At 32.7% G+C, this 72,089-nt stretch overlaps 1 protein-coding gene, 1 long non-coding RNA gene and 1 pseudogene across 4 annotated transcripts; 2 read left to right on the forward strand and 1 right to left on the reverse strand.

Moving 5' to 3' along the window:
* Nucleotides 1-14,144: 14,144 nt before the first annotated feature.
* Nucleotides 14,145-20,146, reverse strand: LOC108487746 (ubiquitin carboxyl-terminal hydrolase 6-like; annotated as a pseudogene).
* Nucleotides 20,147-23,698: 3,552 nt separating this feature from the next.
* On the forward strand, nucleotides 23,699-31,929 carry LOC108489658 (uncharacterized). 3 transcript variants are annotated; one of them, XM_053020180.1, is made up of 16 exons: nucleotides 23,699-24,079; nucleotides 25,156-25,749; nucleotides 26,589-26,718; nucleotides 26,827-27,028; nucleotides 27,329-27,415; nucleotides 27,516-27,575; nucleotides 27,648-27,761; nucleotides 28,050-28,121; nucleotides 28,341-28,396; nucleotides 28,669-28,754; nucleotides 29,340-29,430; nucleotides 29,526-29,683; nucleotides 29,793-29,884; nucleotides 30,566-30,646; nucleotides 31,000-31,073; nucleotides 31,456-31,929. In XM_053020180.1, exons 2-16 carry the CDS (start codon nucleotides 25,191-25,193, stop codon nucleotides 31,529-31,531), a joined length of 1,938 nt encoding a protein of 645 aa, XP_052876140.1. In that variant the 5' UTR covers nucleotides 23,699-24,079; nucleotides 25,156-25,190; the 3' UTR covers nucleotides 31,532-31,929. The 3 variants fall into 3 exon arrangements, with proteins under 3 accessions (XP_052876140.1, XP_017649829.1, XP_052876141.1); XM_017794340.2 differs by having other exon boundaries at nucleotides 27,675-27,761; XM_053020181.1 differs by lacking the exon at nucleotides 23,699-24,079 and adding an exon at nucleotides 24,154-24,342.
* Nucleotides 31,930-35,006: 3,077 nt separating this feature from the next.
* LOC108489019 (uncharacterized) lies at nucleotides 35,007-38,290 on the forward strand. The gene is made up of 4 exons (XR_008271586.1): nucleotides 35,007-35,205; nucleotides 36,153-36,224; nucleotides 37,333-37,389; nucleotides 38,129-38,290. It is a non-coding gene; the product is annotated as an uncharacterized LOC108489019 (long non-coding RNA).
* Nucleotides 38,291-72,089: the final 33,799 nt, after the last annotated feature.

Below are 72,089 nucleotides of genomic sequence, written 5' to 3' on the forward strand. Positions count from 1 at the left end.
CATGAAAATTTTGGTGAGATAATTTTAGCGATTTTATGCTTAATTGCAAAAAATGACTAAATTGCATAAAGGGAAAAGGTTTTGTTTACCACCCAAATCTGTTAAATAGCTAGAGAACCAAAATTTAAAGCCTTTAAAGGGCAATTAGACTCTTTTAAATAGAGGTGGCCGGCCATAGGGGACAAGATTGGTCAAAATGTCAAAGTTAGGTGACATTTGGTGACTTAATTGATTAAAATAAAACAAAAGAAAAAGGGCTATCATCTTCCTCACCTCTCTACCGAAATTTTCAGCCATTCTAGGGGTTTTAGAAGCTCAAAATTTCAGAAACTTCTCATCCTTGCAAGTAAGTGATTTAGATGGTTTTTGTTGATGATTTTTGCATTTTTAGGACTCTTGTAGCATGAGCTAGCTAATGAGAGGACTATATTGCAAGATGGTTAAAAGTCTAGGGTTTTGCCATGAGAGTATTCATGTTGTTTCCTAAAATTTTATGGAAGAGAATGAATCATGGTTGTGAAATAAACAACTTTTGTGAAGTAGTTTTCATGGAAACCCTAACTAAGGACCATTTTGCATAAGCTATGAAATAGGTGATAAATGTGTGAAATAATGAGAATTTTGAGATGCTATAGTTATAAAATGAATTCGGTTAGGCTTGGATAATAAGGAAATTCAATAAAAATCGACTTTCGGGCTTAAGAGTAAAATCGTAATTTTTGCGAAGTTTAAGGGTAAAACAGTCATTTTACGAAAGTATGAGTTGCAAGTTGAATTGAATGATTTGTGTATTAAATAAGCTAAATTTCGATGTTTTAGATCAAGAGAAACGTGATTCGGGTCTTGATCGAGGGAAGAACAAAGTTTACGAGGATTAGGCTCATTCACATCATTTTTTGTGCCGAGTAAGTACATGTGTAAATAATGTGTCATGATAGATTATTTTCAAATGTTTTATCGTCATCATGTATTATAATCTTACTTGTTACCATAGAAGCATAAACATTGTGATATAAGAGTAATCTTCATGATAAATAAGTACGACGATATCAGGTTAAATATGAAATCCCGTTGAACCTCAGAAATAGTATAGGATACAAAAGGTATGTCATGAGGAACTATATGGTCTGAACTCATGAGTTATGTCTGAGTTCATAAGATAAATGTTATATGCAATATTGGTCCGGGTACTGACCTTGAGTGCAGACCCTTGAATATCTCAATGAGCAGGCATTACATGATAGAGTTATGGGGTCTGGGTACTGACATGGCAAAAAAGCCCGTGAGTAACTCAAAATGCGAGCATTACAAAGTACGAGGTAGCTCTGACTACTCATATGGCACTTAAGTGTAAACTTTCCGTGTATCCATTAGTATTTCGAGTGTTAACGGGTAGTTTGAAGAACGAGTTAGGGAAAATTTCAATCAGGTATGTTATTAGAGAGAATGAAATTGAGATATTTTACGGATGATTACAGGTATGTATACTAAACCCATGAACAAGACCTTAGTGTGTGATGAGATGTTTTAAGTATGCATAAAGGAAGTGAAGAGTAAGATAGTGAGCTTAAAATGATAAATCATTTAAGTATGACAAGCCACTGTTTGATGAATGTGTTTTTTTTTATAGTGCTGCCAAAGTAGCTTGTAGATCATCGTCTACATCGGGGAAGCCAGCCACACTATCCTTGAAGCACTTGGTATAGCTAGTTTTATCATTTTGATTATGACATGTATAGGAATTTTTTATTTTATTTTGGTGTCACATTGTTTTGGGGACAAATGTGTTGGCTTGTGTTAGTATTTGACTCATTTTGTATAAGGCCATGAAAATGGCTAATTTTGAAAGTCATTATATGAATGCAAGATAGTCTTTCATGAATGTGAAATTGTTGGCATGGTTGAATATATGAAATGTATATCGACCTTAGCTATGGTTGTTGGTTGAGAAATCATATTAAATTAGACTTTGATATGTTAGTTGGTATAAAATTTTGTTTTAGGGTGGCATAGGGCTTGGTAAATAATATCGTCTATACGGGTAGACACACGGGCGTGTGTCTAAGTTGTGTGTGACACACGGTCAGCCCCATGGGCGTGTTACACTGTCGTGTGTCCTCTGCACGTAAATTTTACAAGTCAATATGCATGGTAGTAAACACACGGGCAGAGACACGGTCGTGTGTCTTAGCCGTGTAAAGGGCACGGCCTACCACACGGGCGTGTGCCTTGGCCGTATGACCTTTAAGGGTTGCTGACATCAGAAACAGAATGTCAAGGTTTTTAGATAGGGGCTAGGACACGGGCGTGTCATGGCTGTGTGAGGGACACAGACAATAGACACGGGCGTGTGCCAGACCTTGTGAAAACCCCTGTAGGTTCGAATTTATAACTTAATTCACACGGGTATGGGACACGGGCGTGTCCCTAGATGCTTAGGCCGTGTGTGTCACACGGACCATCAGCACGGCCATGTTATAATGACCACACGGGCCTGTTGCCCTTCCATATGGGCGTATGCCCTGTTTCATGAGTTATTTTTCTAAAGTTAGTTAAAGGACCCAGGTTGGTCCCGAATGGTTTCCAATGGATGTTTGAGGCCTCGTAGGCCATATTAAAGAGTTTAGACAAAGTTCAAAAAAGTTTTAAATTTGATCAAGTCTTGATGATTTGAAAACGTTGGAAATGTTTGTGTTTAAGTTTAGTAATACCTCGTATTCCGTCCCGGCGTAGGGCACGGGTGTGGGGTGTTACACCACATGTCATTTTTGTATATGTTTTTTAATTTCTATAAAAACACATGCTAACATCCTAAACTTACTTTCAAAATTCTTTTATTTTAGTGTATAAAATAATTGCACAAATATTTATGCATTAAATGTGAAGAGAATATTCATTTACGACACGTTTAGTTTGTTGAAATGGAATAAGAGTTGTAATAAAATGATCATTCTATGATAATGGAATAGAACGTAATGGAATTAAATAGGTATAATAATGGTTTGTTGTTTGGTTGAATGGAATGAAATACGTATTGTAATAGTATTCATCTAATTGGTTTAAAAGAATAGGTCATGTAATAGCATAAGAAAAAAATATTCAAATGACAAATATACCCTTTAATAGATTTTTGTGAAAGTATAAAAAATACTCAAATGACCACTATACTCTTTAATAATTTTTTGTAAAAATATAAAAAACTAGAAAAGTATTGAAGTGTTTAAATGATTAATATATCTTTTACATTATGTTTGATTGGATAGAACTAGTTATACATTTAAGTCTGATTCAATGGGCTCACAAAAAACATTTATTTGGTTCATTGTAATTGAATATTATGGGCACTATCGCTTAAGGCTCTATTTTGTGCGAAGGCTTGAATAGCATTCAGGGTGACCCATTTGAATCCTCAATTCAAATTTCGAAGGAATAGAGAATAAAATTAGATTTTACATTGTTGCCCACTTTAAATCTCAATGTCGTATTTGCTTCTTCAATTTCTTGTAACACTCCCTAATCCTTATCGGTCGCTGGAACATGATTACGGAGCATTATCGGACTTTTCATATCAAATACTAACAATTACATAATCATTTAACATACACATCAAATTTAATCATATTGTCCCTCTATTAAGCCTTGGAGGCCTAAAATATATGATAGAAATAAATCGGGACTAAATCGGTTACTTCAGAAATTTTTTGTGAAATTTCAAAATTTTTCCTAGGTGTAGGGCACACAAGCCCGTGTGGTCAAGGGTGTAGTACCCCAAACCGGGCCCAGAAGTTATGGCCGGATCCGGCATGCCACATCAAAAACGTAAAAAAAAAAATTCCATTCTAAGTCCAGAAAATCGTACTTGATGTTCAAAAGATTAATTCATTAAAGGTTAAAGTGAATGGAAGTCATGCACCGGTAGGAAACCGAAAAGAGGTGGTGAGTCCATCGGATCGCTAAGTACCAAGCCCCTTCGGATCCAATCCTAGACATGCATACCGCCATTGCCACACTTTAACGTCATGGATATTTCTAGGAAACCGATTTGATTTAGTCATTTTAGGAAAAGTGATTAATTTTGGAAAATACTTTCATTGCGGAAGCTTTGCTTGTTGTCGTGTTATTTTGAAATCAACTTTGTTTTTTTGAAAACGCATACTAAAGCTATCCAATTTTAACAGTTAAAATAAGTATTACCTATCTTAGTAATACATATAAAAGAAAAACATCAAAAATAAATAAGCGGTCTTATTACATTTAAAACCCAAAACTTCAAACGTAAATAAAAGGATGTCCAGTTCACGGAAGAAAATCAAACTTTCGAGCAATGGCCACTCAAATTCCCTCACGACTCCAAGCCCACTATGGTTGGGGATTACTGCGTGGATGAAAATAAAAGGGTGAGTTTGGGGAAACTCGGTGTGTAAATTAACCCAACCATAGCCTATATCAGCTTAAACCACGAAAATAGAATAAGTTGGCCTTAGCCGAACAAATCAAAATAAAGCCCATAGGCCCATAATGAGCGAGCAGATATTACATGTTTATGCGAAACTCAACCATATCCAACCGTATACACCCGTACCAACCTTACACCGTGTGGGAGACAACTCGACCCACCCAACCACTACACACCACAGAATTTGCAGCATGGCTGCGAACAAATAATGTGACAGAGTCACCGATCTGAATAATCGTGGCGAGCCACCGAATCAGATATATGTGGCGAGCCACCGGATCGATATTTGTGGCATAGCCACCGAACGCTTCCTCCATAATATAACCCATGTCCCCATGCAACAAATATATATAATCATGGCATCCATCATACGAAATCGATCGCTATGCTTTTCAATCAAAATTAACCCTACGGGTATAACGGTAATTTTGCACCTAGGGGTATAACATAATTTTCCATACATAGGGTATTATAGTAATTTAGCTACTTTCAGGGTTTTCATGCATATCCTAACTATTTACGTACTATCGAACACTTACCAAGATACTTATCAATTGGGCCCGTTGGCCCATGAACCCGATCTTTGGCCCATTAAGCCCAAATTATCAAAATGTACGAAATCGCGCATCTGCAGCTTTTATTACTTTAGATTACCAAATATACAAACCCAACTATTTTACTGAGCATTCAGACACTCTCAAATTCCCAAAATACCGACTTTTCGGCATTTCGCTTTTCGCTTTTGCCAATCTAGTCTATGAGAGGTGTCGATTACACACTGTTTGCGACAATATCTTGTGAGATCCACACACGACCCGCCTACAATTGGATTACTAACACGTTAATCTAACTATTCAAATACAAACTACGTATTAACCCCTTACAATATTCGGCCAACCACACCTACAGATCATAGTAAGCTTATAAGAAATCAATAAGCAACTCATTAACAATTTTTTGTCAATGTTTACCACATAATCATAATTTCACTACAAGCTGTCTTCCTAAGCAACAGTCACTAAATCATTTATAACTGGAGCTACGAAACTCCAAATCAAGTTCTGTTAATTTTCCCTGAAAATAGACTCATATATCTTCTATCCATAAAATTTTCAGAATTTTTGGTTTATCCAATCAATACCAGAATTTTCTCAAAGTTTCCCATATTTCTCTGTTTGACTAATCTGACCACCCTTTATTACGAATCAAATTTCTCATTGTACAGAATTCAAAATATGTTCTTGTTTATTTCATTAGAAACTAGACTCAATAAGCTTTAATTACATAATTTATTCAGCTTCTAATTCTTCTCCCACAATTTATGGTGATTTTCCAAAGTCACGTTACTGCTGCTGTCCCAAGCAGATTTATTACCAAATCACTCTTTCATACATACCTTGCATGCATGTTATTTAAACATGTATATCACCAATCAATCATCACATATCTATGATTTTACTTAAGTATAATCTCCATTTCATCATTTTAAAGCACAACATGTTAGCTGATTTTTCCCTTTAACATCTAAGGCACATGCATGCTCATTTGTTTGGCTCAACTTCACCTATCTTCCATTTTTCATCAAAAGAACATGAAACAACAGCCATTTCCTTCATTTTAATTCATGACTAAATGCTCACAACACAACTAAAAATCAAAATATACTTCAAGAGTTAAGGTAGAATCAAGAAGAACTCATGAACCTCAAAATAGAAGCAAGGTACCAAGAACTTACCTTCAATTTTCCTCCTCCTAATGACCAAATACTCAAGAGCTTTCTCCTCTCCTTTCTCTTCTCTAACTTTCAGCTATGATGAGCAAAGATGGACAAAACTTTGTTCTTTTCACCCCTTTTTCTTTTAATAAAACTTCATATTTCATCCATTTAATTCTTTAATACAAAAGACATGAAATTCTTATCATGAAACATTTACCTAACCCATTATCATGAAACATTTACCTAACCCATTATCATGAAACATTTACCTAACCCATTATCATGGAACATTTACCTAACCTATTATCATTGAACATTTACCTAACCTATTATCAATTTGTACCATAAATTATGGATATCAAGTGTACATTTTGTCTACAACAACATGATGGCTGGCCACTTCATGTAAAATGGGAGGTTTGTCATGCAAATCCTCCTATTTTGCACTCCTATTTATTTGGTCACTTCAATTTAGCCTATAGCATTTTCAAACATTTTCACATAGGTCCTATTTCATAATTTCACCCCCTTTTTCTTATGGAACAAAAATTAACTAAAATTGTCGGGTTCTATCTTAAGTTTGGGCTTTCTAGAGGCCCACTAACATAATTAAACCTATGCCAACATTCACAGGATTCCCGAAAATTGGGGCGTTACAAAGGGACACGCCCGTGTGACCATAGGACACACCTGTGCAGCAGGCCGTGTCTGACCCCGTGTAACTCTCTGACTTAGGCCACACAGCCAGCCACACGCCAATGTGCAAGGCTCTGTGCCTCACACGGCTGAGACACACGCCCGTGTCTCTGCCAGTGTGAAAATACTTGAGCATTCTGTTTTAAAAATTTTAAAGTTGTAGGGGACACACGGCCAAACCACACACCCATGTGTTAGCCCGTGTGCCTAGCCATTTGGACTCAAAATGAACCTTAAGCATCAAGTATACCATACCCTGCAATCTTTAACAACAAGCAACTCAAAAACCAATCGTTCAATTAATCCAAACCACATTCAAATACATCTAAAACATGTCAAAACAATCAATTTAATGATCTAATCAATGTTCCCTCATAGATACTTCATATCTATTATCAAATCCATTTAAACTTCATTCAAGCTAATTCTATATCATGCTCACTTATGCATTTACTCATACATCCCATATTAAACCTCAATATAACACATATATATGTAAGGAACCAATATCATCCTATAACATCATTTACATTCATTTCTCAAAATGACAAACATAAGACATCTTAGATACATGCCATTGCCAAAAACAAGTATACATCACCACATTTTGAGATCAGGATTTGTTGTGGATGCCGAGTCGACGATCAAATTTAACACCTAGCCTCGCACGGAAAGCAAACCGTACGCTGAGTATAAACTTAGTGGTATTTCTATAATCCGAATGTTTAAAGGTAAATTAATATAACCTATACATTAAATCATACAATAACCATAGTTATACAATTACACAATTCATAGAGATGCATTTATAACTCATTCAATTCTTATCATTTGCTATCCTAAATAGCTTTACATAATAAGGTCCTCTAATCCATGTATCTCATTTGCACTTAACTTTCATTCCTTTTCATTTCCAATCTTGATATCATTTCATTCAATTATCCTTATTAACACGACTCGGACTCAGACGGATACACGGATCCAACCAAAACACACCATTTTGACACCCAATGCCTTATCGGATAATTCGAAGTAACAAGTTGACACCTAGTGTCTCATTGGCCTTGCCGAAGTAAATTGGTATCTAGTACCTCATCGAATTTATCCAAAGAATAATGTGACACCCAGTGTCTCATCGACTTGAAGTCGGAGTAATCCCTAAACTCTTCTAATCCTATGGCATGTCATCTATATCCAACTCAGCCCGATACAATTAATAGGGTTTCAAATCACTTTTCAATTTCAATCAATATTCACATCAATACAAATAATCACATATACTCATGAGATCAATTCAATTCAAATCATTATCAAAATATAATATACTCACCTCAACTACTTACCATGAACATTAAATCAAAATATAACAATTTAATAATTAGATTCGGATTATAGAAATACAAATTAGAATTTTTCGACTACTCCTCGTCGACTTTTTCCTTTCCCTTCTTAGCCGAGGTTTCTGGCACAACGTTAGCTACGGAAATTAAACAATTAAAAATCATCAATATAACACAATTTCACGTTGAATATTTCAATTTATATTCAACTTTTGCCTAAATTCCAATTTAGCCCTTAAATCGATACTAACTTTATTTCTTCAAAATTAGTTCCATATTTTCATTCAATTTTCACTTTAGACTAAATTCAACTCTCTAATTTCGCTTAAATCCTAAATTTTAAATTTTCTCAATTTAATCCCTATTACTTAAAACTTATAATTTATTTTACAATTCAATCACTTTTCATTTCTAACTTAAAATTCTATCAATTTAACCCCAATTACTTAAATTATCCAACATGAACATCATCTAAAAATTCAATATTTTCTAAAATTTCAACATAAATTAAGTAGTATTTAACTCTAGGATTTTAAAACATAAAATTACAAAAAAAAAACTAAATTGACTTACCAATTAAACTTTAAACTTGAAACCCTAATTTTTCTTTTTTCTTCTGCTTTTCTCCTTTCCCTTCTCTTTTCATTTTAATTTGGCCTTCTTTTTCTTTTTTGTTTTTTTTATTTAGTTTATTTTAATTATAATAATAGTATAATATAATAATATAATAATATTTACTTAAATAATAAGTTAATATAATTTAATTTATGAATTTTATTTTGACACATGTTTTCAACTACACCACCCACTTGTCAATTAAGGTTTAATTGCTTAATTAGTCCTTTTATTTTTCTTTAATCTATAATTAAACTTTAATCCTTTATTCAATGTAATCCTTATACCTAATTACCCTTAATTTAAGCTAGTTCACCTAACCAAAACCTAATTAACCACACAACTAATTTTGTAAATATTTTTAATAAGTATTTACGAATCCGTTTTACGAAAACGGAGACCCAAAAACACACTTTTCAATATCTGTGATTATCGGGTCATTACATTTCTGGTTTTTCGTTCCTCTCTTAACCCTCAAAATTCCCTCTATTCCCTTATTTGGTATTTCCCTTTTGGAGTTCAGAAAGCATGTAAGTTCCCTTTGTTGGTTTCTACTCTACTTCTTCCCTTTATTGATATTTCAATTTTAGTTGTTTTTTTTAAAGGAAATTAACTTAATCCAAATAGGAATATTCTAGATTTTGCTTCTCTTTTTTTTTAAAAAGAAGTCATTATATATATTTCATTTTATTTACTAATAGGACTTATGGAATTGGTTTGTTTTTGTTTAACATTTTTATTATTATTTAATATGAATTTTATATATTCAATTATTTTTAGTTGTTTTGCATATTTAAATTTTTTTATTAGGGTTTTGGCTCTTAGGTTTTGAGGATTTTTTTTATTTTTTTCTTGAAAAGGAATGTACGCAAATGTGTTAGTGGTGATGAGCTCTTTTCAACATCTCGAGCAACAGAAAGACCTAAAGTAATCAATGGTTTGGAGTGCAAGATTGCTTGCAATTCTTCCAACGTGTCTTATGTTTTGGACACGAAAGATTTTTCGTTTCAAGTGAAACAGAAATCAATCTCAGATCAAAATAACCAATGTCATAATTAGGCAACAATTTCAAATGGTAATTCAATTCTACTACGAAGGTAACAACGATATTAGAGATTGCTTCTGGTATATGAAATTGAATTTAACTCACAGGAGAAATTGCTATTTATGCTTCATTATTGTCCTTTAATTCAGAGCAAATTGAACATAATGTTAAATGGGTACAAACCTATCATATCTACTTATGCCATTTAAATATATGTCAGAAGCAATATCTAATATTGATGTTGCCTTTGTAGTATGATTAAATTGCCATTTGAAACCGTTGCCTAGTTATGGCATTGGTTATTATGATTCGAGGCTGATTTTTGTTTCACTTGAAACAAAAATTGTTTCATGTCCATAAGACACTTTGGAAGAATTGCAAGTAATCTTGCACTCCAAATTGTTGGGGTTTTTGGCTTACTCATTCCATGTTCTGTTTGAACACAAAATAAATTCTATTTGGGTCGTGGGTTATCTCAACCTCATGGATGTTTGCCATTTTGGCCTACGAAGGAATGACATATTTAACAAAACAACAGTTGGTTTTTGACTAGGACTCTTCAGTTAATCATATTGATAAGTTTAAAGTGTTGAAAATGTTTATCCTTAGAAAGAAAACTAATTTTATTAAAATTTAAGACAAAAGTTTGTTATAAAAACTCACATAGTAAATAATGTAATTAGTACTTTATGATTGTTACTATTATAGATGAAAAGTTGTTATAGGGTTAAAAAAATATTAGTTCTATAATAAATTTGACTATTATAATGAAATGTTGTTATAGAGAAAGTTAAATAAATATATATATATATATATATATATATATATATATATAACTTGTTTCTCTTATCTCAAATGGAAATTTTACTCACACATATATAATAGATTTAATTCTAGGATAAGTAGTTGTTACCTTTGTTCAATCTTTTTTATACATTTTATTTTAATTTTTACTTAAGTATCTTAGTTAAGAAAAATACAGTCACAAGTAGGTTTTGGATTATGTCATATGTCAGTTTTGTATATAGTTTTATTTTTATAAAAGCACATGCATGAAATGTAAAAGAATATTCACTTCCAACACCTTGGGTTCATTAGAATAGAATAGTGTTGTAATGGAATTGTCATTTGTGATAACTATATAGAGCTGTAATGGAATTGAATAAGTATAACCATGGTTTAGTTGGATGGAATGGAATAAGTGTTATAATAGTAATCATGTGATTGATTTAGAGGAATGGTCATATAATAGCATAAAAATAGATGTTGGAATGACAAATATACCATTAATAGATTTTTTTGAAAGTTAAAAAAAAAGTACTCAAATGGCCATTATACCCTTTAATAATTTTTTTTGTAAAAATCTAAAAAAATGAAAAATATTAAAGTGTTTAAATCATTAGTATATCTTTTACATTATGTTTGATGGGATGGAATCAGTTACACATTTAGGTCAGATTCAATGGGCTCACACAAAACATTTGTTTAGTTCATTGTAATTAAATATTATGGGCGCCGCTGTTTAAGGCTCTATTTAGTGTGAAGGCCTGAATAACATTCAAGGTAACCCTCTCTGAATCCTCAATTCAGACTTGGAGATAATAGAGAATAAAATTAGATTTTACATTGTTGCCTCTTTAAATCTCAATGACATATTTGCTTCTTCAATTCTTGGGTTTTCTCCCAAAATTTTCTTTTTTCCCTTCTTTCGCATTTCCCTTTTGGATTTCAAAGAATAGGCAAGTTCTCTTTGCTGCTTTCTTCTTTGCTTCTTCTCTTTATTGATATTTTCATTGTAGTTTTTCGAAAAATGAAATTGACTTAATCCAAATAGGAATATTTTGGATTTTGCTTTTTTCTAAAAAAAATCATTTTTATGGTTTTTTTTTCATTTTTGTTTCCTATTGTGTATTATGGAATTGATTTATTTTTGTTTAACATTTTTATTTAATATGGATATTATATATTCAATTATGTTTAGTTGTTTTGCAGATTTGAGATTTTTACTAAGGTTTTGACTCTTATATTTTGAGGATTATTTTTGTTTTTTTTTCTTGAAAAGGAATGTACGCAAAATGTGGTAGTGGTGATGAGCTCTCTTCAACATGTCGAGCAACAAAAGGACCTAAAGTGGTTACTGGTTTGGGTGCAAGACTGCTTGCAATTTTTCTAAGGTGCCTAATGTTTTGGACACAAAAGAATTTTTTTGTTTTAGGTGAAACAAAAATTAATCTCTGATTAGAACAAAGAATGACATAATTGGGCAACAATTTCAAAAGGTAATTCAATTATACTACAAAAGGCAACAACGATATTGAATATTACTTTTGGCACAAACTTCGATGACATAAGTAAATATGGTATGTCTATATCCATTTGTCGTTATGGTAGGTTTGTATCTATATCTACTTATGTCATCGAAGTATATGCCAAAAGCAATCTCAGATATCGCTATTGCCTTCGTAGTATAATTAAATTATCATTTGAAATTGTTGTCCGGTTATGACATTGGTTGTTCTGATTCGAGGCTAATTTTCGTTTCACTCAAAACAAAAAAATCTTCCGTTTCCAAAACATTGACACCTAGGAAGAATTGCAAGCAGTCTTGCACTCCAAACTGTTGAAGTTTTTGGCTTACTTGTTCCATGTTCTATTAGAATAAAGAACAAATTCTGCATAGGTCCTAGGCTATTTCGGCCTCATATGTTTGATAAAATAACAGTTGGTTTTTATCTAAGACTCTTCATATGATCATATTAAGAAGTTTTAAAGTGTTGAAAATGTTTATCCTTATCATTATCCTTACCTCTTAAGAGAGTTTAGGAGTTATTGAATAAATACTCCAGGATAATCAATTGGACAATTTCAAGTTTTAAATAGGAATTTAAAGCTTCTCAAAACTTTACTGGATGGACTCTTGCCCCAACCTATAAATAGGTTGCTTGTGACGTCGCTTGGGGAGTAATTTTTGAGTATCTTTGTCGATAGCAAAGAAGATGCAACAAAGGGAACTTTCATACTTTTTGAACTCTGAAAGGAAAATACCAAAAAAAGAAAAAAGAGAGGGGATTTTGAAAGTTAAGAAAGGAGATTGCTCTAAATACTATTCAAACATTCACACAAAATAGAGCATTAAACAACAGCACCATAGTATTTAGTTACAATGGACCAAACAAATGTTATAAGTAGACCTACTGAATCAGACCTGAATGTGTAGCTGATTTCATTCAACCAAACATAATGTTAATGATTTGCTAAATTTAATTATATATATATTTTTTAAAAAATTAAAAAACAAATTGTTAGATATGCAAATGGAACCATTCAAATGTTAACAATTAAAATGAAAAGTTGGAGATTGTATTTTTCCAATTTGCCGAAACGGCACAAAATGGCTAATGGAATGGGAGGGCTTTTTCAGCATCCAGTTATGTCCCAAAATTATAAATGACCCATGAACTTTATCAAATTTATTGATATGGTCTGTTCATTTTAAAATTATATTTTAATAGGTTGTTTTCTTGAAATATTAAGTTACATTATTTTATTATTTAAGTTATTAAAATTTAAAAAAAGTAATCATAAAAAATTAAAAAGTGAATAGTGTATTATCTTAAAATTTTTGGGGATGCACTAGTTTTGTATTATCTAATGAATTAGATCAAATCAAATGCAACATTATTTAGCAAAATAAGTCAAATCCACATGGCATTTTGTTATAAAAATAAAATAATTTTAAGATAATTGCAGTTATAAAAATAAAATAATTTTTTATTTAAAAATATCGTTATTTTTAACTATAATTTCAAAATGGCATTCAAGTCATTTCTTACTCTCAACTTCCATATACATGCTCAAATTTATGAAATGAAATATTCTCATAATAGTCCCTCAAGTTTATCATACTTCTATACTAATCCTGGACTCGATAATTTCCCCATCTTCTTCCCACCAGCTCGAAAATTGTTTGTTAGCCCAGAAAGGAGGGTGAATTTTGTTACTAGTTATACTTATACTGTTTTAACTTTGTATTTATAATCATTTAAATCTGAGTCAAGTCAATTGAATTATTCAAAGAGTTGAAACATTATAACAATTTCTCACAAAAATCAGAGGCCCCGCACCAATCGTCACCGTACGTTATATTTCAGCCTACAACTTTGAAAACAAGTGGTGAAGATGATGATGATGATGTATAAAAGGTACATCATATCATTCTGTAAAAACTATTTTGGTCACTTCAGAACTCTGAGATATATAAAACAAGGTTACCTGTTTAATTTAATGTAAAAAACGAGATTAGAAATAAACCACGTTACTGGAACAAGTTTATATTGAAACAGTACAAGCCTTATACACCTAAAACCGAAAACAGAAGGAAAAAAGATCCCAGTTAAAAGAACAACACGAGTGAGTCGATGAAATGAATTGTCAATTCAAAATAAAAGAACAGCAGTACTTGTTGGCTAATAAGCACGGCAGGTTAGGATTTTATTAAAGTCAGGTCGAGATTACCTCCTCCAGACAGTTTAACGATGTCTTCCTCCTGCTGTGGAATATGGTTATCGTCATCAAATTCAATCCACTTCCCTGTGATTAGGGACAATTATTACATATAGTACAACCATAAATACATAAACCAAATGGCATAGAAATAAAGTCCCAATAAAACTATTTCCAGAAAACTGACCATTTTCTTGCTTGACCCAAGCGACATAATGCCCAAAATCGGCACTTCGGCCTTTGTGGGTCAGCACAGCAGCCAAATCATAAATCCCAGTTAAACTTGTTTCCTTGTCAGAGGGAACCGCTAAAAAAACAAAGTGAGAAGTCAATCTGTCAACTATTTTCTAAAGTATCTCATTTATTATTGGAGGAATATAATTGTATCTTTACAGAGAATAGCTATGGTGTACAATTTCAAAGTAGTTATTCAAGAGCTTCCCTATTAAGGAAATTGCCCTGTAAAATGGGCTTTAGAAACTCAAATAATCTCAAATTTAATCATCAGATACCAAGTAAAAGAGGAAATCTATTTTCATCGCAACCATTTCGTAGTATATCTATATATAGCATATATAAGCATCTGGACCGGGGAGTAAACTGCAAACACAAACAGGTCAGGCAGACAAAAGATCAGGTCATAAAGAGTCTTTTACCTTCCTGAGATGTAGTAGCAGATGATTCTCCACCTGCATTTGATGACCCCTGCATGCATAAGATAAAAAGAACCATTCAAGCACAACTATGCAGGATTGACATTTGTGTTTGCGCTTATAGCTAAATCATGTGATCTCACACCTCTGCATCAGTCATCTTGACATCACCATCTTTTGAGCCAGAGCTCTTCTCATTAGCTTTCGAACCAAGCTTTTTACCTTCATCATCCCTCAGAAGCTAAAAGTTGCATACCAAGTGAAAGTTGGTCAATGATTGCAAAATTGAAATTCAGTATTTCATCCAGACAAGGCAAAAATGACTACCTGGCGAGGACCTTCCAATCATTAGCGAAGTTCATCTGAACACAAATCATAAACATCCAACTCCAGTGGATAATCCACTTTCTGAAAAAGGGAAAGAATTCATGTAATATATAGTCCATAAATATCTTGATTCCTAGGTACATACATAAGGAATCTAATAAGTGTCCGATGATAAGATTAAAGGTGTGAGGTGTCTAAAGGTATTTTCATCTATTTCAAAGTTATTAAAAGAACATATTATAAGCATCACAAAACTACCAATAATTGCATATAACATATAATAAGAGATTAAAACTTAGTAACACTAAGAAATTTATTTATACTCTCTGAGTTAAATTGAGGTGTTTAATAATTTTCTATTAACTGCTTGAATTTTTGAAGATACACATTTGTAAACACTTAACAGAAAAGAAACGATATCATAACAGCATGAAGAGTACTTTCTAATATTAAATCAAAAATAATTTTTATATATATTTTATAATAGTAGACCTGCCATGTAGTGCAGGTGCTTTTTCTAGAACAAAGCTATAATAAGGGTCTCAATTTTTTTAGCCTTTACTAAGTCATCCCCAGCTGGTTAAACAACAATAATTAATTATTTGTGAAAACATGCATGCCAAGTTGGAGAATAAGATTTGCATACCCGCAATATCTTATCCTTTTGACTCGACTCCCTCTTCCAGAAAAACGCACAAACTGAATAGTCAAGTACCTTCAGAATTCATACAAAAACAAAGGAGTTATCAAACAATTTTCTCTTCAAAAAGATGGATGGAAACATGGAAGTTATGAAATATCAAAACATAAAATGGCATCCACATCAGTGAAAGAAATGCCACATGATATTTTAGCAGACTATGGTACAAAAGTACAAAATATGAATATGTGTGTATATTTATATATAGAGAGAGAGAGAGGACAATAAAGAATCCATTACCTTGGCAAATCATTAATCTGGGACTCTTTGAAGTAAATTGCACTGTGCCCCAGGGCAGGAGAAGCTTTTTCCAATTCTGATTTCAAACCCTAATTATAAAGGCCTTATTAATCCTGTCCACTATCAATGGATTAAGAACAATATTCTTCATCTCATTAATGATGAAGCTATTAAACGGTGAACAATAAAAGAAGCTAAAATTGATTTGTAGTTTGACATGCATGGCAAAGCGGCCAGGATAAACCCCTCACTGGAGAATGGTTAAATAATTCCAATATTGTAAATTTGTTATTTGTTTTCTTTATTATTATTATTTTTAAAAAGCTAAACCAGTGCAGATTAGAAATCCAATCAGCAGCAAGAGCATTGAACATAATATCCGTCCCAAACTTGATTCCTTTTTCCCATTTGGGCACAAAGTTGACAAGTGAGACTATCGAAAAAAAACATTGCTTGCAGGAATCAATATACTTAATCATAATAGAATAGGGAAGAAGATAGTTGAGATAACTTACATGTTTTAGACCTTCGTGCAAATGGTTCACTTCCTGTGAAATATGGCATTTTAGAGAATAAATTGATTCTGTCTCAAAACTTTCTTCACCGCTCTCTTGGCAATGAATCCTAGTGGTTGCACACAGGTTCATAATACAAAAGGGTAAATTGTCAAGTACAAATAAGATAGAAATGTGCAGAAGAAAATTTGTGAATTGTACAATGCATTGCTAGGTTATACAAAAACTAGGGACATATAGACAAACTGGCCAAATATTAGGTAGATAATTGTCCCAAGAGTAACATAAACAAAATAAAGAACAGAACAATCCTAAAGTTAACAGGACTTAGAAACTGCATAAACTATTTTGATGTAGGCATGAAAAAGACGAGGAATATTCAGGTTATACTAGTGTAGTCTAGGTTGAAATTTGATCGACTTTATATTTTCTCCTCTTAGCGTACAGGTGGTTTCTTTTTATCTGTATTTCTTGAATGACTGGCACCAACAATCATTCAACAGTTGCAGAACATGACGCTGGCTTATATAAACCATGTTACTTGATACTGTCATCATTAAACAAAAATAAAGACAAAATAATCAAATCTGTAGATATCTACCTGCTTGCAATTTTGGTACCAAAAAGGTCCTTTACAGTATCAACATTTGCACTGTAAAACATTTCCTTTACAGTATCATCATTTGCACTGTAAAACATTTGCACTGTAAAGAGAAAAAAAGATATTAGTAATATTTTTCTACATTGATGTTGGTTAATAAAATAAGAAGATACATGCCAGTAAAGTGTTGTAGTACCAAAAGAACTATGCAAGATAACACTGTCATTATAATAATAATAGTGATGTAAGCAACAAAGAAGAAAACTACCTGGAACCAGGTGATCGAAGAGACTGAGAAAGGGTGTATAAAAGTTGTATCCAACATTCTTCAGTGTCCTGTAGAATATTCCAAAAGATACATTGGCATATAAACAAATGCAAAACCAGAAGAGTATTAGGTAATGTATATAATTTTTTTTTTTAAAAAAAAAAAATCTGCTGCATGAAGACACCATTATGTGACCGGCTGAATCGAGGGTGCTTTATAAGCAATACCTGCAGCCAAGATACATAAAAGTAAGAAGTTCTCCAACTAAGTTCCATATAGCAACAAAATAGAGAAATAAGAGAAGCTATTAACGAATTTTGAAGAACAGAGAAACAACTCTGTTCACAATAGAACAGAAAATATTTCCATAAAGCTCCAGGACTAGTTGACAAGGCACTAGTTAAAAGAAGACAAGGCACAGTATTATACTACTTCCATGAACTTCACCTTATGTAAATATCAAAATGCAGCAGATTCATCTACCCACAAAATTTGCACACTGTATTCTAGAATTTTACCTAAACTCTTGCAGATATGTTTCTTCCCTATAGAGAAATCCTGTTAGCTTCACAAATCAGAGAGAACATAAAGTTTCAAATTATGTGTGACAGGGAAAAAGGGAACAAACCATCCAAAATTGCATTGGCGCAACTGGCTTGACACTTTTATCAAGCTCATTAAATAAGTCACGAGTTGCAACTGTCAACATATGAGAAGTCTGATCCAAATCATTGCTTCTTCCAGAATGTGAATGCCTGATCACAACTAAAACAAAGTATATTCGATCTGCATCATACAGAAATCATAGAAATATATTTCCAGCTTATCATATAATGTGTTGTCAGGTACAGACAAAAAACTTACTTAAACAAAGCAGACTTCAACTCAGGAACAGAGTGCAGACATTGTACAGTGGAATTCATGTAGCAAGTATTTCCTAGATTAAATAGCCCAGCACTGTGACCCTGAAAGAACAGAAATTAACTAGGTAAGAGTCCTACGTTGCAAGGCTAATGAAGAGGGAACAAATTACAAAGATTACGAGTGAACCCACTAAGTAGATTAGGACTTCAGTTAATTAAAATTGTACAAACAAAAGATAATGAAAAACATATCCCTTCCCCCTGATCCCTAACACAACAAAAAGGAATGACAAATACTTCCAATATACTTCAGGACTCAGGTCAAACAACGGACACTTGGGCCCGCATAATTTGAGAATAAGAATAGTTACCAAATGTGCAACCATATGTTAATACAAGTATAGTCAAATCCACTAATATTTGTTTATTATGAAGAAAGAGTTCCTTTGTTGCAGTGTTTTGAGGGAAAGCAAGGAAAAGCTATAAACAACTTAGAGAATGATTTCATCCAAATCTCTTGGTACATCTTAAATAGGCCCCATAATAAACTTTACATCTTTAAAAGGATACATGTCGACTAACAATCTCAATGATTTTTATATATTCCTCATGTTCTCTGAGATCGATGGAAATACATCAAACACTAGACTCAATGATTTTTATATATTCCTCATGTTCTCTGAGATCGATGGAAATACATCAAACACTAGACTAGTGCATATTTCACATGTAAGCCAACTACTTGATACAAGGTGGACATGCAATGAAATCAAATTGCACCCATAAAACTAAGGCATACTAGAGTAATACCCTTTCTTTTTGTTTATTAGTCACGGTGCAAGAACATATTTTTCAGTTAAAAAGAAAAAGAGCACGAAAAGTGGTAGTAAAAGCAGGGAATGAAATAGGCACTAACCAAAGATATCACTTGTTCTTCTTCTTCAAGATCTTCCGTGAAAACAGGGCCCTTTTCTGGGGCCTTAACAATCTCATCAGCTGTGCCTATCATCATCAATTTTTGACCCTGCAAAAACATTTTGGATCAAGGCACCACATGTTCATTAGGCAACTGTGCACGGCAAGAGAAGAAGGCAGATACTAGTAAATGCTATCAAGAGTCTTCACCTGTTTTACTCCAACTGTTGACCAATCTGCATCACCTACATTGCCATAGAACAAGTTAAATTTGTCAATCCTACTCAAAATAGGTTAGTAGAAAACCATGTGCTGACAAATGAAGGAAAATATTGGTAGTCTTTGCACATAAGAGTTAAAGCACCTAATCAAGCAATTTTTCTAGCTATTTTAGATAAACCCTTCTACTACCTTCAATAAGCCACCTTTAACCATAATCTTCTGCCTTTCAGGAGGTACTCCAGTGAGATCATATAACTGGCACTTGAAAACATATGGAGGCTGCCTGGTGTCAATTTCCACAGACTTGAAGATCTGCTTTTGCCGTTTCACACTAACTACAACATTCAAACAATATTCTTAAGAGTCCAAAATCATTACAATATCAAATAAAAAAAAAGGGCATCATGGAACAGACAAATTGTCATGGTGACAACTTATTCCTTCTCTAACTAACCACCGCTCAAAACCATTGCTACATTTTACAACATAAAGCTTTGAATTTGAATTTAGTTCAAAGTTTCACCTTTAGTCAATATTAGTACATAAATTTCCCATAAATTTGATAATTCTTAGCTACTTTTACGATTTGAAACTCAGTCTGAGTAAAACCTGGTCCATAGAGTTAAAAAATCGAATCTTCTTAAATGTTAAATGGCTACCTAAAGTTTAAAAAAAAAAAATTATTGCAATATAGGCACCAAAATCAATTGCTTTTAATGTCACATCTCAATATTTTACTTCCACTATGTACACAACTGTAAAAAGACAAATGAATATAAAACCCCTCAAATCTAAATGCTGAGACAAGGGAACCCGGAACCCACATTGGTTTCGTTCTTTGGTATAACCCCAAACATGGAACAACAGAATCGGATGCAGGAGCAAACAGGGACCAACAAAATCGAATCACCCAAAAAAGGAAAGCAGAAAAAAAATGGGAAGACCAAGAACACCCGTATTACAAAATCCAAAATGGAATCCAACAAAAGACTCTAACATTTCAATTAATCAACAAAAATAATATTAGACCAGAAATGAAAACCCCTTCTAAGTAACATTTAAATGAAACGTTAACTATGAACGGAAGTGGAAAAAATCAGCAAAGAAATTTATTAGACTGGAGAATCTGTTAACATGATTGGAATACAGTGGGGGATCAACCGAAAAAGTATTTTAGTTATTCGGTAATCGATATTTTGTTTTCTTTTCCTACAGAGAAAACGTCTCCGGAGCCGGTTCTTCTCGGTTCGGGTTATTATCCGGTAGCGATGGATGGATACGAGTACGAGGATGACCTTACCGTTAAATGTTAAGGATAAACTTCATTTAGAGTTACTAAATTTGGTAATGTAACTTTAAAAAATTATAAAATGATCACTGAATTTTTTAAAATTTTTGATTTAAGTTACTAATTATTTGAAATTTTTTATTTAAGTCACTGAACTATAAATTTTTTTTTTTAAAGTTTGACTAGCTAACTCTAGACAACAATTTAACAATTGGTATGATAGATCAATACCAATCAACAAGTAGAAAAATATACCTTTGTTCCAAGTAAATCTAATAATCAGTGTCAAAGACTAGAGAAGAAAATTATTTAAATTTTAGTTCGTAGATTCGTGACTTAATTGAAAAAAAAATTGAACTATCGAAAAGGAGAAGTGATTTTGATCGGTACAGGTGATATAAAAAAAGAACAGTGGAATATTTAGGGGACTAGCAGGGCTCTGGTCTCCCTTCAAAATGAAAAATTATCCATTTAGGCCTTTTAAAATTTTTAAAATTTTAAATTAGTAAAAATAAAATTACACTTTGGCCCCCTAAAATGATAAAAATTTAATTTAATCCTTTAAAATTTATAAAGATATAGGCTATTAAAAATTAAAATTTAATTTCGGTCATCTAAAAAAATTTACGGCTTTGCCTCTAACAAAGAAGGTCATATAACAATAATTTCAAAAACCTAGTGACTTGAATGAAGATTTTAAATAACTTAATAATTATTTTGTAACTTTTTGAAAATGAGCAACCAAAATCAACTTAAGTATAATTTAGCCAAATATTTACTAATAAAACCTAAATTACTTTTAAAAAATCTAAACCATTTCATTTTTTAAACAAAAGTTGTTAATTCTACGCTATAAAAAGTAGGGGGCAATAAAAATTAAATAGCGTGAATTTAAATATTTATAATATTTGATTTTCTTATTTCAAATATTATAAATTTAGATAATATTTTAATTATTATACACCACATATTTAAAGTAAATGCAAATGTTAAGTCTCAAATATTTATTATTAAAATTAATTGTAGTTTTGAATATGAATTCGATATCTATATCTATTATTCACTTTACATTTTAATTTTTAATTTATAAAATATTTTTATAGTTGCTAAATACCATTATTTAAGGGATTCAGATATTTATCTTATGTTTTAATTAAATTGGATTTGAATAGTTTTACTCAATTTTAAAACGAATAAAAATTAATTCTAATTTTGCAAAAATTGTAAATATCCACTATTATTCTTACCCAATTATGCTATTAATTATTATTTTAAATGAGAAATTTAAATTATAGAATTATATATCAAATAATAAAATCAATGTATCAAAAATATATATTAAATAATAAAATTATTTTATTTATAAACTAATATTTAATAATTTATTTGAATAAATACAATCATTATGACATAGTTTGTAAGTAATAATAGTTAAGTAAAAGTTGTAGATAAAAAAATCACAATGAAAATGATATCCAAATATATGTAGTTATCATTTTAGTGTCATGCCTAGCGGATCAAAGTTTGTGACCATTGCATACATAATATCTATAGACGTCAACTGATTAAATGTGACTCATTTGAATCTCTCAAATTGGACCAATTTGTGAGACACATGAAGAAATTTATTTACTTGAAGTATTAGTCACCCAAACACTCTAGTAAAATTAGAATTATCAAGGTAATTATTATAGACCATAAGAGATAAAAGATGTATAGAGTTTAAATTCTTAAGACTCTCGCCTTATAGATAGACGTTAATATGTACCGTTGAATTAGGGGAGTTTAACTATAAATATAAACATTTCCCCTTATTTGCAATAATCTCATTTATTCGATTCTTAATTTAAAAAATAGATTTGAGAGCATTTACTTAATTCTTTTGTTGCTCTTTCGTTATTCTTCCGTTGTTCAATTTGTTTTTACTTTATTTTCAATGACTTTGCAATAATTAAGTTAACTAGAATTCTAAACCTATAAGACTAGTGGTTGTTATGTTGAGGATTCATGAAAAACCCAGTGGAGGAGATCTCAAAACACCATTCAACATTGGTGGTGAATAAAATCAGTCCCTAAATGACACAATCTCCTCAGTAAATTTCTGAAAATGAAACTAAAAAAGAAGAAGGAAACACTAGAACTAAAATTACTAAAACTGCAACCAATAAAACATCCACACTTGAAAACAAACTGAACCATTATTAGTGCCACTGCTATCAAAGAAAGTAGAACAAATTTTATTTATAAACATGGTTTCGTACGTAACGAAATTCGTTGATTGTATCAATCATACATATTTATTTATATTTTATATTTTTATTTAAAATAATTTATACTTTTCTAAGAGGAAAAATATAAAAATTTGTATTTTCGATAAAAAAGTTAATAATATATTTATTTATAATTTATATTACTATTTAGAATGTGTTGATTATTAAATGAATCTCAATTCAATTAAAAATATAAATTGTAATAATATTTTTATAAATCAACAATTATAAATTTAAAAAATACATTTTTCGTAAAATTATAATCAATAATCACTATAGACAACAATGACTAATTGATTGAGTAATTTATCATCAACAGCAACAATTAAAGCACGTTAAGCAACACTTTATAGGATATAAAAGACACATAATTTTCAACATATTAGTATTAAAATTTCAATAAAAATTCATTTATTTTCTCATAAATTTTATATAAATGTATTGATTTATATAAAAATTATATTTATTTACATTTTCTTTGAATTTTTAATTGAGTTAGGTAGACAGTAACAAAACAAAGTAAAAAAAAAAAAAGTAGGAAAATTGTTCTCTCATCCTCTTTGTCTGCGTAGGTTATTTTTATTTTTAATTTTTCTCCCATCGTCTGCTTTTACAAGGAATCAATCATCAATAAGAGCACGATCTCACTTTCAGTTAGCCGGATTGTTAGAGAATACAGCAAAGAGGGCTCAGGGCACAAGAAAAGTGCCCACTTTTTGAAGGACTGCAGGATTTGTCTAATTTTTCAAACTTGTTACCTTTATCCCAAATTTTAAAGTTAATTCCTTCTTTCCCCCCTGATTTTAGCTGCTGGGTGTTTGTTGAACTTCCAAATTAAGTTCTGGGTATGTTGAAAATTTTGACTTTATCACTCCTTTAGTTCTGGGGTTCTTGATTTTTATTTTTGTATGTGAACTCGTGGACTTTTAATTATATAGTAATTACTGACTTTTTGCTTTGAGATTGATTTAAATCTTCAAATTTCAATTTTGAAGTGTTTATAATTGAACCAACTGCAAGACTTGCTTAGCCTTTTATGGGAAACCAGGAGGGTTATGTACTGGTTAGGTTCTGAAACATGTTGGAAAATAAGTATAGATAGAAGAAGGTAGGGTTTTTATGTGCAATAGTGCGTTCACTGAATTGATTTTATTTGTGTCAAGTTGACAATGTTTTTCTACCCTGAACTGTTGTAAGGTTGAAGAGTAATGCTGTTTTGAGTTCATGATAGCTTCACTATGCTTATGCTCTTATTTTTGTTATTTAAATTTATCCTAATTTACACTATATGAATTTTTGTTGCAGTCATCTCTTATGCAACCATCCTAATAAAAATGCAGGCAATAGAAAAGGTTTAATTTTTTATTTTGTGTACTATGGTGTCTGGAATTCAATGAATTATAAGACTTTGAAGCAATCGGTGCAGTTACATTGTGTATATGGAAGGAGGGTGAGTAGTAAAGAGTAGAGTGGAAAAGAGTGAAAGGACCGCTCTATCATGTTTTGGAGTTTTTTTTCTCTTTAAATGGAGAGAAATCCCCTCAAAACCTCACATTTTTATATTTCCTGAAATCAGGATGATTTGTATCTAGAGTATCCCACTTTATTTTTCAACTTGAGAATCCAATTTAATGCCTTCATTTTATTTTAATAATTATCTTAACTCTTAAAGCAGAGTACATTGGTACGTAAACTTAGTACTTTGCTGTTCTCAATTCTGTGCACAAGAGTAGCTTCCTCTACTCTGTCCTCTTTTTTTCCTCCAGTTTACTTTTTTCTATTTCAAATGTCTAGATTCACTGTAAGCTTTCTTTTGCTGAGTGATGACTGTAATCCTAATTTTTGTTTATTTATAATCAGTTTGATGCTGATCAATATGTGTAACACTTTTTCTCAAATATGCGGTATCTTATGTTGACAGGAAATCTAGTTCCTTAAGATGCGGGTGAGATTGTCATGCTAATGCTGTTACCAGGTGGTGGGTTAGGGATGAATCCTACTATGGATGATATGAACTTGATTCAAGCACAAAGGCATCTGGTCAGGGATATTGGTGAGGAGATTGATTTGGAGATTGGACCTGGAGATGATGACCCTTCATTTGCCAACACTCCTCTCCTTGGTGGCCCATCACAAGAACCTTCTGCAGAAGAGCAGGGTGAAAGTAAGCAGATGTCAATGGTCTCTGAAATCCCAAATGCTGATCAAGATATTTTGAAGGCACAACCCGCAAAAAGGAAGAAGAAGGTTGTGAAAAGATGGAGAGAGGAATGGGCTGATACATACAAGTGGGCATATGTTGATGTGAAGGAAGGAACAGCAAGGATATTCTGCTCTGTTTGTAAAGAATATGGTAGAAAGCATAGAAGGAACCCTTACGGCAATGAAGGAAGTAGAAACATGCAAATGAGTGCATTGGAAGAGCATAATAACAGTTTGCTTCACAAGGAAGCTTTGCGTCTCCAAATGGCGTCGAAAGATAAGATTGTTGTTGATAAACCTATTTATGTAAAAGGTTAGTCACCTCAATCTGTCATACTTAAGTCTTTGGATTAGTTTGATGTGAATAATGCTCACTGTAAGCTATTAGTTTTTGCTTTTTTTACCTTCCACTTATGTTTTAATATTGTGGTACCTAAGCATTAACTTTTATTATTATTTTAATTGCAGGGTGGTATTACTATATCTAGTATAGGGAACTTGAATCATTCATTTAACTAAGATTAATGCAATACACCATTGAATGAGCCTGCTGTAGTATGTAATCTGGAAGACAGCTTTCAAAATACAAATGCTAGAGGTGTTTTAATCTTTAAAAATAAGAATTATTAATGGGAGTCCAATCATAAATCTGAATTTTCTCTCAATCTTTAAAAATTAGAATTCAAATACTAGTAAAACTCTTAATGAGTTACAGAAGAATTCCTGTCATTACAGATTTAACACTTTGTTCTGACACTGAACAAAGTTCTTGTTAGCATTACAATACATTATATCTTTTGGCTGTTAAAGGACTGCACAATTCTTTTTTCTCTACTCCTTCTGAATGTTTAATTAAAATAGTAACTGCAGCATGAAGCATAATAAAAATAATGCATCTGTAACAGTGGAATTTGTCAGAATGAACCTTGGAGGTTTGAACTCATCCTCCTGGTTTCCTGAACTAAATACCTCTGGTATAAAATTTTGTTTTGAATGATTGTTTTAATCATGTAATGCTGGCACACAAATGTTTTAACACATTGATCACTGCTAATGATGGTTTAGTTTCTTTTTCCCTCTTAGAGAAGGATTAATTGTCTGACCTTTAAATTCATTTTGTCTATTCCTTGGAAAAAATTTCCTCAATTGAAGCCCTTATGTCCAAAACGGCTGGATCAATTATTGAAGCTGCACTGAAAAGGGACCCCCATGAGGCTGAGTTCATACAATCTGTCCAAGAAGCTGTTCATGCTTTAGAGAGAGTGATTGCGAAAAATCCCCAGTGAGTTTGCCAAAAGAGTTTAAATTATATATGATTTACCCTTCATTATATGAACTGAAGAATCAGTCAAATGTGCTATGGGTCTCATCGTGCTCCATTTTTCTTCAGTTATGTCAACATCATGGAGCGCTTGTTAGAACCAGAACGTATGATTATTTTTCGAGTTCCATGGGTGGATGATAGAGGTGAAACACATGTCAATCGAGGCTTCAGGGTGCACTTTAACCAGGCATTGGGTCCATGTAGGGGTGGTATTCGGTTTCATCCAAAAATGAACTTAAGTGTTGCCAAATTTCTCGGTTTTCAGCAGGTACTTTCTGAGCTTTCCATTTCATGTTAATTTACACATTCTTAACTCAGTTCCATATAGTGTAGCTTTCTAGTGCATCCTAGGTAACTGTTGCTTATAGAAACTCAAATATGTTGGTTAGGCCATCTCCTGAACATATGTCAGCAGAAGATAAATAGAAACACAAATCTGTTTTATTGCTAGCAAAAGGAACTACTTATTCATAGAATCAGAATGGTAACAGAAATAAAATGGGTAATGATAAATTCATCTGGCTTTTAAAAATCTCCCATTCAATGAGGAGTTTTCACCTGCTTGCAGACATTAAAGAATGCTTTATCACCCTACAAACTAGGAGGGGCAGCAGGTGGAAGTGATTTTGATCCTAAGGGAAAAAGTGATAATGAGGTCAGGTCCTTTATCACAATTTATTAGTCTCCTTAATAAGAACCTTCTTAGAAACTCTAGCAATTCCTCTTACAGTTGTTTATGAAACCCACGCTGGCAGATCATGCGGTTTTGTCAAAGTTTCATGAATGAGATATATCGTTATTTTGGTACTGACAAGGTAAGTGAGTGAAGCCCTGCTCTTATCTGCTTGAATATGCTCATTAATGTGTAGGAAATAGGAGGTCTTTAGGTCTGGTTATCCATTGTATATTTTCAGGACCTTCCGTCAGAGGAAATGGGAGTTGGTATTCGAGAAATGGGATTCCTTTTTGGACAATACAGACGGCTAGCTGGTAATTTTCAGGTATTTTGAATAATTAACTTCTATTTCAGTTTTCTTCAGTTCGTATGATGGGTAATAGACTTCTATGTAATTCTGGAAATTTTCAAAACTTGCTGGTATGTTATAGAGATTGCAGCCTAATGTCATTGAATTATCTTAACTATTATAACAATTCCTATATTTTCCTCTATACATTAATTTGATGAGTTGTTAGAGCAATGGAAGTTTTAAGTAATTTAGTGAGAATTGAATGTTGAATGAAATCATGAGGTGGCCTTTATGTCTTCATTTTATTCCTTACTTATGCAGGGAAGTTTTACAGGGCCAAGGATATTTTGGTCAGGTTCTAGTCTTCGAACTGAAGCAACTGCTTATGGGCTGGTAACTAATATCCATCTCTGCTCAATAGTCAATGCTATTTAAGTATAGATAGGTCGTGGGTGAATGCCTGGATACCTGACTTTGCAACTTCCTGTACATGAAAGATTCTTATTGTACTTCATTTTTGCAATACCCATCTTGAAGAATGGCGTTGTTATTTCCCTGTACATATCTCTTTCTGATAGCTTGGAACTTGATAAATTTTGCATGTTTCTGCAGGTTTTCTTTGCCCGGCTCATTCTTGCGGAGTTGAATAAAGATGTCAAAGGATTGAGGTTGCTTTTGATGCTTTTTATTAACTATACTCAAGAAAGCGTTGTTGTCTGTCATGGTTCTTTGTATTTCCATAACTTGTGCAAATGAAAAAAAAAAAATGTGGACTTTTATCTGGCGAATAACTCATAATGCATTTATTTTTCTTTTCAAGACCTGGAAGTTGCTTGATATACAAAAATATATATTCATTGCAAATGCTGAAGTCCGCTGTTGATAGTTGTTTCACTAAATTGTTAACATGAATATATTTTCCCCTTGAATCTTTCCCCAGATGTGTCGTAAGTGGGTATGGAAAGATTGCAATGCACGTTCTGGAAAAGCTTGTTGCTAATGGTGCTCTTCCCATTACAGTATCAGGTAATTCTCCACCCACATTCTGTACATTGGGAAAGCCATTACATATAATCTTTCCGTGCACTGGTTGCATAATTCCTTTGGTTTCATTATCATTCTAGCTTGAAAGATGGTCACGGTGCTGATTTCACTTATTTTAATGAAAAATGCTCATAATGAGACAGTTGCACCATTAATGCATTGATCCTTAAGCTAAGGATATTAATTGGTTTTAACCTGGTGTTCCTCACTGCTATTTTTTCAAAGTATACATCGACCTTATCCATTCTGTTTTGCTTCAGAAAAGTGACTCAGCAATTGTATTCGAGTTCATCTTTCTTGTTTCCAAGTTGATATCTAGGTCATCACTAGCTTTGTGTATACCTTTTTAAATTGATTTAGGAAAATAGTCCTGATAGTAAACATCCTTATTTTTGCTTTTTTACTATGTGGAGCGAAACTTGAAAATGCATATCACATGATGTATAATTGCCTCAGTGCAAGCAAATAAAGTTGGTTGCATGTTCAGCTTAGTAAAGATCAGCAAATAAAGGTTGGTTCAAACCTGTCCATCTATTAACACTTGCCCTTGCCTGATATGTGGTACAGATTCAAAGGGGTATCTGGTTGACGAGGATGGGTTTGATTATATGAAAATATCATTTTTGAGGGATCTCAAATCTCAACAAAGAAGTTTGAGGTGTGTTCTCTTCACTGCATTTCCGTAGTTACAATGTAAATTTCATTTCTTTTGGTTATTCTTGAGAGCTGCTATTTTACATTTTGAGTATGCAGAGATTATTCAAAGACTTATGCTCGGTCTAAGTACTATGATGAAGCAAAACCTTGGAATGAAAGGTGTGATTTCGCAATTCCCTGTGGTTCTCAAAATGAAATTGACCAGGCTGATGCCATTAATTTGGTTAATTCAGGTTGTCGCATACTTGTAGAAGGTAGTACTCTGTAATATGAATTGCAAAACATTTTTATATCTTTTCATCTGGAAGAATTACAATACTAATTATATTAGCTAATAGCTATGTGATATTGTGATCTTCCTAGGCTCAAATATGCCTTGCACTCCTGAAGCAGTTGATGTATTGAAGAAGGCTAATGTCATCATTGCTCCTGCCATGGCTGCTGGTGCTGGGGGGGTGCGACCTTTACTTTCTTCGTCATCTTGATGAAATTAAATTTTCATTATCATAGTTTAATTATGATGCATTTGCACAAATTTAGAACAGGCTTGATTTTGCTTCTGAAGAAAAAGAATGTTCATGAAATCAATTCTTAATCCTATATTGATAAGAAGAATTTGCAAATCTAGATTTGAATGGTTCAACCCTCAATTCTTGTGAAGTAAATACATTCACTTTGGAAGCATAATGTGCTTGTGTCTGATTGTTCGTACTCATATGTCTTGGAAAATGATGCTTTGAAAGGAGAGGAGAGCCACCAGTTTTTCACTTTGATAGCCAATGGATTTTATCACAAAGATGCAAAGGGGAATTAAACATAAATTGCGGGGTTTTAAGGAGCACCAAATACCAATAAAAGACTAGTTCATTCTCTTCAACATGACAGTAATCTTTTAAGTTTTAACAGCAAATGCCAGATATGTGGAGTTAGGATGATGATTTATGGCTAAGTTTGTAATACCTTTGAGTTTGTGCATGGTCTCAATGATTACTTGTGGAGTAGCCAAATATTTTGTAGATGGATGTTAAAGCTAAGATCGTTTTGAATGACTCTATTCATCCACATTGGCATGAATTTTGATTGATGTTTTTTATAATATTACTTTATTTCCTGATTCAATAACACTTTGATCACAGGTTGTTGCAGGAGAAATTGAATTAAATCATGAGTGTAATGTAATGCATTGGTCTCCGGAGGACTTTGAATCTAAGTTACAGGTAAGATTTACTTGTGTCTTTGTTGAATGGTGTTTAATTGGACTTATTCTTGAGCTACATTTCCCGTTATTTGCTTTAGTAAAGCCATTTATTTACGTATCCTGCAGTGAATTTAGCATATAATAGATCAGCTTGAACTTAGAAGTGTATTTAACGCATGGTACCTTTTGTCCTGATTGGAAGTATTGAAATTGCAAAAATCATGTCAGTGATACTAGCGAATTTGAGTTGGCTTCTTTTGGTGTTACAATCATAACTTTAAGATTTCTTCCTTTTATAACTTGACAAGTAGTTTTATATCTAGTTATGATCAAATTTGGTGAAGATCCTTTTCTCTGCACTTCAACTTGCAGGAAGCAATGAAACAGACATTCCATAGAGCCCTCAAAGCAGCAGAAGATTTCGGTTATCAAAAAGAAAGTCCTGAGTAAGTGTTTTTCAGCCTTTTGCTCATTGTTTTTCTTCTCTGGTGAATGGTACATGAATCAAACACTCGTTTTTGTGTGCTGTTGATCTGGTATGACCAGATTCTTTCACCAAAATGCAGTGTGACTGTTCTTATTAAAGTCGAAATCAGTTCTATTATACATATCATGCAACTTGTGGACTCAGGTGCGAGTGTTGGATATCAGTATATCCGGCACAGTTATGTTCTTTTTATTTTCGGAGAGTCTTTAGAGGGTCATATCCCTATACTCATTTCTGAATATCGTGTAACATGGAATGAAGTCTGGCCAAGGTAGTAACTGATATTATGTTCTTTTGAACTCCAAAAAGATCTATTGTTCACTTTCTCTCTTCGATAACAGGGCTTTACTACATGGAGCAGTCATCTCTGCTTTTCTGACCATTGCTCAAGCCATGACGGATCAAGGATGTGTATAGAAAAAGAAAGCTATTTATTGTTAGTCAGTACCCTTGACTTTCATTTGGAGATTGCACTCCATAGCAGGAAACTAGAGAGCTCATCAAGTTTTCTGTATTGGTTTTAAGATCTAGATCGTTGAAATCAATGGCAGATAAAAGCTATAGAGATATGACAGATCTCATTGTAACATACATGTAATGTAGTAGTGCCTAGTGTCAGACATGGAAATGGATTAGTTATTTAGAATTTGATTGGGAGAGGAATTTGGATGAGCAATTGGTCATGGTTGTAAGGTTAGGAATATAAATATTTATTCTTTGCCTACTTCCGAGAGTTTCCTATAAAGTTAAGTGCTATGAGTCTTTCCACAACAATATTAATATTAATTGGAAATAAAACGTATTATTTCTTATTATTTACTTTTCTATCTTCTTTTTCCTTCTTGATGACCCTTGCAATTGTTTGCTCTCTCCTTGTGTACGCATATGTACACATTTTTTTGAAATTTTATTTTCTCTTTTGTTAATACTGTTAATTTTTTTATTAAATTTGATAGTGTGACATTTTGAAATAATAAAAAGAATTCATTTAGCAATCATGTAATTTAATAAAAAATTGATGACGATGACAATTAAAATTGTATTTTTAAATTCAAATAATAGAAAGATTAAATTCATTGAAATAAAACTAAAAGTAATAAATTTCAAATATATTTTAATCTAAATTTATTTTTAGCATGTGTTTTAAATTCTTGGACAATACACAACATAAATGGAGCTCGGAAAGACAAAGGGGTCAGTGTGCTCTTTTTGGGGTCATATAGATGATTTTCTTTTCGTTTCAAAATTGAGAGCCCGTGATAGGATTATTACAACACCAGCGACAGCATGGTGAACAACACAAGGCAACCCCAAAACAAAAAGGTCCAGCCTAATCTTTCTAATAGAGGGATCATCACGTCATCATATTACGAGGGAAGAATTTCATATATGCGTATGATCTCCACTATCTCTCGAATCCCCCAACTCTATTGACTAGTTAGACCAAGCAAAGGGATGGGGACAATAAGCACGTGCTAAATTATACTATGAACTCAATGAAAACCATACAAACAAGTTTAATTATTTACTGAGGAGCTTCATCTGCATTAGGTCCAATCAGAAGATTTGGACAGGAGATAGCGATATGATGCTCTGAATTAAATTAAGACAGTTGAATGGCATGCTGAATCTTCTCCAATCTTAATTTTTCTTATTGACGTTTAAAGGGACTTTATGCATGCATCCAAGATAAAACATGATTCTGCTTATATGCATAAAGTACCTACTAATATCATGCATTTAAATGATGTATTTATGATGAAATTAATTCATTTGCATAAACATATGAACAAAAACAATGAATTTCAAGAAATAATGATATGAAAAATAAGAATACTTGAAATCAATTTATAAAGAACATTTTATGCAATAATTAAAAGTATTATATAAATAAGTCCTAATTGCATAAAAGTTCTCCTAAATTCATGTCTAATCAAAGATACTAATTGATACTTAAATAAATATACCAATTATTAACAAGGATAATTCAATAAAATCACAAGAAATTCCTATTTCTAATACTCTCCTTATTTGATGCATATCTTAATGATTTTCTCATCTTTTCTAGATACCAATTGTTCTTAAACAAGATAAGGCATGAAAAGCATAATGGCATCGACAATGTGGAATCAAAAGCACATCAAAGCTACAATGGTACCAAGTACGAAGAGCATAAAAAGTAGAAACAAATATGCAAAAATATATTTCATTGAATGAATAAAAACATGAGCAAAAAGCATTTCATTCAATAAGCATACTTAGTATCACACATTTTTACCATGCTCAATAAAGATAAATCTATAAAGCATGGGACACGGCAAAGATATCCATTCAATAATATAGCAATATAATGTAATGACCTGAAATTTACGGATATCGAAAATCGTGTTTTGGCTTACTATTTTAGAAAATCGGGTTCGTAAATATTTATTAGAAATATTTTCGAAGTTAGTTGAGTGATTAATTAAATTTTAGTTAAGTGAATTAGCTTGAATTAAGGTTAATTTAGTGAAAGGATTGGATTGAATATAGTGTAAGTTTAATTATAAACTAAAGAAAAGTGAAGGGACTAAACTAGCAATTAAACCATAGGTGCCAAATGTATGGTAAAAATTAAATACAAGTGTAAAAAGTATAATACATACATTTGTAATTATGTATGTATTTAGTTATTATTTAAGTAAATAATAATTATTATTAAAATATAAAAATATAATAATAAAAAGAAAGAAAAGAAAGAAAAACAAGAAAAAGAAACAGAAGCAATTCGAAAGTGGGGAGAAAAAGAAAGAAAGAAAAAGAAAAGGGAAAAATTGGGTTTTGAAGCTTGAAGTTTAATTTGGTAAGTCAATTAAGTCCCTTTCTTTATAATTTTGATGTTTTTGGAGTCCTAGAGACAAATATTGCTTGATGTAAGTGGAAATTTTGAAAGTTAGATGATTTTTAGACATGGGTTATGTTGAATGAATTGTTGAATTAGAGATTTAATTGAATAAATTTCAAGTTAGAATTGATTAAAGGATTAAATAGTAAAAGAAGCTATAAGTTTTATATTTGAGGGACTAAATTGAAAGAAACTTGAGATTAGGGTTTTACCATGAATATTTAGTGTTTAAAGAGAATATGATAGGAAATTGAATAGAAATGAAGTATGAATTGAGTGATGAAAGCAAATGTGTTAATTAGGATTAAATAGAAAATTGAAGTTTGAATTGAATAGAAATTCAATTATTTATTGTGAATTGTTATTGTATTAATAGTAAAATTGTTTAATTTTTGTAGCTAAAGTAGTACCGGAGACATCGACAAAGAAAGGAAAAGAGAAAGTTGACGGGGAGTAATCTGAAAAATTTATGGTTTGTATTTCTATAAACCAAACTTAATAATTATTTTTTTGCATTTATTATATATATGGCAAATGGTATAGAGGTAAGTATTGTTAATATTGTATTGAATTGATTTGAGTTGTGAATATCTAACCTGAAATGTATATTGATTGTTATTTAAAAATTTAAGTGAAACGAATACCCTATTAACAGTGTCGGGCTAGGTTGGATATAATTGGCATGCCATAGGATTGGAAATGTATAGGGATACTTCGACCTTGAGTGTAACGACCCGAATTTTACCGTTACAGAAAAAGTGTATTTTCGGGTCTCCGTTTCTGAAAAATGGATTCGTAAATATTTATTAAAAATATTTACGAAGTCAATTGAGTGGTTAATTAGAGTTTAATTAAGTAAATTTAGTTTAATTAAGAGTAATTAGGAAAAATGACTAAATTGAATAAAGGATGAAAGTTGAATTGTAGATTAAAAGAAAATGAAGAGGACCAAAATGGCAATTATGCCATTTGTCCTAAGTGAGGCGGCATAAACATAAAAATCTGAGATTTTTATTTGTTAAAATATATATTAAATTATTATTATATTATAGTATATTATATTATATATTATATTATATAAATAAGTAAAGAAACATAAGAAACAGAATGAAAGCAAATGAAACAGAGAAGAAACAGGGGAGAAAGAAAGAAAGAAAAAGAAAAAGAAAAAGGAAAATTTGGGTTTCAAGGCTCAAAGTTTAATTTGGTAAGTCAATTAAGTCATTTCTTCTTAAATTTTGATGTTTTAGAAGCTTTGGAACAAGACTTTGATGAAATTAAGTTGATATTTTGAGAGTTTATAGATTTTCAAGTATAATTCATGTTGAATAAAATAGTGAATTAAGGGTCTAATTGAGTAAATTTCAAGCTAGAATTGATAATAGGATCAAATTGTAAAGTAAGTTATAAGTTTTATGTTGTAGGGACTAAATTGATGAAAATTTGAAATTAGGAAAGTATGCTGGAAATTTAATATTTAAATGAGAGTATGGATGAAATTTGAATAGAAATAAAGTATGAATTAAGATAGAAAAGTAAGTGAATTTAGTTAGAATTAAATTGAAATTAAAGTAAATCAATATTTTTGTACTAAGACTATTTTGGACAGCAGCAGTAGTATAAGTTTGAAAAATCACCAAAATTGTAGAAATTGAATTAGAGGATGAATAAAATATTAAATTAAATATTATTGAGTCTAGTTTCTTATAGAAGAAACGATATAAGCAATTGAATTGTAAATTATGAGATATAATGAATTTTGTGAGACAAGGTCAGAATGAATTCAGGTTCCCTGTTCTGACTTTGGAAAATCACCAAAATTGAATAAAAATAATTAGAGGCTTAAAGTTATATGTATAGAATCCCTAATGAGTCTATTTTCATTAGAGATCAACGAGAATGTTATCCGAGTTCTGTACTGTGAGATAATTAATTTTTAGTGAAGAAGGGACGAAACTGTCAGACAGCAGAATAGGGGTGAATTTAAAGAATAAACTGTACTTAATGGCTAAACCAAAAATTCTGAAAATTTTATTGTAAGAAGATTTGTGAGTCTAGTTTTAGGAAAAATTAGCGGATCTTAATTTAGAATTCTATAACTCAAGATATGAATTAGTAATGTATTAATGATTATGAATTGTATTAATTTCGTAGTCAATGTGGTACCAGAAATCTCGGCTAAGAAAGGACAAGACAAAGTCAACGGGAGTTAACTCGAAAATTACGGTTTGTATTTCTATAATCCGAACCTAATACTTAATTGTTGAATTTATTTCTTAATATGTATATTAAGTGTTTTGAAGTAAGAATTATTGTGTTTTGCAAATGAAATGGATTGATATAGTATGTGATGAATTTATTGAATTTATATTGATTGAATTAGCGTATATATATATAGATATATATATTGAATATTGAATATATATTGATTATTTGAATTGAATTGAAATATAAATTGTTTGAAAATTTTAAATATGAGATTTGTGATATTTGGATATTTGTTATTGAAAAGTGAATTGAATTGTATTGAATTATGAATTTATGTGATTAATTAAAATGTGTATTGATTGAAAAAATTGAAAGTGAATTGAATACCCTATTAACTTGATCGGGCTGAGTAGGATATAGTTGGCATGCCATAGGATTGGAAGTGTTCAGGATTCTTCGACCTCGAGTCGATGAGACACTGGGTGTCACTATATTTCTTGGATAGATTCGATGAGGTCTGGGTACCAACTTTACTTGGCTAGGCCAATGAGACACTGGGTGTCAAATATTGCTTGAACTATCCGATGAGGCCTTTGGGTGCCATATTGGTGTGTTTGGTTGGATCCGTGTATCCGCCAAGGTCCGAGTCTTGTTAATAGGGGTAAATAAGTGAAAAGATAAGTCGAGCGAATTTGATTGATTGAGCTATTGGAATGAAATGAGAAATTGAATTGAGAATTGAAATTGAGATATGAGATCGAAAACATGAACCAAAAGGTTCATGAAATGAGTGAAGTTCAAATGGATGATGATTGATGTTAGAATGAATTAAAATGGTATATTGTTAAGAAGTAAAGTGTGAAAACAAGTGGATTGTGAATATATTGTATAGAATTTATACGGTAAGTAAATGAAAAGAATTGAACAAATATGTTATTGTGTTTGTTATATGACTTGTATAGAATTTATATGGTAAGTAATTGAAATTTTATCTATAAAACAAATAAATGAATACTTATAATTGTTATTGTGATTTTAAGTTTAATTGTTATATTATTAAGTGTTCAGATTATGGAAATACCACTGAGTATACCATACTCAGCGTACGGTTTGTTTCCGTGCGCAGGTTTAGTAAAGATAGAACGTTGAATCAGCATCCCAGTTCGATCCCGAATTCATTAAGGTAAAGTGTGTTAATTATTGGTAATGGCATGTACCTAGGATGTTTTATGAGAGTCATTTAGGTTGTAGATGTACTCATGAAATGAGTAAATTATGGTTGGCAATGGTATGTAGTATGAATTTTAAAATTTACTAAAAATTCGTAGTGATTCTAAATTAGTCCCGAATTGAATTTACTGTTCATATTGGACCGCGAGGGCCCATTAAAGGGACGACATCTTAAAACTAGGATGTGTGTAAATATTTATTTTAATTAATGACCGAAATTGGACTGTACTGACTGGTAATGTCTCGTAACCCTGTTCCGATGACGGTATAGGGTTAGGGGACGTTACATTGAGTCGATGAGGCACTAATAGTGTCGTTTTGTGTCGATGAGGTACTATGTACCGTACTACTACTATTTTCTTCAGCAATGCCGATGAGGCACAATATGTCGTATCGGTGTGTTGGTTGGATCCGTGTATCCACCCCGGTCCGAATTATGTTAATAGGGGTAAATTTACTGTGCTGGACAACTGAATGACTGTGCTATTGTACTGAAAATCTACTGTTATTAATTGATATAAATTATTGAACTAAATGTTTCATTGAGATAGAATTTTGAATATAAGTAGTGATATTAGATTTGAAATTAATATCTTAAATGCATTTTGTGTTATTATTGATTTAAGTGTTGGTTTATAGAAATATCACTGAGTGAATACTCAGCGTAGGATTTGTTTCCGTGCGCATGTTAGGTACGAAAGCGACTAACAACTCAACATCCAAGCCAAGCCCGAACTCAAATACTTGGTGACGTATTTTATTTTAAGAAATGGCATGTACCTAAGTTGTCTTTTGAAGTTATTTTGTGTAAGAATGATAATGGTTAGCCCATAAATGAAAAGTTATCTTTATAATATAGTCTTTTATATAGTTTAATTTGAATTTATTTAAATGGTACCAAAGTACACTGTTCTGGAAGTTGTAGGTTAAACACTTACTAATACACTCGAGTTGGATCGTAACATTGATGATTTTAATGTGAAATGGATGTATTTAATCATGTTTTGGATTGGTTGAAAGATTGAATTTTAAGTTGCTTGTTATTAAAGTTTGCAGGGTTAGTAAACTTAGATTATGAGCGTGTGATCAGACCGTGTAAGACACATGGCCCTTACACAGGCATGTGAGTAGATCGTGTGTCCCCTGCATCTAAAATTTGGCAAACAGAATACTCAGGTATGACCACACGGACGTGTGTCTCAGCCGTGTGAAGTACATGGCCATAGTTCACGGAGATGTGCCTGGCAGTGTGAAAATTGTACTAGGTTCGAAATGAAAATAAATTCACACGGGTTAAGCACACGGGCGTGTGTCTTGGCCATTTCAAACTAGTTTTTTCATAAGCAACAAGTCAGATAAGTACACGGGTAGAGGATACGGGCGTGTCCTAGCCATGTAAGTCACACGAGGTGACAACACGGGCATGTCATAAAGACACACGGGCGTGTCTCGAAAATCACACGGGCGTGTAGTACTGTTCATTAAGGGAAATTTTGAAAATTTTATGAAAAATTTTATAAGCATCCGAATAGATTCTGATTTAATTTTATCATTGGACCCCGAATGTCCGTTTAAGACTTAATAAGATAAATTATTGAATTTTATAATGATTAATTTTATATGATTCGTGATATAAACTGTAGTAACTGGTAATGTTCCGTAATCATATTTCGATGTCGGAAAAGGGTTAGGGGGTGTTACATTTAATGGTATCAGAGCTATTCAGGTTTAGTTAATTCTCGGACTAAATCGAGCTCAGAATCGAGTCTAGAGGCATATGCCATAGTTGAGTTAAATTTGAGTCGGGATTGGATGCTGATATATATATCTATATAATACTGAATTATTGTTATTTCTGTTTTATAGTTAAAGATGTTTGGTGAAAATATTGAAGAAACTGATCAAGAAATGTATAGTAAAGAGGATGAACCACATGATATGAATGAATCAGAATCTGTAACACCTAGTGTAAACCTGGTAGGTAATCAACCGCCAAATGTTGAAAAGAGTGATACTAGAGAAAGAGATAATACAGAAATACTTCGAGTGATAGTTGATGATCTTTAAAGAGTAGTAGGAATTATACCTACTATAACTCCTACCCCTCCAACTCGACGAGCCCCAATTAAAGAATTGCGAAAGTATGATGCTACCGAATTTCTAGGATCGAAGGGAGTTGATCCGTCTGTAGCTGAAAACTGGATAGAGACTACAAAGAGAATTCTAAAGCAATTTGAATATACCCCACAAGAAAGCTTATTGTGTGCCATTTCTTTGTTACAAGGAGAAGCGTACGTATGGTGGGAATCGGTAACTCAACATGTACCGGAGAAACAGATAAGTTGAGAATTCTTTCTAAGAGAGTTTCAGAAGAAATATTTGGGAGAATTATATATGGAAGACAGAAAATAGGAGTTCTTGATGCTGAAACATGGTGAGATGTATGTAGCGGATTATGAACGGGATTTTTTTAGATTGAGCAGATATGCAATTGAATTTGTACCGACTGAAGCTGACAGATGTAAATGGTTTTTACAAGGATTGCGTTACGATTACAATTGGTGTCCCTACAGATTACTAAATTTGCGGATTTAATTGAGAGAGCCAAAATAATTGAGCAAGTGTTGGGGTTAGACAAAAAGCCTGAAATTTCTCGTTCATTTGGAAAGCGTCCCGGAACTACAAGCTCTAATCCACAACCTAAGTGATCAAAAAAATTTCGAAGTAGTGGAAGATTTAGTTTTAGATCTGATAGAAGTGACAGAAATCATGGTTGACAGACGACAGTTTCCACTAGTAGTGCCAGAGGGCCATCTAGGAATATTGAAATTCTAGAATGTCAACATTGTGGGAATAAACATCAGGGTGAACGCTGAAGATTAATAGGAGGTTGTTTCCGATGTGGATCCACTGATCATTTTGAAAAAGACTGTTCAAAAATTGATAAAACAGCACCAATAATATCGCAGAGATCTAAATCTGCTTCCAGAGGTCGAAGGTCAGGCAGAGGTGGTTCAGTCAGTAGAGGAGGTGCTAGAAGAACAAGTGAAGTTGCCACTCAACAATAAAAAGTTAGAGCTCCAGCCCGAGCATATGTTGTAAGAACTCGAGAAGAAGGAAATGCACACGATGTGGTGACAGGTATATTTCTATTACATTCAGAACTCGTTTATACTTTAATAGATCCGGGATTGTCACATTCTTATGTTAATACAAAATTAATTGAGACAAAAAAATTAAAACCTGAACTGTCTAGAGTAACTGTGGAGGTATCGAGTCCTCTAGGGTAAACAATGTTAGTGAATCGAATATGTCGAAGAAGTTTATTAGTGATTCAAGATAGAATTTTTCCTGTTAATCTATTGATTATGCCATTTGGCGACTTTGACATTATACTGGGTATTGACTAGCTATCAGAACATGGAGTAATTTTAGACTATTATAAAAAGAAGTTCACTGTTCAGAATGAAAGCGGTGATCAGATTGAAGTAAATGGTATTCAAACTAGTGGATCAGTTCGTATTATCTCGGCAATCAAAACTAATAAGCTTCTTTATCAAGGTTGTACTGCTTTCTTAGCATATGTTACTAATCCGGATTCGGTGGAAAGTGTAAATGTAGTAAAATCTGAACTGTATGTGAATTTTTTGATGTATTCCCTGAAGAGTTACTTGGATTACCTCTTGATTAAGAAGCTAAATTTGTGATTGAAGTATACCCGGGTACAGATCCAGTGTCAATACCTCCATATCGTATGTCACCAACTAAGTTGAAGGAGTTGAAAGTACAGCTGCAAGATTTATTGGATCGAGGTTTTATACGACCTAGTACATCACCGTGGGAAGCTCCAGTGTTATTTGTTAAGAAGAAGGATGGTTCAATGTGGTTATGTATTGACTACCGATAGTTGAACAAGGTGATCATCAAGAATAAATATCTGTTACCTCGTATTGATGATTTGTTTGATCAATTGAAATGAGCTTCTGTGTTTTCATAAATTAATTTAAGATCGGTCTATTATCAGTTAAAGGTGAAAGAAAATGACATACCAAAGACAGAGTTTCGAACACGGTATAGGCATTATGAATTCTTGGTGATGCCATTTGGGTTAACAAATGCTCCAGCTACTTTTATGGATCTTATAAATCAAATTTTTTAGCTGTACTTGGATCAATTTGTATTAGTCTTTATTTATGACATTTTGGTATATTCTCAGTTTGAATCTGAACATGATCAGCATCTTCGAATTGTGTTGCAAATATTGCGGAAGAAATGATTGTATGGGAAATTGAGTAAATGCGAATTTTGGCTGTCAGAGGTAGTATTTCTTGGTCATGTGGTATCGGCAGATGGAATTTGAGTAGACCCAAAGAAAATTGAAGCAATTGTACAATGGAAAACTCCTAAAAATGTGTCTGAGGTACGTAGTTTTCTCGGATTGGCTGGATATTATCGAAGGTTCATGAATGGATTTTCGAAAATAGCTTTACCAATGATGAAATTATTGCAAAAGAATGTTCCATTTGTTTGGAATGAGAAGTATCAAAAAAGTTTTGAAACATTGAAGTAGATGTTAACAGAAGCACCAATGCTGACTTTACCAGAGTCGGGAAAAGATTTTATTGTGTATAGTGATGCTTCTTTAAATGGTCTCAGATGTGTATTGATGCAAAGTGGGAAAGTGATAACTTATGCTTCACAGCAATTGAAACCCGATGAACGTAATTATCCAACTTACGATTTGGAACTAGCAGCTATGATTTTTGCTTTGAAGATTTAGAGACATTATTTATACGGGGAGAAATGTTATATCTACACTGATCATAAAAGTCTCAAATATCTTTTGTCACTGAAATAGTTAAATTTGAGACAGCGTCGATGGATAGAACTTTTAAAAGATTATGATTGTGTTATTGACTATCATCCAGGTAAAGCTAACGTGGTAGCTATTGCATTGAGTAGAAAAGCTGCAATTGAATTGCGAGCGATGTTTGCACAACTTAGTATTAGTGATGATGGAGGTTTATTGGCTGAATTAAAAATTAAACCAGTGATGTTCGAACAAATCAAGTCAGCTTAGTTAGAAGATGACAAGCTAATGAAGAGGAAAGAAATGGTTCAGAGTGGTGTAGCAAAGAATTTCAGCATTGATGAACATGATTTTTTGAGATTTCGTAATCGGATTTGTGTTCTGAATGTTTCAGAGTTGAAAGAGTTAATACTCCGAGAAGCACATGAAAGTCCATTTGCATTACATCCTGGAGGAACAAAAATGTACCGAGATTTACGGGAATTGTATTGGTGGCTAGGTATGAAGAGGGATATAGTGGAATTTGTAACTAAATGTTTGACATGTCAGTGAGGTAAAGCCGAGCATCAGGTTCCAACTGGTTTACTTCAGCCTATTAATATTCCTGAATGGAAATGGGACTGCATCACAATAGATTTTGTAACAGGGTTACCATTGTCATCAAGTAAGAAAAATTCTATTTAGGTGATTGTTGATTGACTTACAAAGTCAGCTCATTTTATAGTAGTCAAAATGGATTAGTCACTTCAGAAACTTGCAGAAACTTACATCCGGGAAATTGTGAGACTGCATGGTATTCCTGTATCGATAATTTCAGACCGAGACCCACGATTTACATCAAGGTTTTGAAAATAGTTACATGAGTCTCTTGGTACTCGACTTCATTTTAGCACAGCTTTTCATCCACAGGCTAATGGACAGTCAGAAAGAGTTATCCAGATTTTAGAAGATATGCTCTGAGCTTGTATCATTGATTTTGAATCAGGTTGGGAATGTTATCTACCATTAGCTGAATTTGTATATAATAACAGTTTCCAATCAAGTATTCGAATGGCACCGCATGAAGCTTTATATGGTCGGAGATGTCAGTCACCAGTGTGTTAGACAAAATTGAATGAAAGAAACAGAGGGTACTGTCAAGAAAATTCGAGAAAGACTGAAAGCAGCTTTTGACAAGCAAAAATCGTATGCAGATTTGAAACGTCGAGACATTAAGTATTCAGTTGGGGACAAAGTATTTCTTAAAGTATCTCCTTAGAAGAAAATTTTGAGATTTGGTCGGAAAGGTAAATTGAGTCCACAATATATCGGGCCATACGAGATTGTGGAAAGAATTGGATTGGTTGCCTATCGATTGGCTTTATGTTCAGAACTACAGAAGATTCACGATGTTTTTCATGTCTCTATGCTCAGAAGATATCGATCAGATCCATCTCATATTATTTCTACTGAGGATATTGAGATTCGACCTGATTTGTCATATGAAGAGGAATCGGTTAAAATACTAGCCCGAGAAGATATCGATCAGATCCATCTCATATTATTTCTACTGAGGATATTGAGATTCGACCTGATTTGTCATATGAAGAGGAATTGGTTAAAATACTAGCCCGAGAAGTGAAAGAATTACGAAATAAACGGGTTCCCTTAGTAAAAGTATTATGGAAAAGTCAAAATATTGAGGAGGCAACATGGGAACCGGATGATACAATGAGATTTCAATACCTCCATCTATTTTCAGGTAAATTTCGAGGACGAAATTTATTAATGGGGAAAGAAATGTAATGACCTGAAATTTACAGATATCAAAAATCGTGTTTCTGCTTAATATTTTAGAAAATCGGGTTTGTAAATATTTATTAGAAATATTTACGAAGTTAGTTGAGTGATTAATTAGATTTTAGTTAAGTGAATTAGCTTGAATTAAGGTTAATTTAGTGAAAGGATTGGATTGAATATAGTGTAAAAGTTTAATTATAAACTAAAGAAAAGTGAAGGGACTAAACTAGCAATTAAACCATAGGTGCCAAATGTATGGTAAAAATTAAATACAAGTGTAAAAAGTATAATACATACATTTGTAATATATGTATGTATTTACTTATTATTTAAGTAAATAATAATTATTATTAAAAATATAATATAATAATAAAAGAAATAAAAGAAAGAAAAACAAGAAAAAGAAACAGAAGCAATTCGAAAGTGGGGAAAAAAAGAAAAGAAAAAGAAAAGGTAAAAATTAGGGTTTTGAAGCTTAAAGTTTAATTTGGTAAGTCAATTAAGTCCATTTCTTTATAATTTTGATGTTTTTGGAGTCCTAGAGACAAATATTACTTGATGTAAGTGGAAATTTTAAAAGTTAGATGATTTTTAGACATGGGTTATGTTGAATAAATTGTTGAATTAGAGATTTAATTGAATAAATTTCAAGTTAGAATTGATTAAAGGATTAAATTGTAAAAGAAGCTATAAGTTTTATATCTGAGGGACTAAATTGAAAGAAACTTGAGATTAGGGTTTTACCATGAATATTTAGTGTTTAAAGAGAATATGATAGGAAATTGAATAGAAATGAAGTATGAATTGAGTGATAAAAGCAAATGTGCTAATTAGGATTAAATAGAAAATTGAAGTTTGAATTGAATAGAAATTCAATTATTTATTATGAATTGTTATTGTATTAGTAGTATAAATTGTTTAATTTCTATAGCTAACATAGTACCGAAGACATCGACAAAGAAAGGAAAAGAGAAAGTTGACGGGGAGTAATCTGAAAAATTTACGATTTGTATTTCTATAAACCAAACTTAATAATTATTTTTACATTTATTATATATATGGAAAATGGTATAGAGGTAAGTATTGTTAATATTGTATTGAATTGATTTGAGTTGTGAATATCTAAATTGAAATGTATATTGATTGTTATTTAAAAATTTAAGTGAAATGAATACCCTATTAACAGTGTCGGGCTAGGTTGGATATAATTGGCATGCCATAGGATTGGAAGTGTACAGGGATACTTTGACCTTGAGTCGATAAGGAAATAATAGTGTCGTACTGTTACTTCGACTTTGTGTCAATGACGCACTTCTTGTGTCGTACTGTTTCTATTACTTCGGTTTAATCCGATGAGATACTATGTACCGTACTGCTACTATTTTCTTCGGCAATGCCAATGAGGCACAATGTGCCATACTGGTGTGTTGGTTGGATCCGTGTATCCACCAAGGTCTGAATTATGTTAATATGGGTAAATTTACTGTACTGGACAACTGAATGACTGTGCTACTATACTGAAAATCTACTGTTATTGATTGATATATATTTTTGAACTAAATGGTTCATTGAGATAGAACTTTGAATATAAGTAGTGATATTAGATTTGAAGTTAATAGCTTAAATACATTTGGTGTTATTATCGATTTAAGTGTTGGTTTATAGAAATATCACTGAGTGAATACTCAGCGTAGGGTTTATTTCCGTGCGCAGGTTAAGTACGAAAGTGACTAACAACTCAGCATCCAAGCCAAGCCCGAACTCAAATCCTTGGTGACGTATTTTATTTTAAGAAATGGCATGTACCTAGGTTGTCTTTTGAAGTTATTTTGTGTAAGAATGATAATGGTTAGCCCATAAATGAAAAGTTATCTTTATAATATAGTCTTTTATGTAGTTTAATTTGAATTTATTTAATTGGTACCAAAGTACACTGTTCTGGAAGTTGTAGGTTAAACACTAACTAATACACTCGAGTTGGATCGTAACATTGATGATTTTAATGTGAAATGGATGTATTTAATCATGTTTTAGATTGGTTGAAAGATTGAATTTTAAGTTGCTTGTTATTAAAGTTTATAGGGTTAGCAAACTTAGATTATAAGGTTCATTTTGAGTCTACACGGCCTGGCACAAGGGCATGTGATCAGACCGTGTGAGACACACGGCCCTTACACAGGCATGTAAGTAGACCGTGTGTCCCTTGCATCTAAAATTTGGCAAACAGAATACTCAGGTATGGCCACACGGGCAAAGACACGGGTGTGTGTCTCAGCTGTGTGAAGTACACCGCCACAGTACACGGGCATGTGCCTGGCCGTGTGAAAACTGTACTAGGTTCGAATTGAAAATAAATCCACACGGGCTAAGCACATGGGCGTGTATCTTGGCCGTTTAAAACTAGTTTGTCCATGAGCAACAAGTTAGATAAGTACACGGGTAGAGGACACGGGCGTGTCCTAACCGTGTGAGTCACATGCGGTGACAACACGGGCATGTCATAGAGACACACGGGCATGTCTCGAAAATCACACGGGCGTGTGGTACTATTCATTAAGGGAAATTTTAAAAATTTTATGAAAAATTTTATAAGCATCTGAATAGATTCCGATTTGGTTCTAATATCTTCATTGGACTCCGAATGTCCGTTTAAGAGTCAATACGATAAATTACTGAATTTTATAATGATTAATTTTATATGATTCGTGATATAAACTGTAGTGACCGTTAATGCTTCGTAATCCTATTCCGATGTCGGAAAAGGGTTAGGGGGTGTTACAATAATTATACAATAAATACCAATGTGAACATGACATAAGAGAGGTGATCCTGACATATTTGCACACACACAAAAAAATCAAATAAAAGAACAAAATATGTCATAGCAAATGTGTCCTTTCTTTTTACAGAAGTTACAAATTTTACCTCTATTTGAAGACTTCGATCTACCCTTAGATTTATTGCGAGGATTCTGTTCCTGTGGCCTTTCACGGTCACCATCAGCATTCCGATCTTATCTTCCATGAACAATGAGACCCTCTCCCTAAGAGTCAGTTTTAACCACAAGATGCTTCATCTTATCATACGAGGTTAAAGAATCAAAAAATCTCATCAACTGTGAGAGACTCGCGGCTATATAAAATCGAGATAAACAACTCGGAAGCTCTGATATCAATTTGTGAAAAATAGAATGTCAGTAATGGTAATATATCGTAAAGAAAAGAGAAATAAAAATAAAGAACATACAGATTTTACGTGGAAACCTTTTTGGGAAATAACCACAGACAGATGATAAGAAAATTCACTATGTCAAATTCGAATAATTACAAGAAGAATAGACTATGTCTATTTATAGGCTTGTAAAACCATATTCTAATAAGAGTGTAGTAAGATTGAAACACCTTATTGTAATCAATATCAAATAGATGGAGTTTAATAAGTTTTAAAAAACTTTATTCTAAAATAAAATAAAAGAAGTGTAGTTCTATATGGATTTTACTTTATTTTATTTTGCCACTGTATTTTATTTAAATAAGGATTCGGGTTACTTAATTCTATCATATATGGATCAAACAAACCTTAATTTTAACATTTTTAAAACTCATTTTTGCTTTGAAAATAACCATTTAAATAGTCAAAACTTTAAAATCACATTTTTAATCAACTTGAACTTTTCCAGCAACTTCCAGACAATGAAACTAACTTGTTAAAATTATCAAATGACCTAATTAACAATGAAATTTCAAAATAAAATCTTGAAAATATACATTTCCTTGAAATTAAACTCAAAATGGACAATTATGTTAAAATATCATTTCAAAGCTCTTTAAACCATTTAGTGAAGTTTTGTAACCCATTTAATATGCGTTAAATGATTTTCATGTGCATGAATCATCGAAATTTGATCATTTAAGCTCAAAGAGTCCATTAAACTTAGATTTAGAAACAATACGATATAAAGCTTTACAAGTTTATCAATTTCATTTGTCTAAGCAAGCTCAAAACTAAGTTATCAAAATGTTCAAACCATTTTATCGAAAGCCACTTGCTCAAACAAATTTTAAAATTCTTTTTGCAAAAATAGTTTTTCAACAATAAAATTATTAGTCTTTGCATGCTCCTCCTATGATATGCACATGAATATGCGATGTTCTAACTAGCATGTATCCTAATAAATTCTTCAAACATGGTCATATTAAAATCAACCAATTAACTAAAAACTATGCTTGAACATCTTAAGAATATCTCTAAACATGAGCATCAATTCAATCCAAAATCATGCTTAGAAAGAAAAAACATCAATAGGCAACAAATTCAATAATTTTCAATGAAATATAGGTTTAGAGGTTACCCCTCCATTTTTTGTGTGTTAAGAGCATCCAAATATTTATGCTTTGTTCGTCATTTCTCCAACACACCTGCAAGAAACACTTACTTGGATTTTAGTATCCAAATTGCTTTGGATCCTTGAACATTAGTCATAATGTCTCTTGTTCCCTTAGGAACCCATACTCATTTAATTTCATATTGAATCAATTTCTTTATTGGACAAGTATGTAGTCTATGACCATTGAAATGGCAATGTTCACATTTTTGCCATTTTTTTAATGAGCTTTTTATTTTTTCAAGCTTTCAAATTTCATTTTCAACTAAAATTTTTTTTTTTCAAACAATTCAACTTTATTTTTTCAAGCCTCAAAATTTATTTTCAATTTTTAATTTTGGTTTTCCAAATCAATTTTTCTTTCTAAAAGAAAAATATTTTTAACTTTGAATTTTGAAATCATTTTCTTGTATTTGGAATTCATGGTCTCAAATTTCAACACTAACTCATTGAAAGCATATTGTATTCATTAAAAGAATATGGCTTTAAATCATATGAACTAGATGATACCTCTTACTCTTCAAGAGCCATGAAACACATCACTTTTGGATTTGATCGGTGGCTTTTACTTGATTGCTCATCTTTGACTTGCTTGCCACTTGTTGTGCTTTCTTTCTTACAAAGCTTCTTAATCTCTTTTTCTTCTTTCTTATCTCCATAGATTTCCTCTAGTCTTATCCCATATTTCCTTAGCACTTCCACACAGGGAAACTTTGTTGAAGACTTATTTACTCATATCACAAAGGAGTGTGTGCATAGCCTTGGAGTTGGATTGAGCCTTTTCCTTATCATTTGCATCCATATTTTTTTCTCCTTGAGTACCTCCAATAGACCTCTTGAGATAATCCTCCAAGCACCATAATCAAATGCTTGGACAAAGAATTTCATCCTTACTTTCCAATTGGAGTGATTTTCTTCATTTAAGAGTGGAGGACACATGATGAAATGGCTTTCTCACAAAGTTGTTGACCTTGATTCAAATGTCATCTTTGTAACAGCCTGATTTTTCAGTAATATCGAAAATAGTGGTTCGAGGCCACCAAATCAGGTGAGTAAGCTCGTAAATTTTATTATTTAATATTTACGAGTCAAATATGGTTTTAAAAAGGTTTTTAAATTGGTAATTTATGTTTTATAATAATTTATTAGGTTCGAGTGGTAAGACCTTAAGTCAAGTGGTTTTAGAAAGTGAGGTATCGGGACCTCGTTTTTATAAAAAGAGCCGTAAATATTTTTATAAATATTTACGGAGTTTCATTAAAGTGGTATTAAAATTTCGTTAAAAAATTTTAACGTTTCGATAGTTAATTAATTAAAAAGGACTAAATTAAAAAATGTGCAAAACTTACTAATTATAATATTTAAGATATTAAATGGCTTAATTAATAAATAAGGAAGGACTTAAGAAATAAAAAAACCTAAATTGAAAAGGTGAGGCGGCATATTAAGGAAAAATAATAAAATAAAATTATTCAATGGCAAAATTGTAATTTATTTGAAATCAAAATAAAACAAATAGGAAATTGAAAGTTTTCTAGACATTTCTTCTTCAAATTTTCGGCCTGAACAGCCATAGGAGAGAGAGCTTAAGCTAGTTTTTCATATTTTTGCTTCATATCAAGATCTTGTAGATACTCGTAAATATAGAAAAATAGCGAAATAGTCCCTAAACTTTTGCAATTACTACAATTCAGTCCTGGTAAGTTCGTACGGTTAAAATTTAACATTTTGTATAAATTGATGAATGGTATTATGCATTTATTCTATTGTTAGATATGAATTATTGTTTGAATTATAATATTGAATTGGATACTCAGTTTGAATTGAACGGGGGATTTGAGTACATTCATAATTTAGTGTACGATGGTATTTAAGGGAGATATTAGCATTTTATCCAAGTAAATCGAGGTTCAGTATTTGTTGCGAACTTTTGTGTTTTACTTTCTGTTTGGCGTAATTGGGTGGATTAGCTCTTACGAGCTTCTGTTAAGCTCTTACGAGCTTCTGTTCAACTTTCGAGCTTTTGTTGGCATATTCAGATGGACCAACTCTTATGAGCTTCTGTTGACGATGTACTCTTATTTGTAAGTCGTTCTTCAAATAGAAAAATCTCGGTAAGGTGATTTATTTAATGAATTTGAAACAGATGTTATTTATTTTTGTACTGATTTTAGATACAGATGTATTTATCGATTGAGATTTGTGAATAACAGGGAATTTTCATGGATAATTTTTATTATTTAATTTATTGTAGTTAGTTTGGTAAGATTTTTGTTTAACTCGTCGAACTTACTAAGCTTCAATAAGCTTATTTGTGTTGTTTAATGTCATTGTGATTTTCGGAAAGTTGGACGATCGGATCAGCATTCAAGTCACACTGTCCAGCTTATCTCGATAGTTTTTGAAACGTTAAATACGGTTTATATAGCATGTATAGGCTTTTGTACAGTCTTAGTTAAAGTTTAACTTATGTAAATATTATTAATAATATTTTGTTTATATAATCAACCTACATATTGGTAAGGGACTAAGGTATACTTGTGATGTTAGTATATGTGATATATGTATTTATTTGAATTATAGTGAACTTTGGTAACTGGGTTAGGTAAATTAATTAGGTAAGTGTGGATATTTGGTGGACATATTTTTAAGTTGTCATTTGAGGTACTTAAGGGATAGTATATATGATTTTGATTGATTTTATTATGAATATTAATATGTTATGAAACACTTGAAATTTCTGTTTGTTTGATATGTAAACCCTAGTAATGCTCTGTAACTCTGTTCCGGTGACCGATATGGGTTAAGGGTGTTACAATATTTAAACTTGGTATTTTTGCCTTGGATCGCCCTCCCAATGGTGAAACATTTGATGAAGAGTTAGCTTTGATACCAATTGTTAGGCCCAAAAATACCAAGAGGGGGCAGGTGAATTGGTATTTTAAGATCTTTGCTAACTTTTCTAAAAGATGTGGAAATGAAAGAAAAGCTTGGACACTTTGATTTATAGTAGTTCGACCCCAATTGCCCCACTTATGATCTTCCAATTCACTACTAGAATTGATACCATTCAAGGAGAATGTATAACCTTTACAATCCTTTTTTTTTTTTTCACAAGGCTAAGATAGAATCTTTTCCCTTAGCTTTTATGTCTAAACTAGGGCCCTTTTTAGTTTTGTGATTCAACTAAAATCCTCCAAATTTACAATTGGTGATATGAAAGAGAATAAACCAAGAGGCCTTTCTAATGTGTGTGTTTACAAAAATTAAGCTCTCAAATAAATGAAATGAGTGATAAAAAATCTAATAATAAGCTCGTAGAGAATATTTACAAGAGAAAATGAAAGAATAAAGATTTAAATACTTTTTTCTTGATCTTGATGCTTGGATCTCTCTCTCTCTTGAGTCTTGAAGTATATTTATACCAAATGATAAGTTTATGGTCATTAGGGATGAAATCTAGCCATTGGAAGCATTAATTTTGGGCTTAAAAATTGTCTCTGCATGTCATGTCTTGAGACCTAGCAAGATATCTCGAGACAAGTTTAAATAGTCGTTGACAGGCCATGTCTCGAGACATATAGGCTTTTGTCCCGAGACAAACATGCTTTTGTCCCGAGACATGCAACCCCTGGAGAAAAAATTTGCTTCGATGTTTTCTTGTCTCGAGACTTGCATGCCAAAGTCCTTTAAAAACATTTTAAACACCTTAGAACACATTAGTATTAATTCAAAAACATTTAGATAAATTAAAACACAATTAAAACATATTTTGGAGTATTTTGCAAGTCTTTGAGAATGTTTTGAAAATGTTTGATAAAATTTTCAATCATATTTTCACCGAATGGTTTAGGACATATAATACATATAAAATTTGTCTTAAATGTGTTATATCAAAATCTTGGGTCACCAAAGCTAACAATAATTATGGAAGTTATTAAATTAATTTATTCGAAAAATTACAAGTACATATAACACATGGACAATATCACTACACTAAGGGCACTAGATCACAATAGATGCTAGCCATGATGACATCCCAAACGTTGCGTACATTATTAACAAATGGTTACTTAGCCTTTGCACACCCTTTCTTAAGGGCCATTTGGTGATCAAACTTTAAAGATTTTATGTTAAACTCTCTCTTCCCATTTCAAATCCAAGATTAGTTTGCTTTAAAATCCATTAGAATCCATGAAAATAAAACAAACTCTCAAACTATTGAAGCCGTGATCTCTTTTTTTCGACTGTCTGATCATTGCCAATTTCCAATATGTATTTTCTCTTGTTGAGGTCTTTCATTTCACCGTTCGAATTGTCGAAGAAATACCTAATGATCCTCCAATAGTTTTGGGTTTGAGTTATGGGTTTCTCTCATATTTTTCAAAGAGAACCTTTAAAAAGTTTCAAGTTTTTTCCAAAATTATTTAAACTACAAATCTTGAAACCATTCAAGCATAGGTCTTTGTTTTTAACTATTCAAGTGTAGGTTTTGGGTATCATCATTTTTTACTGTTTAGTGTATCATATATTTGATTAAATTTGGGTATTATTATTGCTATCCAAGCAAAGATTTCAGCTATTTGTTATGCTTTAAAACTTTTGAACAAGTCTCTTTTCTAATTGTTGTTCTCTTGTGATCGTATCAGATTTGAAAGCAAACCATTTTTTTGGATTTGCAATAAGGACCATGGAAGGAATAGAGAATTTTCAATGTTTGAGGTGAATTTGTGGGGCGTTTTACCCAAAAATGCCCTTTAAATAATATAATTACGGAAATGGGTCGTATATTGCGTTATCTACCGGATTAGGTCGTTTTCCACGAAAACGTGTCCACATAAAAAACCCTATAAACTCCTCCAAATCATTTTTCACACAAATCTCTCAAATTTCTATAATTCTCTCAAAATTCCTTTCCCTTTAATTATTTTTCACACAATTCTCTCATAATTCTCAACATTCTTTCAATATTCCCTTCAAAAATCTATCAAATTTCATTGAAATTTTCTCAAAATTCTATCAAAATTCTCTGTTTAAAATTTTTTTGAATTTAATTTTTTTAAATTAAAAAAATCCGATCGTGTTAGCAATGGCCGGAGAATTAATCCTTCTCTATAATAAGCACATCTCCGTTGATCAAATGACAATGGTAAGTGATAATTTTAAATTTTCAATATTATTCGATATTATTTTAATTTATGCAAATTTAATTAATTTTGCAATACTATTTGATATTTTATTCATTTATGCAATTATAATTACAATTTCAATACTACTTTTCTTTTTCATTTATGATGTTTGCATTAATTAATTTATGCAATTTTAATTAATTTTTGTTTTATAAATTTTTATAATAGCCTGTAGATCGGATGTTACAATGCTACATCCGTAATATGTTTGGTCCTTCATCGCCGTTGATCGAGAATTACTTGCGGGAAGCGGGATTTTGGCACATGGCCACGATAGGCCGGGGGTGCAAGTTGGACCCGAAACTAATCAGTGCATTGATAGAGAGGTGGAGACCCGAGACACACACTTTTTATCTTCCATGAGGAGAGTGTACTATCACTTTGAAAAACGTGCATTTGCAATTGAGATTGTCGGTAGATGGGTACGCAGTCACCGGGTCCGCATCATCTACTGATTGGGGAGCCATATGCTACGAGCTTTTGGATGCTATACCGAATAAAATTAACGGAGATCGGATCGAGATGGGATGGTTACGAGACACATTCCCGGAGCCGAATAATGATTTGACTGAACTCGAAAGAATACGATATGCTCGGGCATATATTCTTGAGATGATTGGAGGTTATTTGGTGCCGGATTTGTCAAGAAACCTCGTACATCTGACATGGCTGCTGAAACTCGTAGATTTAAGAGCAGCCAGCGAATTGAGTTGGGGTCTGCCGTGTTGGAAACATTGTACAAGGAAATGTGCGGGGCGACGCGACCAAACAAAGCCAAAATAGAAGGTTGCCTATCACTACTGCAATCATGGGCACGGTCTCGCTTTCCATTTTTACATCCTCAAGTCGACCACCCATATACATTTCCACTCATAACGAGGTAAGTTTTATATTAGATTTTACAATTATTACGTAGATTTAGAATATAATTTTATGCTACAAATTTATTTAATTAGGTGGAACCATTCGGCGAGTTATGTCAGATTACCTACCTGTCTCGAAGATATATGGCTTTTATTAGACCAACGATCGGAAGCAGAAGTAAGTATTAAATAAAATATATATACATAATAAAATAGTCGTTTCGTATTTAGTATTTAGTATTTAGTATTTAGTATTTTGTATTATGTATTATGTATATAAGTAATATTATTATCATGTTCATATAGTTTCAATCGACACTATACGAGGATCCGGCAATTCGGGTAGTAATTTCGGACGAGTTCTTTCAAAATCCAAACGTTTGGCATGTGAAGGTCCCATTGGTGAACTATGCTACCGTGGAGATACACAAGTCAGATAAAGTATTGCAGCAATTTAGATTCCGACAACCGATTCCCGTGGCACCCGAGGTGTTTGATGATGAGTACAAAGTCGACTTACGGTAACTATATACGGATTGGCCTAGATTCTGGTCACACTATATAAAAATGTGGGAAAATCGGTATGATTATATACCTATTCGGGAACCGATCATCGTTCCAGAGTTAGCGTGCGTAGTGGAATACATGCCATGGTTTAGGATCCATGGCAAGCCATATTTATTGTCGGAAGAGGAGAGGCGACGACAAATTCGTTCCCAAAGGGAACGACGGGGCCTTTTAAATCCAAGAAGAAGGGATGACGACGCAAGCCCATCGACAGCACCCACACAATCATCAGGCCCAACAGTTCAACGGACGACACCCACATCACAGGCTTTTCAGATTATGCCAGATGCGTATCCTAGCCCTTATATGTATCCTAACCCTTATATGTTTCTTTTTCCTAGTCCTATGGCAAGTTGGAATCCATGGCCCGAATCATCTTCGTTCCTGATTACTCCGTGTCCACCTTCGATTTATAGGCTGCCGTCGTATGAGGGATTGCACGAGGCACTATCGGGGAGCTCTTATTTCTACCAATCTCCATTACCTTACGAGATTCAAACACCTCCGCCATGGGTGACACAAACACCGCCGCAATCATTATTCTGTCAAGGTGGGTCACCCTCCCAATAGCCACAACCAGATCCCCTGCCGGAGGAATCACAACCCTCACCGAAAACTGATCGAATAAGGAATCCAGTACGGACCCGTCGACGACCCCCATGTGGCACTAATTTCGACCGCCACGGATATTTATTTTTTTAATATATTTGTACAAACTTTTTTATATTGTTTCATTTAATAAAAATAAAAGTTCTTTTGAATAAGACAATTGTAATACAACATAGTTTCATTTAAAAAAATATAAATAATACAACATAGTTTTTTACGATAATTATAAACTATTTCAATTTGTACATGATCTACTTGTATGGCCTGGGTTCCTACACCATCCGCACAACTTCTGATTATTGGTTGTTTCTCAGATATCCATATTGGTATGAATTCTAGTAGAGCAAGGTCGACCCTTTGGTTTGCAATGCAATTCTCTATCCGGTAACAGCTTAAACAGAGCAAGCGATACATGCGGCCAGTTACATTCATCTGAGACAGGTGGGAATACGTGTCTCTACACGTTGTACATGGTTTCTAGTTTGTACACTTCGTCGACGTAGCTCATGAGATCTAGACGGAGATTCTGACAATCTGCAATTACATGAGCGCATGGATAACGAAGTGTGTCAAACCTCCTACAGTCACAAGTCCTATTTCTCAAGTGTACACGATATTGCCCGCCAATAATACCTTCGTACGGTTTCTCAAACTCCTTCACACGAAACCATAGGTTGTCTCGATCGTGACAGACTGTGTGCATGGTGTTTTCCCGCGCCTTTGCCTTGTTAATTTCTTGCAATACCTTTGTGCACCATACACGGCATCATTGCATTTGGCCTTTATAACTCGCTACTCGCTTCGTAAATAGTGTCGCTAAATGAAAATATGTCTCTCGAACAACTAAAGATATCAGCAAATGACGTATTCCTTTTAGAACAGAATTTATGCATTTAGCCAGGTTTGAGGTCATATGACCATATCGTAGGCCGCCGTCGTATGCTTGTGTCCACTGTTCGAAAGGTATATTACAGAGGTAGTCTACGCCTTCTTCGTTAACTAAACGCAAAACCACCAACATCTCATGAAAACGGTTCTTAGTTATCTCATACCCTACCAATATAAGTTGATAGCGAAAATTACATGCCACCTTTCCATTTAAAATAAATTCAATATTACAAACGAAATTACATTAACAGATATTAAATACCCATGTTGGTCACTTGTCGTTTTTCACTTATAAATCAAAATTGCCCGTAGTAGTTGGACGCAACGTGCCTTAGGCAATATCGATGGTGTGTGCGATGCCATAGGCTTTCCTGTAGCTCAATTGCGGCTAGTATTCCGGTGCCTCGATCCGATATGACGCAGATATTAGGTTGGGGGCAGACATTCCTCCTTAACCTATAAAAAAAGAACTCCTAGTAATCAGCTGACTACCCCGGTGTTATTGCAAACGCAAGTGGAAGGATTCTCCCACTGCCATCTTGTGTCACAGCTAGTAATAGCCGATGGGTATATCTACCGTACATAAAGGTACCGTCAATTTGTACTGGCTTGCAATATAAAAATGCATCTTAGCATTGCTTAAAGGTCCAGAACAGATGCTTAAATACTTGGCATCTATGGAGCAATCGGTCATTGTAGTATACAGGTTCCGTTTCAAGGTCTGTTACGCAACCTGGGACAAATCTCTCCAGCACTTGACACCACTGCCACACTTCATTATATGAAGCGTCCCACCCACCATGAATTTTTTCCAACGCCTTCTGCTTAGCTATCCAAGCCTTGCGATAAGAGGGCGTGTACCTCAACTGGCTACGAATATTGAATATTAAGACCGACACTGAAGTTCTGGGATCGGCTTTTACCATCGGTAGTATTAAGGTAGCTAGCATATCTGAATTCATCTTGGGATGATCTTCAGAAACACCTGTCAACGAAGTACGTTAAAAAATGCAACAGTACGTAATAACAGTACTATTAAAAAAATCTAAACGGTTAGTGATATTGTACCGACAGTACATGTATGTAGACCTTTATACTTTTTTATCTCTCACAAGCCTGTCTTTTTCCTCAACGAGGCAATGATTTTTCATGAACATGTACCATTTTGCACTGCACACTTAGCCTCTAACTTATTGGATTTGGATTTAACCACGTTGTAGTTAACCCCGTTCATGATGCTATGTTGTTTTAATGCATCAAGAAAACTATCTTTATTGGAAAACTCCTTACCAACTTCTAATTCACCTGAATCTAATGAGGAACTTGTACGGTCACGCCTTCTATGTGGTAGATCTGGAAACTCCAACGCATCATCTTGAGACAGATCAACATTATGCATGTGGGCCAGAGGCGAGTACGCCCTGAATCATGGATCTTCTTCTTCATCATCTGAACCCCCTTCAACATCTTCAGGTATGGTTGATACAGGCTCTGGTTCAGAAAATAATACAACTTTTGCACCATCGGGGCCGGCCTCTCGAGGTGGATCCGCATCGGACTCATTATCTGACCCATCATCATGTGCAACGTAAAAGGTCCCCTTACCGGTGGACATCGTAGGGAGTACATCATCCCTCCTTATGAACGTTTCACAACGCCTCCAATCAGATTTGGATTGCCAACCACTAGAAGTTGATGTCATTCCCCAGTACGTATTTCCAGCATCAAACATCAACCCACTGAGGTGCATGTCTCATCCACTAACGGAGTGTCGTGCAGGGGTTGGGTATTCCATACTGCTACTAAACATGGGCACTTCCGTGTTTTGCCACCCACTAACGGAGTGTCAGGCAGGGGTCGTGTATTCCTCTCGACCAACAGTAAACGTTGAAGCTACAGATGCATCATTTGGCGATGAAAATTGTACATATAACTCAAGATAGGGTGATCCACTAGCGAGATGAGTCTGCACTATTACCTCCAAGCTACGAGCGCCTTTGATGCCGAATAAGTCATATGTCACAGGATTAACTGAAGCACAAAATCGATACTTAATAGACAAAACTTTCATTGGTGTCGTTCCGAAGATTTTGCACCTAATTCTTTTATGAAGTTCTGTCAAATCTATGTTCTGGTTAAAAACCAGTCTCTCTGTGTTCTCCGATAAAAAAACGACACCGTTCTTGGTGTTACAGACCTCACCATCATAGTAAATAACAGCACTAATACGTTCACTCATCTTCAATTTCTTTTCTTCTTAACCTCTCTAATTTTTTTGTTGTAAGCTATGCAACCTCAGAATAAAATTTGGCTCATTTATAGCCTCATTTTTGTACGAACTACTGTAGCAAAAGAGCGTCCATGTGGGAGCTTTTTCTAGAAATTTTACTGACAGTGCATCCTGCTTGAAGCGTTTTCGGCACTATTTGTTCAAAAACGTCTACTCAGAATTATTTTTCTACGAACTACTGTAGTAAAAGAGTGTCCACGTGGGAGCTTTTTCCAGAAATTTTGCTGACAGTGCATCCTGCTTGAAGTGTTTTCGGCATTATTTGTTCAGAAATGTCTACTCAGAATTATTTTTCTATGAACTACTGTAGCAAAAGAGCATCCACGTGGGAGTTTTTTCAGAAATTTTACTGACAGTGCATCCTGCTTGAAGCATTTTCCGACACTATTTTTCCAAAAACATCTGCTCAGAATTATTCTTGCAGAAACCCTAAACCTTAAAACCTATGACAAAAAAAAATTATATTGCTTATATGTTTTTTCTAATACCCTAAACACAAATTTATTTTAAAAAACTAAACTCTAATCCCTAATTTAATGAATTAACCCTAATACACTCTAATTTAGTATTTAGTATTTAAAATTTATAGTTAATTAATGAATTAACCCTAAAACCCTGAATCCTAATTCAATTAATTTTTTCTCGAAGCCCTAAACTTAGTATAGCGCTAGTATGTATATATGCTGCAATCATATTATCTTTGAGAATTTTTTTCTTGTATGTATCAATTAACCTTAAATTTAATCAATTAACCCTAAACCCTAAATTAATCTATAATTTAATCAATTAACCCTAATACCCTAAACACTAATTTAATATTTAGTATTTAAAATTAATAGTTAATTTATACCCCAATTAAATTAATTTTTTGCCTAAAACCCTTACACCCTAAAACTCAAAAAAACCTAAACCTTTACAAAACCCTAACCCTAACTTTAAACTATAAAAACCCTAACCCTAAATCAATTAAATAATAAAACCCTAACCCTAAAAAAAGGGACAAAACACTTCCCTGGGGGAGCGCTTTGTCCATGTCAGCAAAGTGTGCCCTCAAGGATGCGTTTTTTGTTGACATGGACAAAGCGCTCCCCTAAGGTAGCGTTTTGTTGACACGTACTCTGAAATCGCGCTTACGTGGAAGCGTTTTCATGGAAAACGGCCTAATTCGGTAAATAACGCAATAAACGGCCCATTTCCGTAATTATATTATTTAAAAGGCATTTTTGGGTAAAACGCCCGAAGTTGTGACTTTGTTCTTTTGTCATGTTTTTATGTTTTTTGTTTTGTTTAGTATTGTTTAAAAAAAGTATTTTTGACTTAAAAAGTATTTTTAGAAGAAAAGTTATATTAAATAAGTTATTTTTGTCTGAAATTTTTGGTTTTTAAAAATCACTTTTGAAACTCTACGAAAAGCACTTTTTGTGCTTAATTACTTTTACCCTCCAACAAAATGGCATTTGTCCTTTTTCCTTGATGCTTAATTACAAATGTGTTAAAATTATTAATTAAAAATAAAAATATTTTTTAAATAATACAAATGTGTTAATATCTAATTACAAATATTTAATGATTATATTTAATTATTTAAAATATATTTTATACATTCTAATTAAATTTTATAAATAATTAATATTTATTGATTAAAAATATTTAAAATTTATATTTCATATATTAAAATATTAACAAGTAGTTAAAATAAATTATTTTTATATTCTTAATATAATATAATAATATTAACTAATTTGAACATTATTTAAATATATATTTGTTACTTGATAATACCATATTAAACACTCAAATCTTAAACTAAACTTTTCAAAAATATTTCTCAAAATCATTTTTAAAAGCACTTTTAAGAGGAATGGTTCCGTTTCAACGATATAATGTGTAATATGTACTTGTTTGAAGCTTTTCATTATTGATTAAGAATATTTAAAAAAAAAACTTGACTACAATCTCATTATTTTGCTTTATCAATTGAGTTAAAATTCCATGTATGAATTGAGGAAAAGAGGAAATTTCTTCGGTTGCTTAGAGGAATGTAAAAAAAAAAAAAAGCGGTTGTTTTGATATGAAATACTAGATTACTAATTTTGACAGGAATGTGATCAATTATTTGTTACAATTTTTATTTTCATTTTTTATTTTCTTTTAAAATTACCCATCTTTTTAATATATATTTTAAAATTTTATATCTTATAAATTTTATGTTTTAAATTTTTATAATTTATTTATATGTTTTTTTGAATTTTTAATTTTTATATAATTTTTAAATTTTTTAAAATTAATTAATTGTTGATACGTGGACTGCCACGTTAACATCTAGCCATTCACGTCAAAAAAATTAACAGTATGTTAGAATTAAGTGACCCAAATTCTTATTTAAATAAAATACGATGGAAAATAAAATAAAAGTAAAATCTATATAGAACTAAACTTCTTTTATTTTATTTTAGAATAAGGTTTTTAAACCTTATTAAACTTCATCTATTTTATATTGATTAGGATAAGGTGTTTCAATCCTACTAGAATATGGCTTTACAAGCCTATAAATAGACAGTCTATTCCTCTTGTATTGGATTCAAATTTTTCGACATAGTGAATTTTCTTCTCCTCTGCCCATGGTTTTTTCCCGAAAGGGTTTTCACGTAAAATTTGTGTGTTCTTTATTTTATTTTATTTTTTTTTACAAATTGGTATCAGAGCTTCCGGGTTATTCATCTCGATCACGGTAATGGCGTCTTTGAAGTATGAAATTTCGCTGTTGGATCGCAACACCAGATTTACGTTGTGGCAAATTAAGATGCAAGCAGTTCTTGCACAAATTGATCTGGAGGATGCCCTGCTAGGGATAGATAATATGCCTTCGACATTAACAAATGAAGAGAAGAAGCGTAAGGATCGAAAGGCGTTAACACAATTACATCTGCATTTGTCCAACGAAATTTTGCAGGATGTGATGAAAGAGAAGACTGCCGTTGCATTATGGAAGAGGCTAGAACAAATATGTATGTCGAAAACTCTAACAAGCAAGTTGCATATGAAGCAGCATCTTTATGCTCATCGTTTGGAGGAAGGTGCATCTGTACACGAACACTTAACAGTGTTTAAAGAAATTCTTTCAAACTTGGAGGCCATGGAGGTTCAGTATGATAAGGAAGATCTAGGGTTGATTCTACTTTGTTCGTTGCCCCCGTCTTATTCAACCTTTAGAGACACGATTTTATATAGCCGTAAGTCTCTCACAGTTAATGAGGTTTATGATTCTTTAACCTCGTATGATAAGATGAAGCATCTTGTAGTTAAACCCGACTCTCAAGGAGAGGGTCTTATTGTTCGTGGGAGACAAGATCGGAATGCTGATGATGATCGTGGTAGGATACAGAAACGGAATCCTCATGGTAAATCTAAAGGTAGATCGAAGTCTTCAAACAGAGGTAAAACTTGTAACTTCTGCAAGAAGAAAGGGCACATTAAATTTGAGTGCTATAAGCTACAAAATAAGATTAAAAGGGAGGCTGTGAATCAAAAGGGAAAACAACCAGAAAATTCCGGTAAAGCTGATGTTGTAGAAGATTACAGTGATGGTGAACTTCTAGTTGCTTCTATCAATGATTCTAAAGTAAGCGAAGAATGAATACTTGATTCAGGCTGCACCTTCCACATGAGTCCCAATCGGGATTGGTTTACAACTTACAAAACAGTATCTGAAGGTGTTGTTTTGATGGGAAATAATGCTTCGTGTAAAATCACAGGTGTTGGAACAGTTAAAGTTAAGATGTTTGATAGAGCTGTCAGAACACTTAATGAGGTACGACATGTTCCAGAATTGAAGAGAAATTTAATTTCGTTGAGTACTCTTGATTCAAAAGGGTACATATATACAGCTAAAAGTGGGATTTTAAAGATTTCCAAAGGTTCCCCTGTTGTGATGAAAGGGCAAAGAAAAACTCCCAAGTTATATGTTTTGCAGGGTTCTACTGTTACTGGTAATGCAGCTGTCGCTTCCTCTTCCTTGTCAAATGATGATATTACTAAACTTTGGCATATACGCCAAGGGCATATAAGTGAGAATGGCATGGTAAAATTGAGTAAAAGAGGACTTCTTGATGAGCAAGGAATTGCAAACTAAATTTCTGTGAGCACTGTGTTTTTGGGAAGCAAAAGAGAGTTCGATTCACTAGAGGAATCCATAACACGAAGGGAATATTGGAGTATATTCATTCTGATCTGTGGGGGCCATCTAGAGTGCCTTCGAGAGGTGGAGCTAATTATATGCTAACCTTTATTGATGATTTTTCCAGAAAAGTTTGGGCGTTCTTCCTGAAAAAGAAAAGCGACGTGTTTTCCGCATTTAAGTCTTGAAAAATTATGATTGAAAAACAGACGGGAAAATAGATAAAATACCTCCGCACAGACAATGGCTTAGAGTTCTGTTCTGATAAGTTTAATAGATTGTGCAAGTCAGAAGGGATCATGAGACACTTGACAGTTCGTCATACTCCACAGCAAAACGACGTTGCAGAACGAATGAACAGAACGATCATGGAGAAGGTTCGATGTATGTTGTCAAATGCCAACTTATCGAAGTCATTTTGGGCAGAAGCAGCCTCTACTGCATGTTTTTTAATCAACCGATCTCCATCCGTTGCCATTGAGAAAAAGACTCCACAAGAGGTATAGTCTGGTAATCCTGTTAATTATTCTGATTTAAAGATTTTTGGGTGTCCTGCGTATGCTCATATTGATAATGGAAAATTGGAACCGAGATCCATTAAATGCATTTTTCTTGGTTATAAAGCTGGTGTAAAAGGGTATAAGTTATGGTGTCCTGAAAATAGAAAAGTTATGATTAGCAGAAATGTTGTTTTTGATGAAACTGCTATGCTACCTAACTTATCTCTTAAAGAATCTTCCAATAAAGAAAATCAAAAGCAGGTGGAGCATCAGATTAATATAGAGTCAACTCCTCAAGCCAGAATAAAAATTGAAAATAGAGTTGCTTCTTCACCACAATACTCTATCGCTAAAAACAGAACTAGAAGAGAAATTAAACCTCCAAAGAAATATGCCGAGGCTGATCTAGTTGCTTATGCTTTAAATGTGGCTGAAGATATAGATGCGAATCAAGAGCCATCTAATTATTCTGAGGCGGTTAGCTGTGAAGACTCAAAAAAGTGGATGTTTGCTATGCAAGAAGAGATGGAATCACTCCACAAAAAGCAACATGGGACCTTGTGAAACTTCCTAAAGGTAAAAAGGTCATTCGTTGTAAATGGGTGTTTAAAAGAAAGAAGGGACTCTAGGAGTTGAAGAACCCAGATATAAAGCAAAGCTTGTTGCAAAGGGTTACAGTCAAATTCCAAGAGTAGACTTCACAGATGTGTTCTCTCCAGTTGTTAAGCATAGTTCGATTTGAGCTTTGCTTGGTATTGTGGCCATGCATGATTTGGAGCTTGAGCGGTTAGATGTAAAAGCGTATTTACGCATGCGAGAACTTGAGGAGGATATTTACATGCAACAACCAGAGGGTTTTATAGTCTCAGAAAAAGAGGACTATGTTTGCTTGTTGAAAAAGTCCCTTTACGGTTTGAAACAGTCACCAAGACAGTGGTACAAGAGGTTGATTCCTTTATGACTTCTCATGGTTTCAAAAGAAGTAGTTTTGACAGTTGTGTTTACTTTAAGAAAAACAGTGATGGTTCTTTTTTGTATCTACTTCTTTATGTTGATGACATGTTGATAGCAGCAAAAGATAAAAGAGAGATAAGAAATGTCAAAACCCAACTAAGTAAAGAATTTGAGATGAAAGATTTAGGACCAGCAAAGAAAATACTTGGAATGGAGATTCTCAGAAATAGAAAAACAAGTAAATTGTACCTAAGTCAGAAGGGGTACATTGAGAAAGTTCTTTGCAGGTTCAATATGCAGAGTGCTAAGCCTGTTAGTACTCCTTTAGCAGCCCATTTCAGACTTTCATCAGTTTTGTCTCCACAATCAGATGATGAGATTGAGTACATGTCACATGTTCCATACTCTAGTGCAGTGGGATCTCTCATGTACGTCCAGATTTATCATATGCAGTCAGTCTAGTTAGCAGATACATGGCGAATCCCGGTAAAGAACACTGGAAAGCAGTTCAGTGGATTCTAAGATACTTACGAGGTACTACTGATGTTTGCTTATAGTTTGGAAGAACTAAAGATGAAGTCATAGGGTATGTTGATGCTGATTTTGCTGGAGACCTTGATAAAAGAAGATCTCTTATAGGTTATGTCTTTACAATCGGAGGTTGTGCAATCAGTTAGAAAGCCACTTTGCAGTCTACAGTTACTTTGTCTACCACTGAAGCTGAGTACATGGCGATTACTGAGGCTTGTAAAGAAGCTATTTGGTTGAAGGAACTCTTTAGTGAACTCAATGAAGACCTTCAAATCAGCACAGTATTTTGTGACAGTCAGAGTGTCATCTTTCTTACAAAAGATCAAATGTTTCATGAGAGAACAAAACACATTGATGTTCGGTATCATTTTGTTCGTGATATTATTGCTCGTGGTGATATTGTTGTGAGCAAAATTAGTACTCATGAAAATCCTGCAGATATGATGACTAAGTCACTTCCTATAACCAAGTTTGAGCATTGCTTAGACTTGGTTGGTGTTCATTGTTGAAGTTAAACCCTTAAGGCGTTTTATGGAAGAGGTGGAGAACTTGTTTATTGAAAGTTCGCAATGAAGAACTTGTTCATTGAGAATTTGTGTCAAGGTGGAGATTGTTAGAATTAAGTGACCCAAATTCTTATTTAAATAAAATACGATGGAAAATAAAATAAAAGTAAAATCTATATAGAACTAGACTTCTTTTATTTTATTTTAGAATAAGGTTTTTAAACCTTATTAAACTTCATCTATTTTATATTGATTAGGATAAAGTGTTTCAATCCTACTAGAATATGGCTTTACAAGCCTATAAATAGACATAGTCTATTCCTCTTGTATTGGATTCAAATTTTTCGACATTGTGAATTTTCTTCTCCTCTGCCCGTGGTTTTTTCCCGAAGGGGTTTCCACGTAAAATTTGTGTGTTCTTTATTTTATTTTATTTTTTTACACAGTACATTAACTTTTTCATCTAATTCTGGTTAAGATTTTATTTGTTTCACTAAAATGGCTTTTGTAAAATGACTTATTTTCCTGGAAAAGCTAATATTTGTTGGTGTTTGGATGAATCTGTGTAAAATATTTATTTTGTTGTTTGACAGTTTCCTAAAAATATTTCCTAAAATTGTTTTTAATTAAACAAACATTCATTTGAGATTTTCTTATATTTTCATTGTTTAATTGAGTTTACTTTTATCTATAAATTTATATTTTACATTATTTTTTGTACAACAAACAAGACATAAATATATTTGTTATAAAATATTATAATGCAATTTCCTTTTAACAATTGAAATTTATTTTATAATATGAAAATATTTTTTAATAAATAATGTCATGTTTAAACTTAATACCAAGTAGTGCTTAATTAAAACTTAATTTAAATTACATATGTTACATATATGATAGTATATATTGACACATTAGAGTTGTAAGAGATAAATGAAACTAAGTATTATTTAAACAACTACTCATATTTATACAAGTAAAACATTCATATTTTTGTATTAGGTTAAAATATGTCATAAGTCCTTGTACTTTTGTAAATTTGAAATTTAGTTCATGTACTTTTATTTTTGGGTTAATTCTACTTTTAGATATCAAAATTCAGGTTTAACTATTAGCATTATTAGAAATATTTTGTTAAATTCATATTTATTATAACTTCATTTTTAGTTACATGAATACCGAGTATTTTTATTTAAAATGTGGCATCAATAAATTTGACAAAAAATTTAATAATATTAACAATTGGACTTGATTTTCAAATTTGAAAAGTAGAAGGCTAAAATCTTGAAAGCAAAAGTACAGGACTAAATTCCAAATTTGTGAAGAGTACATAAACTTATGGCATATTTTAACCTTTATACTACAATACATTCATTATTAATATATCTATAATTGTAATAAAATATTTATTATTAAAATATTTATATTGAATATTTTTCAATAATATATGAAGAATATTACTTAAAATTATTATTTTAAAATTTTATTATTAAAATAAAATTAAAATATTAAATATTTTATTAAAATAATAAATTATGTTAATTTATTATATGACTAGATATAGATAATTAAACATGTATGTTTAATAAAATTGAAAATTATAATTTGTGGGAGAATGCCTCTTCTTTTGACCAAAATTTATTTTATAATTAACACTTAGAGTTGTTGTAGTCATATATGCTACGAATTTTAGCTTATAAATAGGCCTTAGTTACTTTAGGTTTTAACACAATAAAAATATTTAGATTGAGAGAATTTTGTTATTTGTTTAGAAGGGTTTTTCTTATGGGGCCTTTGGATTTTTTTTAAATTTTGTCCATCTTTTGTACTCTCCTTTATTATAGTGAAATTTTCTCTTACCCGTGGTTTTTTATCTTTTTTTGAGGAGTTTTTTCACATAAAATTTGCGTGTTCAATTTTTTCGATTCTTATTTTCTTCACTTTGTTTGTTGTTTAATCGAGTTTATCCCCTACAAATTGGTATCAGAGTTAGTTCGAATTCTACAGTCAACCCGTTCAAAGATGGCAACGTCAAGGTTCAATATTGAAAAGTTTGACAGAATTGCAAACTTTAGTTTGTGGCAAGTTCGGATGACAGCAATACTGGTTCAGAACGGTCTGAAAAAGGTCGTTACATGGAAGAAGCCCATAGATATGGATCAGTTAGAATGTGAAGAGCTCGATGAAAACTTTCTATCCACTATTCAATTATGCCTCACAAATAATGTGTTACAGGAGGTTTTGAAAGAGAAAACAGCGTCTGCATTATGAAAGAAACTAGAAGCCTTATATATGACGAAATCTCTGGCCAACAGGTTAGTATTAAAACAACGTCTCTACACATTTAGAATGGCCGAAGGTGAGTCAATCAGAACTCATATTAGCAAGTTTGTTACCTTTCTTAATGACTTAAAGAATCTCAAAGTAGAGATTAGTGATGAGGATTAAGCTATGTTGTTGTTGTTATACTCTTTGCCCTCTTCTTATAAAACTTTCACGGAAACTCTGATTTATGGAAGAGATCATCTCTCGTTCGAGGATGTGAAGGGAAATTTTATGAGTAATGATAAACTTAACAACGAGTTAGGCCTAAACAAAAAATCAGACAGGCAAGTCTCAGTTCTAGTTGCAAGATGTAAACAACAAACCAGAAAGATAGATCAAAACAGGTCTAAAGCAAGGTCAAAATCTGAAAATCATTACAAAATATTATGGCTATTTTAAAAAAGGTGGGTTATGTTAGGCAGAATGTTGGAAACTTCAAAATAAAAAAAATGATGCCGAAAAAGACGAGAAAGATAAACAAAAAGTCGAAGTTACTGGTGCTAGTGTAGTCGATGACAGAGGTGATGATTTCTTGTTAGTGTCAACAAGCGAAAGCTCTCATCTTACTTTCGAATGGATCTTAGGTTCAAGGTGCTCTTATCACATGTGTCCCGAAAGAGATTGGTTTTTCACGTACAGTTCAGTTGAAGGTAGAGTTGTGCTGATGGGGAATAACTCTCCATTTAAAATATCCAGAATCGAAACAGTACAAATTAGGATGCACGACGAAATTATTCGGACACTTTCATATCTCAAGTATGTTCTTGATTTAAAGAAAAATCTTATCTCATTGGGAATTTTGGATTCTAACGATTGCATGATAGTCATTAAGTCAAATGACTTAAAAGTTTTTCATGGGGCTCTTGTTGTGATGAGAGGACAGAAAAATGCCACCCTATATGTTTTGCGAGGGTTAACGGTTACTGGTGCGACTGCAATTATCGAAGAAAAGTCAAAATTATCACTATATCGCGATAATAATCGAGCTGACATCGTAACAACATGACATGACTCTTTCTCCACTAATTCCAGCTCAACCAAACTTTGGCACATGCGACTAGGTCATATGAGTGAGAAAGGTGTGATAGTCTTATACAATAGAGGTTTTCTCAATGACACTAGAGTTGGTAAGTTAGGTTTCTGCGAGCATTGCATTTTCGAGAAACAAACCCGAGTTAGTTTCAATTCAGTAGTGCACAGAACAAAAGGGACTCTAGATTACATTCATTCTAATTTATGGGGTTTATCTTTTGACATATCAAAAAGAGATAATAAATATTTCCTAACTTTTATTGATGACCACTCTAGAAAAGTTTGAGTTTATTTCTTGAAACAAAAAAGCGAAGTCTTTGAAATCTTCAAATAATGGAAAACACTGTTAGAAAAACAAATCAAAAAATCTGTGAAGCGATTGAGGACAAATAATGGTCTTGAGTTCTTTTCATTTTGGTTTAATGATTTCTACAAACGAGAAGGAACTGAAAAATATTTTATTGAACCGTTGTTGGAACTTCGCAGTAGAATGGAGTTGCAAAAAAAATTGAACAAAACCTTGCTGGAAAAGGCTCGATGCATGCATTCCAATGCAGGCTTAGGAAAGGAATTTTGGGCTGAAGTTGTAAACCTAACAAGTTATTTGGTAAATTGATCTCCTCATCGAGCATTGAATAGTAAAGTTCCAAAGGAGATATGGTCAGGTAATCTTCTCAATTATTCTAATATAAAAAATTTCTGTTGTTCTGCTTATGCTAAAGTTAGCTAGGGAAGGCTCAAACCGAGGGTTGTTAAATGTATCTTTCTGGGATACTCTGCCGGTACAAAAGATTTTAAGTTGTGGTGTTCGAAATCCAACAAAATAATTGTTAGTAGAGATGTTACGTTTGATGAATATGCCATGTTTCAATAAAAAAAAAGAGACTTACTTTTAAAGAAACAACAAATCGGAGTGTCTTGAGCAAGGTGGATTCAAAAGCCGAAATAGAGGGTGACATCATGACAAGAAAATGCCCAACGTTGCAACGACGCGATGAACAGAGGTCTCATTTTGACGAAGAGTCTTACAATGTCGTGACGACTCAACAAAATTCTAATTCTTGCAAGTTTGAAGTTGCTTCGGATCTATTTGGGGTCCCATCTGACCCTTAGGTATCCTCACCATCTCAGTTAACTAATTATAAGTTGGTTTGTGGTAGGAAAAGGCAAGAAATATAATCACCACAAAAATATTGTGAAGGAAACTTAGTGACTTATGCTCTAAATGTTGCTGAGAGCATTGATTCAACTGATCCTTCATGTTATTATAAGGCAGTTCAAGCTTCTGATTCTAGCAAATATCTCGTTGCAATGAAAGAAGAGATGAAATCACTTCAAAAGAATGAAACTTAGAGGCTAGTTAAACCACTCATCAGTAAAAGAATCGTTGATTGCAAATGGGTGTTTTAAAAAAAGGAAAGTTCGAGTCCTAATGACACTAGGTACAAGGCAAGATTGGTTACAAAGGGCTACAGTCAAGTCGAGGGAATTGATTTTCATGATGTTTTCTCTCTTGTTGTGAAACATACGTCCATTCGGGTGTTTTTGGTCCTTGTTGCATCAAATAATCATGAGTTATAACATCATTAGATGTAAAGACTACTTTTCTTCACGGTGACCTTGAAGAAGACATCTACATACAACAACTGGAAAGCTTCAAATTTGAAGGTAAAAAAGATTATCTTGTCTCTTACAAAAGTCTTTGTACGGTTTGAAGCAATCTCCTTGGCAGTGGTATAAAAAGTTTGACTCTTTTATGTTGAGTATTGATTTTTCTCAAAGTAAGTATGACAATTGTGTTTATCTATAATGTCTTGATGATGGTTCTTCTATATATTTGCTGCTTTATGTTGATGATATGTTAATTGCGGCTAACAATCCATTTGAAATTGACAGTATTAAAATAATATGCTTAATTTTAAATTCGAGATGAAGGATTTAGGTGCAGTAAAGAAATTTTTAGGGGATGGAAATTTTGAAAGATAGATATTTCGGGGAATTGTTTTTATCGCAACAAAGGTATATCAAGAAGATCCTTGAATGATTTAAGATGCAAGATGAAAAATCGGTAAATACTCATTTAGCTGCATACTTTAAACTCTCAATTTCAAATTCCCCACAGAATGAATAAAATGAAAGATACATGTCAAAAGTACCTTATTCAAGCGCGGTAAGAAGTTTGGTGTATGCAATGGTATCCACTCGTCCTGATATTTCACTTGATGTTAGTGTTGTTAGCCGATACATGGCCAATACTGGTAAGTTACACTAGCATGCAGGTAATTGGATTTTTAGACATTTACGGGGTACTTCTAACATGTGCTTAGAGTTTGGAAAAACTCAAAAGGGTTTAGTTGAATATGTTGGTTCTGATTATGCAGGAGACTTAGATCGAATAATGTCTCTCACAGGTTACCTATTTGCTTTTAGGAATTATGCCATTAGTTGGAAAGTGACACTTCAAACTACAATGGCTTTGTCAACTACTGAAGCAGAATACATGACAATTACAGAAATAGTAAAAGAATCAATTTAGTTAAGGGGCCTATTCAATGAATTGATAAGTGAAAAAGAGGCAACTATTTTATATTCTGATAGTCAAAGTGTCATTCATCTCACCAAAGATCAAACGCATCACAAGAGAATGATGTACATAGATATTCGAGATCATTTTATTCGCGAGGTGATCATTCAAGGGGAAATTTAGATTTTTAAAATTGGCATAGAACACAATCCGACCGACATGTTGACAAAGAGCCTTTCAGTTTCAAAGTTCGAGCATTGTTTGGAACTTGGCAAGTATATGAAGAAGGATCAATTACGCCCGTAACAAGGCTCGGCAAGGGAGTTGGTCCAAATACGAGTCAAGGTGGAGATTTGTGAGAGAATGCCTTTTATTTTGACCAAAATTTATTTTGGCTTTTCTTCTCCTAGTTAAACTTTGTTTTTAGTTTCCCACTTAAACTCTAATTAACCTAGAGTTGTTGTAGTCATATATGCTACGAATTTCAACTTATAAAGGCTTTAGTTACTCTAAGTTTTAACACAACAAAAATATTTAGATCTAGAGAATTTTATTTTTTGTTTCAAATGGGTTTTCTTGTGGAAATTTGTATTCTCTTTTAATTCTCTATATCTTTTGTACTCTTATTTATTATAATTAAATCTCCTTTTGCCCGTGATTTTTTATCCTTTTTTGAAGAGTTTTTCACGTAAAATTTGTGTGTTTAATTTTTCAATTCTTATGTT

Source organism: Gossypium arboreum, chromosome 10 (genome assembly GCF_025698485.1).
Source record: "Gossypium arboreum isolate Shixiya-1 chromosome 10, ASM2569848v2, whole genome shotgun sequence".
NCBI classification, from domain to species: domain Eukaryota; kingdom Viridiplantae; phylum Streptophyta; class Magnoliopsida; order Malvales; family Malvaceae; genus Gossypium; species Gossypium arboreum.

Coding starts and splice junctions, on each gene's coding strand:
- LOC108489658 (XM_053020180.1), top strand. CDS start 25,191: ATGCTAATGCTGTTACCAGGTGGTGGGTTAGGGATGAATCCTACTATG. Junction 28,397..28,668: donor AAAGATGTCAAAGGATTGAG/GTTGCTTTTGAT, acceptor ATCTTTCCCCAG/ATGTGTCGTAAGTGGGTATG. Junction 29,885..30,565: donor TGGCTGCTGGTGCTGGGGGG/GTGCGACCTTTA, acceptor CTTTGATCACAG/GTTGTTGCAGGAGAAATTGA.